Source organism: Choloepus didactylus, chromosome 4, assembly GCF_015220235.1.
Source record: "Choloepus didactylus isolate mChoDid1 chromosome 4, mChoDid1.pri, whole genome shotgun sequence".
Taxonomy (NCBI): domain Eukaryota; kingdom Metazoa; phylum Chordata; class Mammalia; order Pilosa; family Megalonychidae; genus Choloepus; species Choloepus didactylus.
In genome coordinates, this window is record NC_051310.1 from 151,759,377 (window position 1) to 151,831,465 (window position 72,089).

The 72,089-nt window shown below is 36.7% G+C and overlaps 2 protein-coding genes and 1 pseudogene across 2 annotated transcripts; all 3 read right to left on the minus strand.

Annotated features, from left to right (window-relative positions):
- Nucleotides 1–2,467: 2,467 nt before the first annotated feature.
- On the minus strand, nucleotides 2,468–3,403 carry LOC119533455 (olfactory receptor 4M1). The gene has a single exon (XM_037835491.1). It carries the CDS (start codon nucleotides 3,401–3,403, stop codon nucleotides 2,468–2,470), a length of 936 nt encoding a protein of 311 aa, XP_037691419.1.
- Nucleotides 3,404–19,537: 16,134 nt separating this feature from the next.
- LOC119532899 lies at nucleotides 19,538–20,472 on the minus strand (annotated as a pseudogene).
- A 15,101-nt stretch (nucleotides 20,473–35,573) lies between these two features.
- LOC119532900 (olfactory receptor 4Q3-like) lies at nucleotides 35,574–58,709 on the minus strand. The gene is given in 3 exon segments (XM_037835138.1): nucleotides 35,574–35,605; nucleotides 35,608–36,536; nucleotides 58,603–58,709. Coding segments are annotated over 3 exon segments (1,068 nt in total).
- Nucleotides 58,710–72,089: the final 13,380 nt, after the last annotated feature.

Genomic DNA, 72,089 nt, shown 5'->3' on the forward strand with positions numbered 1-72,089 from the left:
GAGAAAAGGAGTCTCCAGGCAATTTGGTATTTGACAGCTGGGGGTACTGTGTTATTTGGAGGCATGACTGCAGATGAAAGGACTGTATATGAGGTGGTTGTTTAATGCCTATTTCTCTTACCCTAGTGTGATTTATCCCTGCTTATTTCCTAAGCCAGGGTTTCTCAATCTTGGCACTGCTGACATTTTCAGCTACATAATTTTTGGGGGGTGGGGGAAAGACTGTCCATGAATTGTAGGATGTTTAACACATCCCAAGTTTCTACCAGTGTGCTACTAGATGTGCTAATACCCCCTAATTGTGACCACCAAAAATGTCTACATTGTCAAATTAACTGAAATTAAAATCTCCCTGGTTGAAAACTACTATCTAAGACTATATTCTAATCATGTCCTACATGAATCAAGCTAGGTCACTGTTTATTAGTGAGTCAGACATCCCCATGTCTCCTTTATTAGTTACCAAATCCAGATATTTTGAATTAAGCACTTTTTTACTGCATTCTGTTTTGATGATTTTTTTTTTCTTTTTATTCCTACTGAAAGTTTTTCAACAAGTATCCTTCTGTAGCAGCAGTACACTGGTGTTTGAATATTAAATCAAGTTAGTGGTCTCCTTCTCAGAAGACTAGGTGACAAAATAAATAAATATGAACCTGACTAGTTCATATATAGAGAGATGACAATAAGGTGACATGAAATCTAAAAACACATCATCATTTTTATTTTTATGTATGCCCTTTGTATTTTAGATAGACTATTAATGCTTCAGTGTAAAATATTAGAGAAGTCTACTATTTTATTCATCTCTAGGTGATGGGAAGTCAATTCAAGATTCAGGAATCATAACTCCAATCCATGCCTTTGGTTTCTGGAGAGAAGTCACAGTGGCATTGAGGATGGAAGAAGGTTGTCACAGGGAAACATTCCCAAGGCAAAGAAGAAACTCTACGAACCACCAATCCATTCTGTGGGCTGAAAACAACTAATAGAAAAAGATCTACAAATAAATAATAACTCTGGGATGTTCTGATCATTCATTCATATATATTCATTCCTGATGTTAACAGGAATCTTTTTCTCTCACAATCTAGTCATATTATCTCATCAAATAAAGTAAAATACTAAAGCTCAATGCACATTAAGTGCTCCAGCCATTTGATGGATAGACTCCCTAGTTTCAATTGAAAATTTAATTTAAGTAAGTAAACATGCCCTATAAACTCAAATGTTTAAATCTACCTTTTACATTCTGAAGCATGGTCTGTAATTGGGTTCTTGGTGTCAGGGAATAAGAAATTGGTCACTAATTAATAGTTGACTAAAAGATCATAGGAATCAATACTTACTGGTGTTTTGCATGTGTACTAAAAGATGGATTAATGAGAAAAAACTCTGAATGATAGTGCCACCAAAACCAGCACCCTGCCAATTTAATTTAAGCGCAAGAGGAAGAATTAGGAAACATAGACAACCCATAAAAGTGACAAAAAGAGGTAACAATATAATCATTTTTAAAAATCATACAGCTGGATGTCTACCAACCTAGCTAACCTAAAATCCTTTCCCCAAGCCTGTTTTGATCCTGCGAGATATAAGTATAAAGTGGCTATGAAACCCTTTAGCTGACTAGAGACGACCTCTGGAAAAAGAGAGGGCTCTCACAGAGTAACCAAATCACACTCTGCCCTGAATTCATAAAAACTATTTCCAGAATGTAGTAAAATCTTGAGTTCTGTCACCAATATTGTTGAGTAGCTACCACCTGAAATATGAGTAGAAATTGCTTGTATAAATGAATCCTCAGTTTCCATCTTTAACTCCTGGAAGAGGAAGAGATAAAGGATAAAACAGACAACCTGTTCTTCCAGATCCAGGAAGGTGGTTTACCTTCCCACTGGCTCAAGATAAGACAGTATTTAGAAGGTGCCAGGCACATAGTAAGCACTCAAGACGTTTGTTGTTGTTATAGTTATTGTTATTACTGCATAAAATTGTTACAAGGAGCTAGTGATGGAGTCACCTGAACTATCCAAATATTTAATTTGGTCACTTGAAGCTAGTCACACGCATATACTGGACACACTTACTTCCTCATATTCCCAGTGGAGAAGTTTCCCACAGCTTATTTACTTTTATTATAATTCAGCACACATTCTCCTGATATCAAGAACTTCTCTCAGGGTAGTTACTTAATAAATGATTACTGAAATGTGTGTCTGGCAGACCATTATTATATCTTAAAATCTAATAATGATCTGCCAGAAATTTCAGTGTGAATGTGAGTAATTTTTTGCATCTTAGTATTTTTTAGTGTTTTTTTTTTCACCAAATAGAGGAAAAATATAGTGGCATTTCAAGAACTCAGATGAAAGAAGGCAGTGAAAGCATAATTATTACCACTGTAAATGCTTTCTATCTGAGGACAATGATCCCCAAGAGTACTACAAAATATACCATTATTCTTTCACTTCTCTTTACATAAAAGATATCTGCTGACCAACTTCCTCATGGCTGTCTTTACTTCCTTGTTTCTCAATGTGTAGATGATAGGATTAAGTAAAGGGAATATCACAGTGTGGAACACAGACACCACCTTATCTAGAGAAAAAGAGTCAAATGGGCGTGCATAAATGTAGATGGATGGCCCAAACATCAACACCACAATGGTGATGTGGGAATAGCAGGTGGACATGGCCCGAGTGGTACTCTCACCTGAGTTTCTCTTCAGCATGGCCAGGAGGAAGGCATAGGACATTAGCAGAGCAATGAAGCACACCACGGAGATCAGACCACTGCTAAAGATCATCACTAACTCCTCCGGGAAGGTATTGGCACAGGCAATCCGGACAACCTGTGTGATGTCACAGAAGTAACTGTCTAACTCATTGGGCCCACAGAAGGGAAGCCGAACAATGAGAAGCACCTGGATTATAGAATGGATGAAGCCACCCAGCCAGGAGACAGCCACCAGGATACAGCAGAGACGTCGATTCATGATGGCAGCATAGTGGAGGGGGCGGCAGATAGCCACATAGCGGTCAAAGGCCATCACCGTGAGCAGGAACATTTCCGAGGCTCCGACAAAGTGCAAGAAGAAGAGCTGTGCAATGCATCCTCGAAAGGAAATTATCTTCCTCTCCACAAAGAAGTCTACTAGCATTTTAGGGGCTGTGATGGAGGAGTACCAAATATCAAGGAAGGCTAGATTAGCCAACAGGAAATACATGGGTGAGGACAGCTGGGGATCAAGCCTGATAGTGCAAATGATAAGGATATTCCCTGGAAGGATGAACAAATAGAAGGCTACAAATATAACAAATAAGACTAGTTGTACCTCTCGAGTCTGGGATAGGCCAGTGAGAACAAACTCTGTCACTCTGGTATAATTGGCAGGTTCCATTTCTTCAATTCATTTTTTCCATAATATGGCTAAGAAAAATAAAGAAATCATATTTACTCCAATTAGCATTTAACTAGAGCTATACTACTGCTTTTGAAATTGCCAAATATCCTCTGTATTAAGAGATTCTTTTAGGATATGTTTGTTTGGCCCATTTTATGTTTGATAGACCCAGATAGGGACAAAGCAAGCAATGGGCGTGTAAGTTAGAAACAGTGAAACCACATGAAGTGTTTCACATATTTGAAACCCAAATCTCAACTTATTTTTATGAAACTCTGCAATGCATTAATTCCTCTCTACTTCTCTGCACCTCTCAAAAAAAATCCACCTCTTACCAGCTACTTCTGAGTTTAACCAAACTTTAGACTGGTAATCTGAGATCCAGCCTGTTCTTTTTAGAATTCTTTTGTTGGGAATTCTTACCAACTTCTAAATTCAGTCTTATGGTCTAATACCATATATTCTGATCTGGCAGTAATTTTAGTTTTGACCTATAAAAGAGATCTTAGAACTTCATGTGTAGTGAATGGACACTTGTTTTCCTTAACCAAAATTTATACAAGCCTTAATAGGTAAGCAGTCACAATATATAACAATGCAGGACCCTACAGGCAAATTTCTCTGGCTGTGATCGGAATTCTCAGTACCCATTCCTCCATTGACCATGTGTTTTACTCACTGTTTCTGGGAGGTAAAATGGAGTGACCTGAGAAATGAGTGTGCTTGCCCCCCAAGCAGTTCATGCACTGACCCATGTGCCATTTCAAGGTGACAGTGGGAATAAGACTATTTCTGAACTTTTGCTTAAGGCCTAGTATTGAGCTGGACATCACTGGATAGAACAAAACCATGCATCAAATGAAAATAAGATAAGCATTTACTTCACCAAATATGCTTCTTCTTTTAAGTAATGTGAAAATTTCCATGCATAAGGAATTATTTCTTGTAACCAACAGCCAATATTAAAGAGTTGTGTTCTACTGATGCTTTATGGCATTACCTCTTCTCAGGAGGTAAACAAAGGAAAAAAAATAATAAGGTTCTGTAAGGCCAAATAAATATGCTAGTGTCTAGACACAAACTCATGTATACTAGTCCAATGTTTCTTCCTTGGAATCTACTCACTCAATTTGCGCATAAACATAGACATCTGGATTCTAAATCTAAAGTGTTGTAAGAGCATTGTGTTATAAAAGAAGACATGGCTTACTATATACAAGCAGGTACACTGTAAAAAAAAACTTATACAAAACAGTGTTTGCCAGAAATTTGATAGCAAGAGGCAGAAAAACAAAAGCACTCAGAAATCTGTTATTTAGCAAAGGGGTGAATATCTCCATGCTCATGAGCAGTGCAATGTGAGGCTCAATGAGCTAATTAATCATGTTTAGCAAGATAGGGGAATTCAAAATTCATTTTAGAAAGATTTTAATCAAAAGAAAGATGATGCTAGTTTTCAATCCTCAACACTCTTTAAAAACTTGTTTATCCAAAATGATTCCATTTCCTAGAATTCCAGTGAGCAATGTTTTACTTAGCTGGAAGTGGGACCCCATGGTCTCCATAATTATGAACTCACAGCATGCTAACTCATCTATATTCACTGGTGAGTGAACGTAGGAATTTCCAACAATCAAAACATCTTGACTGAAAGCATCTGGAACGTTACGATTATTCAGTTCAAACTGGATGTTTTGCTATCATGCACATGGCTTTGCATGATGAAAGTGATTAGGTTATTTATGCTTAATAAAGTAATCATCCTTTTGTTACTGAAAGTGGATAAATATTTCAATGCTGTACAAACTATTAGAAGGCCATAAGATTTTTTATTTTCATGAGACAGTGCTATGATAATTCTGATTATTTTCACAAAGTCACCTCTGTCTTATTCCGTACCCATCCCATCAGGATGGAAATAGAGTCTTTTTATCAGGAAGTGACAAGACTTTGTTTTGGCCCTCAACTCCAAGATATAACATAAAATTAGAAATGCTTGTGATATAATTTGCATTAAGAAATATAATTTACCTGGATTATTCCTTAGGAAAAAAAAATACAGAGCATTCATCCTTCCTCTCCTAGGTGAATGGCTCTCTTCTCCACTCTTCACAACCATCCAGATGAAAAGGGAGATTAAACATTCCAGCAGCCATCCCAACCCCCACCATCAAGCCAGCAATGCTCAGTCACTAGTCACACCACACATCCAGAACACTAAACCATGCCACATCCTCAATTCCAAACTAACACACAGATGCCATACATTAACTTAGCTGTGGCTTCACAAACCCACCATAATTATGACCTGGTCAGCATTTGGCATCTAAAGCATGTCAAAACATGCTTTACACTTGATCTTGAAAGCTCTCTTCCAATATACCTAGCTTTCTTTTCATTTTTATAAGTATTCAATCATTCATTTGTTTATTCAGTAATATTTAGAGAGTGTTTACTATGTGGTAACTTGTGGGAATAAAACAATGAACAGGGAAGACTCCGTTTTTGCCTCATTGAACTTCCATTCTAGAAAGATATTCCAGACAGACAATAAATAAGTAAACCAATAAAAAAATAAGATGATTACCACTAGTGATAAAAGACAAGAAGGAAATTAAAAGGGTATTATCATGGGGAAAAATGAGGGTTAGACGTGGGAAAGGTGAGCACTGTTAGAATGCTTCCCTGAATTAGTGACTGTGGTGGCTTGGAGTTATGTACCTGCAGAAAAATATGTTCTTAATCTTAATCCATTCCTATGGGTGTGAACCCATGGTAAATAGGACCTTTTGATGAGGTTGCTTCACTTAAGACATGGTCCAACTGAATCAGAATGGTTCATACTCCTATTATTGGAGGCGTTACAGAGAAGGCCAGAGAGAGAGAAGCCATGGGGAGCAGCCAGAAGCTGGAAGTTAAAAGAACCCAGAAGAGAAAGTAGAAGTGAAGGAAAAGCCAAGGTCCAAGGACCACAAGCAGCCCACTCCAGAACGCCTCAGTGTTCAGGAAGAAAGCATCACCTTACCGATGCCTTGATTTTAGACTTCACCTAGCCCCAGAACCACAAGTCAATACATTCCTATTGTTAAGTCAATTGTTTTAGTTTCCAAGGCTATTCATAGAAAATACCTTAAATGGGTTGGCTTAAACAATGAGAATTTATTAGCTTATATTTTGCGACCAGGAAAATGAGCAAATCAAGGGATCATCGAGATGATGCTTTCTTCCTGCAGACTGGCTGCTGCAATGCTTGGCTCCTCTCTGCCACACAGCAAGACACATGGCAACATCTGCGGGTTTCTTCCTTCTCTTCCCGGTTTCAATAATTTCAGCTTCTTCCTTCCATGGCTTTCTCCCCCTCTATCTGCATTTCATTTTCTTATGAAGAACTCCAGTAATAGGATTAAGCCCTATCCTGACTGAGGTGGGCACACCTTCACTGAAGTAACTGCATCAAAAGGTCCTACTTACAATGAGTTCTCACCCACAGGAATGGACTAGATTTAAGAACATGTCTTTCTGGGGTACATACAGCTCCAAACTACCACATCAATCCATTGCATGTATTTGTTTTAATAGCTAGGAAACTAATACCGTAATGTTTACACTAACTTCAAAAGTCAAGAGAAAACCATTTTAGGTATAGAGAACAGCAAATGCAAAGGCCCTATAGCAGGGGAGAGCTCTTAGGAACTGTTTGAAGACCTGTGTCTGATAGAGGTGAAAGAACAGAACAAAGGGACAGCCAAAGACGAAGCGATGCAGCACACAATAAGCAAACTGGATTTTAATATCTTTCAATATTTTTAGAATGAAATTCAGAGGAGTAGCTTAACAAGATTCGTAGTTTAGAAACAAATTGATGTGGGACAGTACTGCAAGAAAAAGATGATAATGGCTTAAACTAAAGATATAGCAATAGCTATTTACAGAAATGGACAGATTGTTTAAAAATTATTTGAGAGATAATTGGCAGAATTTGGTGTTGGATTATGTATTTCTGTTGTCATACTTAAACAAGTCAGCTGGAATTTGATCTCAATAATGATGTTTTTAAAAAGTTTGTCTTTATATCCTCTGTATCTAGAATTTTGTTCATCCAGCACATTCTATGTCACTAATAAAATTTGACTCAATCGACCATATATCTTCAGGCATGGCATGTTGTACCCTAAGAAATATTGGGAATGTGCCAAGAAAATCCAGAGCAAGGAATGATGCTTGCAGGGAATTCTTGGGAGAGATAAGACATCAATAGAGACCGATTGAGTTAGGGCACTTCTTTCAAAAGCTGACATTTAGGAGGGGCATCTATTCCAAACCACTGCTCACTCTTAGAGCAGCTAGATCAGATGGACAAGGAGGTTTTATTTCATCCTACATTCACTCATCTACTCCTCTCAAGTTCCGAGGTACAAGTCTGCCCCTCTTTCAAAAACATGCAGTGAATTCCCTCTCAGTACTTAATCTGCAGGGATGTACAGAGGAGCACAGGCGCCTTCCCTGTAGCCGTGTAAACTATGAACTTTCCTCAAGGGAACCAATGCTTCCGGGAAAAACAAGAAATCTGTGCAGAGACACTTCCTTACTAACGATGCAATGTTCATCCAAATGCCTAGCCAGCTCTGAGTTAACCACACAGAATATAGTTACCTTGTGGTTTTGAACCTAGGGAGAATATCACACTTGGTTCTGGAAACTACTTAAGAGATGGGTTACACATATACAAGAGGCATTTAAAAAACTTAGTTATCTACCATATCCATTATTCATTCTCTTTCCTTAGATGAAGGTGCAGATGAAGATGCCAGTATCTCCCAAGTAAAATTGGGAGATATCCTAGCCCTCTTGATAACCCAAGAAACTCACAACTGAAAGCAGTGCTTTCAGAATCTACTTCAAGAACATCAGATAAAGGGATGAAGCTGGGATTGAGAGGCTAGGAAAATGAAAGAAAAGGAAATGTTGCCTTCATGATGAAAAGGAAACTGCAAAAGGAAAAAGTTATCTGTCTTGTATTTCTTCTAAGGTTGAATAGTGTCCATTGCTGTTACATTGCCAACAATTGGATATTTGTTTACATGAAAATTTTAAAAAACAGTATTATAATAGCAAAATATTAAAAATTGTATAAATAGATTCCTTCCAGGTGTTATTTATCAAAAAACCTTGCCCAGTGAAGGAGCATGTTGTAACCTTTCAATCTTGCTGATGATGGGGACTGTGGTAAAGGTTGTGTAGTGAAACTTTAGTTTTCCTGAGCTATGGGGAAGAGCAAACACTAGAAATTGGACTGGAGTCAGGTGGGGCAGTGTAGATGAGATTGGCAGGAAGGTGCTAGGTTTTTGTTTTTGTTTCTTTGTTTTTTTTTAATATCAAGACATATGAGGTTGATTTCCAGAGAGTACCTTATCCCAGTCAGCCCCATGTTAGAAAACTAATTATTCAAAAAGATATATTTAAAACAGTAGGGAAAGGAATCACATAAAGCCATTATTTGAAGGCTTTTGTTTTATTTTTACAACTCATACAAATCTTTCATAGCACAAACACACACACACATAGATTGTTTTTCTTTCCTCTAAATCATCAAAAAGAACAGAAGTTTCAGAAAGTACGAGGTCATTATTTGGCTCATAGCCTGGTTTGAGAGGCAGCCAGGAAGAGCCTGAACAAGAATCAAGAGACTTGGATCCCATCATAGCTCAGCACCCAAAACCTTGGTTATGTTGGAAAGGTCATTTAATCTTCCTGTACAGAAGTTTCTTCCTGTTGACATGAGGGATTTTGACTAAATGTTAAGTGATAGTCTAGCTCTAAAATTCTATGTTTCTCTGAAAACAAAAGTGGATTGAGAATAAAAATCCCAAAAAAGTAAATTGAGAATGATATGGGTGAGAATGTAGAGTGGCAATGATACAATCACTATTGTGGATAGAGAAATAACTGGAATTCGTTTTTCTATTCTTAGAACATTGAGCTTACCTCTCTTATTCTGTGAGATAGCAGGGAGACAAACATAAAAGCATCCTCATTATTGAGATGAATAGATAAGAGATCCAGGGACCTCAAGTCTCATAAATAAATGATTAGTGAGTTTATCAAACTAAGGGTAGTAATTATCTTGATTTTGTATATATATTATTACTCACAGTAAACTAGGCAAGAAGAAATTGTTAACATCAGAGAAGGGCTGTTTTATCTCAATATGAGAGTGTTTTGAAAATCAGTTACTGCTTGGGAGTTGCTGTTACAATAGACTTAAATATGGATATTTAGTGCCTTGGTTCTAATAACAGTTGAGCCATTTACTATATGTGTATTTTGGGCAACTCACCTTGCTCTGCTCCAATATCTCACATCAGAAAGTGGGGATGATAATAATACTTACCTTAAAGTTATTCTTGTAAGGATTAATAAGGTGATGCATATAAAGTTAAGACACATGACACATACTTAATAAATTTCCATTATTACTATTTATTATTATTATTGTTAACAAAGGTTTTCCTCATGAAGTAGCACGTTGAATAGGGACATTATCATTCTAATATGATCTCTATGATCTCCAAAATATTTATCCCCAACTCCTCTCCTTGGTTCTGGGAGACTAAGAATAAATCTAGGAAACAGCCTGGAGAAGAGGACAGGAGCATCTAACTTCTGAACACCACTGTGTCCTCGCATATTCCCCAAACTCATAGTCCCATGTGACTGCTGAAAATCACTATTATTATATCCTTCAGCTATTCTGACAAGCCCTCCTTTCCAAAAATCAAAAATTTTGTGGGAATCATTTCTAACAAGTTCCTCAGGAATGTCATTTGGGCTCCCATGCTATTCTGTTCACACCTCCAATAAAAATCTTTACCCATTGCATTATAATTTTTTGGCTTATATTTTGAAAAAAATTAAACAGAAACTCTGAGCCCCTTAGGTCATGGAGCATGTCTTATTTATATTTATATATCCATCCAGTGCCTAAGGTAGTTCATGGCACACTATAGTTCCTCAATATGCATTTGTTGCATGAATAAATGTATTTATAAATGAACAAATAAGTGAATGAATGACTTTGAAAAAGAAAATATCAAATTCTTCCAAATCCAGTTGTTTCATCAATTCATTTAGTGTTTCCTTACTCTGCCTCACGATTTCTAATTTCCTTTCCTGGAATCTCTTTACAAAATATCTATTTCACCTACATTAATTTCAAGGAAGAATTTGTTTACAGTTATGTTTCTCTTTTTTTCTTCTTCATTTTCAAAGTTGTTGCTACTATCTACTCTCATCCCATGAAAGTGATACCTCTCAGAACCCACTCTCCTACCCCTTTCACAGTGCCTACCTTAAAGACCCATCACAAGAAGTCCTGAATGTCTTGGGGTTTTTCCCAACTTCATTTCAGAAATGGCAATGACTGCACTCAGAATTTTGGAAGGTCATTCTAATGATTTGAAATGCTTTGAAGATCCGTAAATCAGAACAGCCTTCTCTGGGGTTGAGAATAAGAATCATTCTTCCTGAAAATATGAAATGACCAAGGTGACTTCTTAATGCCTTGTTCACCCTTTGACTTTAAAAAGCTTTAGCTGTCATGATCACATAAAAGTATAGTTTGCCACCAACTCCATGGTTAAGATCTGTTCTACACAATCACCATGTTTCCCTGATACTTTTCCTTGCTGGAGGCTTTCTGCTTCTTACCACCATTTTGTGAGCATTTTACATGATTATTCCCATCACTATACACAACCCATTGTCTCAGTGTATATATTATAACATCATTTCTCCACCTACCAATTATTGTGGCAGTCTTGGAGTAGTCAAAGATCATGAGGAAGGGGAGAAGATGCCAAGTCTTTCCCCATCCACAACAGAAAGCTTTATCTTCTAGATGTTGGTATTTTAAGGTAGTGCCCTCATGAAACAATAACTAGCATCATGGGGTGTAACTAAGAAAATCGATTCTCCAGAGACCTGGGACAGCCAGGCAGGAATCAAAGCCCTGAGGGAATAATTTAAAAAGTTGATGTTTGCTTCATTCAAGGAGCAAAGAAACACAGAAACACAACTTTTGAGTTAGCAAGTAAATTAAGATAAACGGTTAATTTCCCTGTTTTGTGGGTGGGAAATCGTATGATGTGTGATATTATGTCCTCCAGAATATGATTTGTGTTTCCAATTCTACTGTCTCAAAAGACTGTTTCATTTAGAGATGCTTCATCCTTAGGAAAATGGATATCAGACAAAATCCAATATGAATATTGCAGAAATTATTCATCAGATTAGATATGGTTGCAAAGAGGCTCTCAAGTTCCAACTATTAATTCCAAACTACCTTTCTAAATTTTATTCATTGTCTTCTGCACGTGCTTAATAAGTATCTACTATGTCAGATGCTGTAGTAGCCACCAAACATGCAATGATGAGTGAGAGAAACAAACCTTATTTCCCCGAATCAACCTGTAATTGGCATGTCCATCCCTGAGTACTCAAGCACTTGTCTATACCTCTCACCCAGAATGTAACATAATGTCTTCACTGACAGTTATTCTTTTATGTGTGAACATTTTAGATCCTAAACCAGATGATCAGTTATAGGAAAGTAAAAATTTTGTTTGGCTAATCACTGAATTGCCCATAGTAAATAGTATAGAGCAAATATTAAATGAAGTGGTGTTGAACTAAGCTGTATTTTAATACATAAGAAATCTTCATTCCCACAGTCTCATACATATGTAATGATTTTCTTATAGAGCTAACCTTATTTAATAAGTCACATGTTCTAACAGTTAATAATGTTTGGTTCTATCTCAATTTTGTTCCAACAGTTTGATGTCCATCCCTCATCTCAGAAATGTGTCCTCCTAAAATTAGTTGCATATTATATTCTAAATCGCCATAATTTAAACTTCTGAAGACTGGATGACAGAAATACTTTTAAATAAAAAAAAAATCTGCCTCCTCCATGATGCATGAAAAGTCTATGAGGCATTCTTCCATAAGATGCTTAAGCCTTTTTGTTTAATTTGGGGATGAAAAGGGTCTGAGAAAGCTTAAGATATAACTTGTAGAGGGTTTGATTGAACACAAATGTTGAAAAAATTTGAAATCATGTTTGGTTCCAAATGGTTGTTTTCTCAACTCAGCTTCTTCTAAATTCTTATTAAATGTACATGAAGATACAGAAAATAACGAAAGTGTAATTAAGAACAATAGATAATGTATTCTAAATTCTTGAGAGAATAAACATTGATTGCTGAGCAAATAATCCTGAATTAAATTTTTGAAGTTTTTTCTATTTGTTAGTTCATGGCATACCCTAGAACTGCTTCATGAGGCAGAGACCAGTCGAAGAATCCATGGCACTTGTCTGGCTCAGAGAACCTGAACAACTGTCCCTCTCCTGTGCTAACAAATGTGCTCTGAGAGAGAAACACAGAAATTGAAAGACATTTGACATAAATTAAGGGAAGGTTAGGAGCAGGCTATATACTCTGGGAGATACGGTCCCCACAAATAAGGTGCTGTAAATGCAACTTAATGCAGGAAAAATTGTGATAACGAGACATGCTGAGAGATTCATTTGCTTTGTTATATTTGACTAGAGAATAAAACTAGACAGTTAAGAAAGGAGAAAAGTAGAAAGATAGCAAAGTAGGAGTGCACAAGATGAAAGCATGTTAGCACCTGGAAACAGAGCTAGTTGCTAGAATTTGTACTTCAGGTATATTTTAAAGAAGAGGATTGTAGCAACATTGAGAAGAATACAGGTTCTGAGTGAGTGAGCACATCTTTCTTTCTCTGAGATTAAAATAAACTAAAATAATCAATATGAAGTTGATAGGAAAACAATTAAGAACAATGGAAAAGAAGGAACACATGAAATATTCAGCAGAAGGGAATACACTTACAAACATTTCTTATTTAAAAATCTGGAGATTTTCATATCATATACAAATAACAATATTTAATTTCTACTTTCACAAAATTTAGCATCTTTTTTTCTTTATCTTATTGCTTTAGCTAAATATTCTTACAAAGTGTGATTGACAATCATGGTTGCATGATGATGACTCTAGAATTTACTGTATTTTAGCCAATATTAACAACAAAAATTAAAAATAATTAAAATTACCTAATTTTAAAGGATGAAGGAATTTTATGAATAAATGGTAATATTTTATTGAAAGATATAAATAATTTGTCTAAATAGAAAGACATAATATGGTCCTGAATAACCAGAAATAATATTGAAAAAGACTATTTTTTTAAAATTAATATGTACAAATCTAAATAATACAAATCAAATTTTCAAGATGATTTTGGGTCTCCACACTAAATGATTATAAATTTCAGCTAGGAAAATAAAGATATTAAAAAAATCAAGAACATTTTTAAGGGCAAAAATAATGTACAGTAAAATCCTCATGTAGGATTGCCTCCAAAATAGAAAGATATATCAAAGGAATAAATATATTAGCATATTTGAGATATATGCAAATTCAGTACATGATAAATTACATATTTGGCCTTTCAATATAGTTTGGAGGTGATAAATCTTTCAATAAATTGTGATGGAACAGCCAGCTAATCATTTTCTGTAAAGGAAAATTAGATTCTTATTTTATATTTTACACCTACATAAATTGCAAGAGTTAAATTAAAAAAAATAATAATAAAGTACTAAAAATATAGAGTGGTTATGTGAATTATCTTGGCCTGAAGAAGGATTTCTTAAGCACATCCCCCAAAACATATACCAAAAAGAAAGAAAGTTGTAAACTTATTTGATAATATTAAAATTTAAATGACAAACATACAAAGGAAAAAAATGGGATACATTTAAAACAACTGAAAGCCATTTAAAAATAGTCACATTTAAGAGACAAATGATCAATAGAAAAGATAAATCTGCAATAATTCTAATATATAAGGAGCCCTTAAAAATCAGTATATGAAAGACGTACTCCAATTTTTAAAAATAGGTTAAGAAACTGCAAGCATATCAAGTGGGCTGAAGTTTGACTGGAATGACTGTATATATACATACTGAAAATCAAATTAAACTCCTAATTGACTTGTCCAAGTGAACAAAATCAAATTGGAAAGAGGTGACAACATGCAGCACTAACAAATGTAGTTTCCTTTAACTCCAGATCCCCAATAGAGACATGCAATTACTTATAATACTGTCCACCTTAGGTAATATCACCCAAGATCTAAAATACTAAATTCCTGTTATATTACAGCTCCTTTTTGGTTCAGAACACTTTGTATACTGCTCTGTAAAAATTCACATTAAAATTTCATTATCAAGGACCTACCCACAAAAAAGCACCATGCCAAGATGGTTTCATAGGGGATTTCTGTCAAACCCTTAGAGTCCATAGAATCCCAATCTATATAAATCATTTCAGAGCAGGCAAAATGATGGAAAACTTGCAAATTATTGCATGAAGCAAGTGTTATCAGTAATACCTAAACCTGATAAAGTTTATACAAAAAAGAAAACTACAGATAAATATTATACATGACAATTGATGCAAAAATCCTAAATAAAATAGCAAATTCCAACCTTGCATTAAGAAAATAATCAGTATGATGAAATGGGATTTAGACTAGGAATGCAAAAATGAATCAATATTAAGAAATATATTTACATAATTCACCATATTAATAGATATAAGGAGAATATATATATACGTGTGTGTGTATTATATATATATATATATATATATATATATATATATATATATAAATATATATATAATTTGCTTCATGGATGCTGAAAAACTTTGGGTAAAAAGTATTAGCCATTCCTAATAAAAACTTTTAAGAAAATAGTAATAATGAATAGCAATAATGAACCAGCTCTAAAACCAGCTACTTAGTTAATAGGGAAACATAAAAGGCATTACCACCAAAATAAGATAGCAAGAATACTCATTACCTCTACTGCTATAAAACATTGTTCTCAAAGTATTAACCAATAAAATCAGATAAAGAAAACAAGTAGAAGCATAGGAAAGGGAAGGGAAGGGAAGAAGGGAAGGGAAGGGAAAGGAAGAGAAGGGAAGGGAAGGGAAAAGAAAAGAGAAAATAAAAGAAAGGAAAAGGAAAAGGAAAGGAAAAGAAAGATAAGGGAAGGAAGCAGCACTCCTTGGTGAAATGGCTGATTCCAGGGTTGGGACATAGTAGCATAAAATATGAGTCTGGGGCATCTTGTTACGCCCCTTAAAAACAAACAAACAACAAAACAAGGACATGGAAGAGCTTGAAGTGGCTCCCACTGGGCAAATCCTGAACAATTTGAGCACCAAATAAGTAAAGAAAATGATGATTTTTGAACCACTGAAAAAATGAGATTCTGTTAGTTAATAGTTATGTGATGCTTTCAATTAGAAAACATGCTGATACCTTCCATTCGTCCATCACATCTACTCACTGCCCCTCTCCACACTGCACTCCACCCCAGGGCTGACCTTTACAGATTTTATCAACAGAGCTTCTCTGCTGTCTGGTTTGAGGCTGGGTTCAGCCAACAGCATGCCCTGAAAGGAGAATAAATTTAGGGTATTTATTCCCTTGACTCCCTGTCAAATGCCCTTCCAGTTAATGTCACTGCTCCTCTCAAATGGCTGAGGACCCTCTCTCTATTTGGTTTCAGTACCTTCTCCATCCTCCATTCCCTTCAAGCTTAATGGGTTAACAGCTCTACTGTTACCAACTCCCATTACGGAGCCTCCCCCTTTGGTTCCTCTATACCTACACCTTTATAGACCCCCTTTTAAAAGAAACTTTCCTTGAGTTATCCTATTTTCAGTGTGCCATCTGTCTGCTGTTGGACCCTAAATGATATAGAGAATATTCTACAAATGCAGCTTTAAATATATCAACTTCTTGCATGGTATTTACCACACGCTTAAAACTAAGATGCTGCATCATGTTTGATAATGTAAGTGCCCACCCTCCCCCCTGTTTCCCAGAGCCTCATTCCTCCTGATTTCTTCATTTCTGTTGTCCCCCTTCCTGCTGCACAGCTCTCATCTTAAAAGAACCTTTGGCCATCTACCATTCTTTCAAGGAAACAGTAGTTGTGAAGTAAATTTTCTGAATAACTGCAAAGGTTTTATTCTACTTTCACACCTGATGGATGGTTTGATTCTATACAGAATTCTAGGCTGAAAATCTTTTCCTGAGTTGAGGCACTTTTCCACTGAATTCTAGGGCCCACCGTTGCTACGCCTTTCTGATTTTTGCTTATTTATTTGTGGCCTATATTTTCTCTATCTTAATAATTATATCTTCCTCTCAGTCTCTAGAGTGATTAAGTTTCATAATAATGTGTCTTGGTATTTTTTTAATTATTATACTGCTCAGTCAATAAATGCATTTGGAGACTCAAGTCTTTCTGTTCTAGAAGATTTCTTTGTATTGTTTCTTTTAAATTCTCTCCCTCTACCCTCTCTATTCTCCTGGGACATATGAGATCAATGTTTTACCTCCTAATTTGATGCTTTACGTGTCTTGTTTTTTCCTTTTCCTTTCCTATTTTCCATTTCTTTGATTTTTAATTCTACTTTCATGGAGACTTCTTTGACTTTATCTTTCAACTCTCTTGATTTATTTTAATTTAATGTTATTTTTATGTATTTTCTTAAACCTCCAAAATTAATTTATTTCTCACTTTTACTTTTATGGCACACTTTTCTCATTTTAGGATGGCAAATATTTTCTCTCATTGTTGTGAAGATACTAATCGTTTTTAGAAGTTAATTTTTCCTGTGTTGTCTCTGGTTCCTGGCTTCCATTTGTGCTTCTTAAAAGCTTTTTTTTTTTTTTCCTTCTGTAGGAGTTTTCTTCATATGTCTTGTGTATATTACATAATGAGGCACAAAAAAATTTGACCAGAAGTTCTGGATCAACAGAGCAAAGCTAACTATTTGTGACTTCAGGTTAGCATTCGAGTACAGAGGCAGCCATTTCATTTGTGATCTCCTAAGGCAGAATGAGAAAGACTTTTCTCCAATACCATTCATTTTTTTAAGAGAAAGTGCCAATACTCTGCTTGTGAGATATATACCCGCTGTGAGCAGCTAGGAATGAATTGTGGAGAGAGAGGATTTGAGGTTAAACTGCTCCTTTCTTTTAGTTTCCCTCTTGTCAGCCCTGAGCCTCACTATCCCCTTACCTGGGTGTCCTGGTTACACAGGGATTCCAGTAGATCAATCTTGCACTTCTCTTCAGTATTCCTCTTGTGCTTTAGATGTAACCTTCTACACCTGCCAAATCAGCTACCCCTCTTTTTTGTTCTATCTTCTAACATTTGTTGAAGTCTCTTATCTGCATCTAACTAACTTCTGCCCTGTTTTCTTTGTTCTTGTGGGTCTAATTTTTTTTTGTTTGTTGGTTTCTAATAATATTATTATTTTATTTAGGTCTCAGGAGAGAGAGGAAAAAAATCAAATGTAACCTACCACCATTTTAATTATAATTTCAATGTATTCATTGTTTATTTTTTAAAATCAGGTATTAAAAAAAGATAGGGTGATCCTTTGGCAGAGGAAGAGTAACATAAAAAATAACTGTGAGGAAATGCAATGAATGTTAATGGTGACCATATATGGAGAGTCTAAAATATAAAGAAACCATAGAGTTCTCAAAAGTCCCACCCATCAACGACTGCTAAAATCACATTGTCCATTTCCAGCTGCAAAGTTAAGACTGACAAATGCAATATTTTAGCTGGGTCACTATAATGTCAGCTCTATGTTACTAAAGAAAAAAGGAAAAATGGCTATTGAAGTGATAACCATAGCCCCTGTCACAAGTATCTACTGTGAAACCAGCTGTGAAGTAGAAAAGAAATGATACGTTATTTTCAGCCTTGATAAATGAGATAAAATCCATTTAAAAAAAAAAAAAAACAAGAAAAAAATATAAGTACCTGACACTATTTTATAAAGTATGTAAAGGGCTGCTTAAGGCATACAGAAAAAAAAATGGATGAAAATAATCATGGAAGAATCCTTGAAAGAGATGAGTTATGAGACCAGATCTAAAGAAGAGCTTCAGGATAAAAAATAGCTGTTTTGAAGTATTGAGAATAACCAGCTATTCTCCATCTTCACTAAGAACATAACTCAAAAATGTGCTCATTCCATTCTGTCCTTTCTTTAAATTGAAAACAGTTTTATCTTAAAATTTATCAGACATACATCTTCTTGACTTAGTAATTTCAATAGTTCAAATGTCAATTTATTTTAGAATTGCTTTAAATAATCTATTCTGTGTCTTGAGAAAAAAGTAAGGTTGGTGTCAGTAGAAATAGTAGCTTAGTATTAGGGTGGCAACGATTATATAAATTCTCTCAGTGGGTCTTTGGAAAACATTTATTGCTCTCCACCAAAATATGTAAAATGTTCTCTCTTTTTTTCCTCTTCAGAAACCATCATTTGGGAAGTTTGTCAGATTATACTAACCCTGTTCATTGTATACAGTGAATAGTTCTATGTCTGCATTTGTTACATTGTAGTATAATTATCTCTTTATGAACCTGTACATACAAGACTATATGTATTTGTGGGAAAGGACCAGGAAAAGAAGAAATATAAAAATAGGGAAGTGGGAGAAGGAGAGAAAGGGGAGGGAGGGAGAGGGGGAAGGAAGAAAGGACAGAGAGAAGGAGGGAAGGAAGGAGGAAGGGAGGGGAGGAGAGAGGAAGGGGAGGGGGGAGGAAACAAAATGCAAGTCTCGGGAAGTTAGAACTATTTTTCTAAGAGAAATGATCTGATTCCTCAGTGGTATCTTTCTCTTTTAACCCATTCTAAGTCACTGAATTATAGTTTAATAGAATTTAATTTAAATAAAAGTGGTTAAAGCAATTAAATGAGATACTCAGTAAACTGTAAACTCTTCCACTCTAGAAGGTTTGAGAAAACAAACCTTGGCGATTTGGAAAGGGTTAAGTTTAGCTCACCCAAAGACAGCAAAATGAAATGGTCTCAATTATTTCCATTAAATGAAAAGTATGAGAGAGTTGAGCTTCAGGAATTATTCCATATTTTTATCTATGATGATCTTGGAAAAGATCATCTAATTCTATGATTTTGCAATTCTGACAAACTATCCCTTCTGCTTTTCCTTCAAGGAGACCTTGCGATCCCACAGCCGCTTCATGGCCTTCTTCACATCCTCGTTCCTCAGAGTATAGATGAGTGGGTTTAGCATTGGGGTGATGGTTGTATAGAACACAGACACAGCCTTATCCAGTGGGAAGGTAGTGGATGGACGGAGATAAATAAAGATACAAGGGACAAAGAAGAAAGTGACTATGGTCAGATGAGATCCACAGGTGGAGAGAGCCTTGCGCCGGCTCTCTGCAGACCGCTTCCGAAGACTAAATAAAATTACCGTGTAGGAGGCCAAAAGAATGAGGAAACACCCCGGGGAGATGAGACCACTGTTGGCAATCACTAGCATATTTACCAGGGTTGTATCAGCACAGGCAAGTTTGAGGACTGGGTGGACATCACAGAAGTAGTGGTCAATGACTCGGGCGTGGCAGAAGGGCAGCTGAAAGGTGAGGAGGGTCTGAACAAAGGAATGGCCCAAGGCCCCCAGCCAGGACGGTGAAGCCAGCACAGTGCGCGCATCGGCGCTCATGACGGTGGTGTAACGGAGGGGTTGGCAGATGGCAGCGTAACGGTCAAAAGCCATGACAGTCAAAATGAAAATCTCGGCACAGCCGAAGAAATGGAAGGTAAACATCTGAGTTACACAGCCCCAGTAGGAAATAGTTTTCTTCTCAGAAACAATGTCTGCAATCATCTTAGGTGCCATGGCTGAGGAGTAGGCAATGTCCACAAAGGATAGGTTACTGAGGAAGAAATACATGGGTGTCTGGAGCCGGGGATCCAAAAACACTGTGAGCAAGATGAGCAGATTTCCCACCACGATCACGATGTAGAAGAGAAGAGAGCAAAGAACATTAATTGCATTTTAGGTTCTTGGGACAGTCCCAAAAATATAAACTCAGTGACATTGTTGGCCACTTCCATGGAGATCCAGGCAGGAGTGGTGGAATGGCTCTGGTTCTCTGCAAAATTAAACAGCTTTTAACCCATTGTAAGCAGGAACAAACTTATGAAAATATTTAAATGATGTTAAATAGAGTAAATTCATATTTGTGAACATAGCTAATGGATATTTTTCTCATCCTTACATTTCTTACCACATTATTGACTCACATGTGATTTTCTGTTCCACTTGACCTACAGTTCCTATCTGCAAATAAGATCCTAGAGATCTGAGTTTCTTTCTATTAATCTTTTTTCCCTAATTTTCTCCCCAACACCCCTTATTCTTTCTCTTTTCTCACTTCTTTCCCTTGCTCTATCTTTTCATATCAGAAATAGTCCTTATCTATGGGGCATAAAAACTTAAATTCTTAAATGTTTAAATTGATTTTAAAGACTGGAGATGACAGCAAGAAGTCAATCTGTGATGTGATACCTAAAATCCTTAGGGAATCCTTTTTAAAATAATATATACAGATCAACTTTAGAAGAACAAGGTTCTTAAGTATAGAAGACTTAGTTTCCTGCTTCTCAAGTAGATTGAAGATTTCAATACTTTTTAAGTTTAAAAAGAAACCTGTATATTTACCAAAATATTTGACTGAAAATAGCATGCAATGTCTTCCTGCTTACCAACAATACATGTGTATTAACCAACATTGGAGGAGTTTGAGTCTTAAGTCTTGAACTTCATGTGGAAATTCCACTTTTCTTGCCAGTAGAAAATGCAAGAGGAGTGGTCAATCTATACAGAGAAATACCTTTTCCTGTGTTATTCCAGAGATGAAAAGCTTAAAAATTTATTTAAATCCAGGGATATTTTACCACTCCCCAGGTAACTCTCTATTCCTTGAATCCTAGGTAATAATTAGGAATAAAACTTCCCATACAAATAATGTTATAATTAGTGGTCAAAAGTTTATTAGATAGTATTATTAGACATGTATATGTGTTATTTGGACTTTCGTAATGTGGTTTAAGAATAAAGTAACCATTAGTGGCATTGTTTCAAAATGAAAATGTATTCTATTTGAACAGCAGTCTTGTAAATATTTTTTAAAATACAAAACACTTGTAACTTTGGAACTCTTTTTCTACAATATCTAGAAAAATAGTAAGTAATAATTTAAATAATGACTTTCAAATAAGAAAAGAAAGCTTGGAACAAATTACCAATACTATTTCTCTACACATGAAGAAGAAAGAGAGAAGAACAATTGATGGGAACTAAAAAGGTCAAACAAAAGCAAAAACTTAAATCCACCATCTGAGCCCCCCTCAACGTTACCACATCTTAATTACCATGGTTTACTGAAATGATAACTTATTAATAACTCCAGTTTGCTAATAAGCAAATTCATTTTGCCCAGTGAACTGTGTCTTCTGATTCAGGTCAATGAGCAGATACATTTGTCCTCAGTTTCCTGTTCTTACTTATACTTTTAAAACTTATAAGATAGATTATGTGGTGTATATTAAGCATAACAGGAATCTTATACCCAAAGTAGTGATCCAAAGTAGTAATGGCTCTGAAGTGTAATAAGGGAAGAAAAGATGTATTGCCATTCAGAAATTAAGAAATATGTTTTCTTTAGGTTTGGGATTGGATTTTACTACATGGTATTAACCATAGCATGGGAGACCAAAAACTGTGTGACTTTGAGTCTTATTCAGACAAAAGACTTCACAAAAATTGTAAAAACCTCTACAATACAAAACTATAATACAACGCTCTAATACAAAAATACCATATCTGTCTTTTCCAGTGTCCTTCCAGTTCCTCCCCAATCCACAGCTCTCATTTTCACTTTACTCACAAGTTTTTAACATGGCATTTGGCACTTAACCTTGAGGACCAAAGTAAGCTGAATTTATGACTTTTTTGTATTTATTAAGTGTTTTACTTCATAATTTGAATCTGTAAAGTGTGATCTCTCTAGTAAGTAGAATTTGTAATTTGATCTATTCCGCTATCATGTAAAAGTTAAATAATGCAACTAAATAGGAATATTAACATTCATATATAATTTTATTCCTGAGATATCTGCCCAGTTCCATTGTAGCAATACCGTTAATAGTCATTAACATGTATAAACACTTTACTATGTGCAGGACTATGCGATAAACTCTTTGCAAGTGTTACTGCATTATATTTTCACAACGACATCATAATTTTTATTGTCTCTGTTTTACAGAGCAGAACACCAATGTTTTAAGAGCTTAGGTAAATTGCCCAATATAACACAGTCAGTGAAGAGATAACTGGAATTTGAATTGTGGTATTCTGATTCTAGAACCCACATTATCACACTAAACACATCCCCTTAAAGTAAAATGATGATAGGTGACTAGATCGATAGATAGATAGATAGATAGATAGATAGATAGATAGATAGATAGATGATAGCTAGAGATAGATGATAAACAAACTTCTCATAAAAAAGACCTGCATTTTAAAAATCAATAGCTCTCTTATGGTACATAGTCCTGTGATTGGAAGATATGTTCCACATTCCTAAAATCTTTGCATATTCTATGAAAATATACTAGCAAAGCCAAATTCTGCCCTTTCACCACCAATTGGCAAAAACATAAGGGTTGAAAAAATGTTTAGATAATAATAGAAAATGCTTATATTATACTTGCTATGTGCCAGATTTTCTATGTGTTTGACATATACTAATTCATTTAATTCTAACAAACAATGTTATGAAATAGGCTATCATCATATCTTCATTATCATCCTCACATCAGAAAGGAGGAAACTGAAGCACAAAGAGTAAATAACTTGCCCAAGATAATAGTGAGTGGCAAAACTGGCATTTGAACCTAGGCAATGGGGCTTCCAAGTTTATTTTCCTAACAGCTGCTAGGGCTGATGGCATCAGTAACCAGTTTATCTTTCTAATTTGAAAATCGTAAACCTTCTGCAATGTCAAATGACACCTTTTCTGCTAATCATGAAGAGGTTTTTTAAAATTTTATTTTAAAGCATATCCAGTATTTACAAAGCCTACAATTGCAATTGCAAGACCATAATATACAGTCTGTGCCCTACTTTGTTCAAATTAAACTTACAATAGAATGCAATAATAAGTGATGTGATGCTGATCATTAACCCAGATATTATTTCAATTGACATGGTAACAACGAAATGCAGGAGGTTCACATGTAAACAGACAATCACAGTTCTCTCTGATAAGGGCTAAGAAATCGTTTCCAGGGAAGGTCAGCACTGAGTAGCAATTTGAAAGTTGAATCAGAGTTAACTTGATGATGAAGAAAATCATGGGGTAAGGGCAGAAAGGACTTGCCAGACTGAGTGGATAGCAAATATGAAGGTTAAAAGGTGCAAATCAGTATGTCTTTCTCTATGGTAAAGGCCAATAAGTTTGATAGGATTAAGCACATAATCCACATAGGTGAGTGGAAAGAGATGAGATGGGCAAACAAGACAGAGTCCCAATCATAAAGTCTCGTGTATTAAACTGAGGAGTTAAGATTTATCCTGAATGATTCGTGGGACCATAAAGAAAATTCACTCCTGCAGCAGAAGTGCAGCTGGAACAGGGGTGATGGAGAGTAGTTGTTAAGACAAAGCCTGGAAGACAACTTGCCTAGGTTCAAATTCCAGCTCTACTGCTTGTTAACAGTATGACTTTAGGACAATTACATAACTTTTCTGTGCCTCAGTTCTCTCAACTGTAAAATGTTAACAAGAACAGTGCCTAAGGTATTGCAAGCAAGGATTAAATATGTATTACATACAAAGCACTGATGTACAAGACTCACATTAAATGTATTTATAATTATCATTACTCATCTTAGAGAACACTCTGACTAGAAGGAAGGGCAGAAGACTGATAGGAGAAATCTCTGGACACTAATCTCCTTAACATGCTCATCTCCTCGTTCCCTTTTACATCTATTTGCATCCTTAATGAAATCTCAGGAAGTGCATCTACTGCTGACACTTGCTCTTTCTAATATATTACCCTGACTGGAGCAGTAACAGAATATAGTCCTTATTATTACCTAGATTTGCTTAAAATTTCAAGCAAGGATACTCAAATAAGATCAAACAGCTACTCTATTCTTCCTGAACGGTGACAACTTTCCTTTATGTGGGAGCCCCCTCAGGAGCTCATAAAATTAATAGAAGTCTTAGATCCAAGATTTTTCTACTTTCTTCAGTGGGAAGAAAAGCTTAGACAGAAAAAGTAAGGCAGAACTGGGCTTGAGTTTCCTAACTTCTAAGAATCTCAGAGTGCTCCCTGGTAAGTAAGATAATATTGACACCATGGTAAGAGTAAAATTCATTAATGGTTGTAAAAGAATTAAACAAGCTAAATTCTGATCATTTTAGCAATGGACTGTCAGGAGCATCAGTAGCAGGCATCTGAACTCTGTGGACCAGAGCCTCTATGGAACTGGTTATTTATTTCCATTAATTCGTCCAGATTCTTAGATCAAATCTGATCTCACTAGGATGATGCCTAATAATATATACTAGTCATAATCGAATCTGTGCTGTTAAAGAAGCAAGGTCACTTCTTTAATTCCATGAACCCACCTAAATTACTTCTGATGGAACAAATAGCAAAGGATGCAGCTCCTGAAACCCTCTGGAAAAAGATTTAGTTTTAGTTTCTCCTATAAGTGATTTGCAAAAAGCAGAGAGCAAACAATCTGCATCTGTCCTAACGTGAGCTCCATCCTACGGCAAACCCTTTATGCAATAGTTAACTTCAAATTCCCTCATAGAGGCATTATGACATGTGTACATGTTTTCATATCTCTAGTCAGTTGATATCATTTTGTTAGCCGTCCTTTAAACTTTTACCCATAGAGAGATATGAAGTGCCAGCCTATCCTGTTTCCCTAATTGTCAACAACTGAGGAAGCAAATTACTAATCATCTGTGGGTCTGAAAGAAAAGGAATAACAGTCTGAGCAAGTTAAAGTCTTGAAAAACATCTGCAAATGAGTTAATTTAACACAATGTGGAGACTATTTTATCTTCTATATTTCACAGCACTGATGTTTACTTATCCTTTAATTTAATGTTTATTGAGCATAAGCTCTGTGTCTGGCACTGTGTTGTGAATATAAACAGATGAATAAAATACAATTCTGGCAAAAGCTATTCATTTTAAAATAATACCTTTAAAGGACCTTCCCATATTTCCCTTATACTATACCTTACCTTGTATAAAATCCTATACTTACATAGCTAAAAAAAAAAGGTCTTAGAGAGACTTGATTTTATTCCATTCATTTAAACCACCAGTGAAACAAATGAGGTGCTAAGAGGAAACTGAATTATCTAGGTTTCACTGTGGTAAAGCTGGGACTGAATTCAAATTGAAAAAAGACTGATACACGGTTATAAAATATTTCTTGCAATACTTAGTATAATTATTAGAACAACTATTGTTAAATGGGTAAATAATTTGAATATCCTTATCCTTGAATATGATTTGAATCAGTGAAAACTGATGTTGCCTCTTTCCCCAGCTATTCAAGTGACATTCCACACGGGAAACTTACTTTGACAGTCTTCTGGAGTGTGCTTAGATTTAGGTAACATGTGATGTTCTTAGATCAGTAAAACCTTCTGAGATAGAAATGTAATCTATACCCAGATATTCACACTAAGAGGTCGAGATATTCTATATAGTGGTGCTTCTCTTATATATCTGCCACATTTCCTCTCCCACAACCTAAAGAAGTGGCCAGAGCTGCTTTCTCTGTTCCTGGTTGCTAAGAGGCAGAAACCGTCTGCAATCTTTATGCAGCATCAGAACCCAGAGGGAATTGCTTGGCCAGTAACTGGGAAGCAGCTGGAGAGGACTGTTAGGCAGAGAAAGTACAAGTGTAAACCCCACTAAATGAGTCTTTGTAAAACTTTATTGTAGGCTGTTTGGTAAGTAAGTAATTAAAAAATATTCAGGCCATTCCCATAGCTTCCACAGTTTACTCCAGGTTGTGGCAAGGGAAGAGGGAAGTTTGTTTTCAGAATCACCATATTGAACCATTAACCCAAGAACAAAATAGTTTATTTGCATATAAACTATTTAAATACTTTTGCTTCATTTTAATATTTGCTGCAGCTCAAGTTGGCAAACAAAATGTTTAATATAGTGGCACTGTGAAGATACTGCATCAGTCCTATTATTACATGAATGAATTTCTAATGTATTTAGGTCAAGAGAACTTGACCAGAGTTGAGGATTACACTTCTGAAATCTAGTATAAAATGTGTCACTAAATTACAGTGTGAACTCTCAGTCCAAGCCTAAGTTCTGTGTATTTGAATGGCATAACAATAACAGGAAAAATATACTAACCAAAATAATAGTCCTCCTGGCTAACATGATTTTCTGAGGTAAAAATGATTATCATGTTACAATATAAAAGTGCTTTTTGTTGTTCTTGTTAGCATTTTATTGCTCTTTAACTCTAGATTACAAATAAACAGGTTGTTTTAACAGGGAAATGTCTAACTGTTGCTGTTCTGTTTTCACCGTTCTCTACTCAAATTCCTTTCGAAATGAAAGACTGTATTATAAATTTCTCTCTTTTTTCTCTTTCTCTGTCTCATCTACTTGTTCTTTCTTTCCTTCTTATGTTCCTTTATTTTTTTCATTTCATTTCCTGCCTGCCTTCCTTTAAAAAAGAAAACATCGAGCTTTTATTCTGTGTTAAGCATTGTGCTGTTAACTATAGATACAAAGACCGCTGAATAATGGGACAAACCAGAAAGTAAGAATTCAAAAAACAATAAATACGGTAATTTCTCTGCTAGCTGCAGCAAGTTGAGAAAATCCTTATGAAGATCAGTTAATAAAACTGAACCACCACAGGGTCAGGGACGACTTCCAAGAAGATGACTCTTAATCTGAGTATTGAAATTGAAAACTGGGTCAGTAATTCCAGCAGAGGACGTAGTGTGTTCAGAGACTTAGAGATGTGGGGGAACTGCACATAGTTCAGAGGTTCATACAATGGGAAGGGACTGAGACAATCAGTGGAGATAAGGACCGACACTTGGTGTCAGAACAAGCTTAGTCATGAGAACTGGGCCAAAGGTTTAGAGTGGTAGTGTAGCAAAATGAAAAATACAGGGACCCCTAGGTATTAGCCTAGATTTTCTTATCTCTACACATACCCTATGCCCCTATAGACTCCACTGATAATTTTTTTTAATATTCATTTTATTGAGATATATTCACATACCATGCAGTCATACAAAACAAATCGTACATTCGATTGTTCACAGTACTATTACATAGTTGTACATTCATCACCCAAATCAATCCCTGACACCTTCATTAACACACACACAAAAATAACAAGAATAATAATTAAAGTGAAAAGAGCAATTAAAGTAAGAAAGAACACTGGGTGCCTTTGTCTGTTTGTTTGTTTCCCCTATTTTTCTGCTCATCCATCCATAAACTAGACAAAGGGGAGTGTGGTCCTTATGGCTTCCCCAATCCCATTGTCACCCCTCATAAGCTACATTTTTATACAATTGTCTTCAAGATTCATGGGTTCTGGGTTGTAGTTTGATAGTTTCAGGTATCTACCACCAGCTACCCCAATTCATTAGAACCTAAAAAGTTCTGTCTATATTGTGTGTAAGAGTGCCCACCAGAGTGACCTTTCGGCTCCTTTTGGAATCTCTCTGCCACTGAAGCTTATTTCATTTCCTTTCACATCCCCCTTTTGGTCAAGAAGATGTTCTCCGTCCCACGATGCCAGGTCTACATTCCTCCCCGGGAGTCATATTCCACGTTGCCAGGGAGATTCACTCCCCTGGGTGTCTGATCCCACATAGTGGGGAGGGCAGTGATTTCACCTTTCAAGTTGGCTTAGCTAGAGAGAGAGGGCCACATTCGAGCAACAAAGAGGCATTCGGGAGGAGGCTCTTAGGCACAATTATAGGGAGGCCTAGCCTCTCCTTCGCAGCAACAGTCTTCCCAAGGGCAAATTCTGTGGTAAGAGGGCTCAACCCATCAAACCACCAGTCCCCTATGTCTGTGGGGATGTTAGCAACCATCGCGGTGGGGGGAATACCCCTGCATTCTCCGCCAGCTCCTCAAGGGGGCTCTGCATATTTTTTTCCGTGTTTTTTTTTTTTAACCTTTTTTTTTTTTAAATCAACTATATGAAAAATTAAAAAAAAATTAAAAAAAACATACAGTAAAAGAACATTTCAAACAGACAATAAAAAGGGAGTAAGAAAAAGACAACTAACCTAAGATAACTACTTTACTTCCAACATATTCCTACTCTACCCCAAGAAAGTAACCTAACATAGCAACATTTCTGTGAACTTGTTCCTACTATACCCATCAGAAATTAACAGACCATAGTCATTCCTGGGCATTCCCAGAACGTTAAATTTACCCACGATAGCTTATCTGTTCTTATTGGATTATTGTTCCCCCTTCCTTAATTACTCTCTATCGTTAGTTCCCCTACATTCTACATTATAAACCATTTCTTTTACATTTTTCAAAGTTCACATTAGTGGTAGCATATAATATTTGTCTTTTTGTGCCTGGCTTATTTCGCTCAGCATTATGTCTTCAAGGTTCATCCATGTTGACATATGTTTCACGACATCGTTCCTTCTTACTGCCATGTAGTATTCCATCATGTGTATATACCACATTTTATTTATCCACTCATCTGTTGAAGGACATTTGGGTTGTTTCCATCTCTTGGCAATTGTGAATAATGCTGCTATGAACATTGGCATGCAGACATCTGTTCATGTCACTGCTCTCAGAATTTCCGGGTATATACCGAGAAGTGCAATCGCTGGATCGAAGGGTATCTCTATATCTAGTTTTCTAAGGAACTGCCAGACTGACTTCCAGAGTGGCTGAACCATTATACAGTCCCACCAACAATGAATAAGAGTTCCAATTTCTCCACATCCCCTCCAGCATTTGTTGTTTCCTGTTTGTTTAATGGCAGCCATTCTAATTGGTGTGAGATGGTATCTCATTGTGGTCTTAATTTGCATCTCTCTAATAGCTAGAGAAGCTGAACATTTTTTCATTTGTTTCTTGGCCATTTGTATTTCCTCTTCAGAGAAGTGTCTTTTCGTATCTTTTGCCCATTTTATAATTGGGCTGTCTGAACTATTGTCATTGAGTTTAAGATTTCTTTATATATGCAAGATATCAGTCTTTTGTCAGATACATGGTTCCCAAAAATGTTTTCCCATTGAGTTGGCTGCCTCTTTACCTTTTTGAGAAATTCCTTTGAGGTACAGAAACTTCTAAGCTTGAGGAGTTCCCATTTATCAATTTTTTCTTTTGTTGCTTGTGCTTTGGGTGTAAAGTCTAGGAAGTGACCACCTAATACAAGGACTTGAAGATGTTTTCCTACATTATCTTCTAGGAGTTTTATGGTGCTTTTATATTGAGATCTTTGGTCCATTTTGAGTTAATTTTTGTCTAGGGTGTGAGGTAGGGGTCCTCTTTCATTCTTTTGGATATGGATATCCAACTCTCCCAGCCCCATTTGTTGAAAAGACCATTATGACCCAGTTTAATGACTTTGGGGCCTTATCAAAGATCATTTGGCCATAGATCTGGGGTCTATCTCTGAATTCTCAATTCAATTCCATTGATCTATATGTCTATCTTTGTGCCAGTACCATGCTGTTTTGACAACTGTGGCTTTATAATAAGCTTCAAAGTCAGGGAGTGTAAGTCCTCCCACTTCGTTTTTCTTTTTTAGAGTGTCTTTAGCAATTCGAGACATCGTCCGTTTCCAAATAAATTTAATATAACTAGCTTTTCCAAGTCTGCAAAGTATGTTGTTGGAAATTTGATTGGGATTGCATTGAATCTGTAGATGAATTTGTGTAGAATTGACATCTTAATGACATTTAGCCTTCCTATCCATGAACATGGAATATTTTTCCATCTTTTAAGGTCCCCTTCTATTTCTTTTAGTAGAGTTATGTAGTTTTCTTTGTGTAGGCCTTTTATATTTTTGGTTAAGTTTATTCCTAGGTACTTGATTTTTTTAGTTGCTATTGAAAATGGTATCTTTTTCTTGAGTGTCTCTTCAGTTTGTTCATTTCTAGCATATAGAAACATTACTGACTTACGTGCAGTAATCTTGTATCCTGCTACTTTTCTAAATTTGTTTATTAGCTCTAGTAGCTGTATCGTCGATTTCTTGGGGTTTTCCAGACATAAGATCATATCATCTGCAAACAATGACAGTTTTACTTCTTCTTTTCCAATTTGGATGCCTATTATTTCTTTGTCTTGCTGGATTGCCCTGGCTAGCACTTCCAGCACAATGTTGAATAACAGTGGTGATAGCGGGCATCCTTGTCTTGTTCCTGATCTTAGAGGGAAGGCTTTCAGTCTCTCACCATTGAGTACTCTGCTGGCTGTGGGTTTTTCATATATGCTCTTTATCATATTGAGGAAGTTACCTTCAATTTCTACCTTTTGAAGTGTTTTTATCAAAAAGGGATGTTGGATTTTGTCGAATGCTTTTTCAACATCTATTGAGATGATCATTTGATTTTTCCCTTTTGATTTGTTAATGTGTTGTAATACATTGGTTGATTTTCTTATGTCGAACCATCCTTGCATGCCTGGAATGAACCCCACTTGGTCATGGTATATGATTTTCCCCTGATAATGTTTTATCAGTCTGAAGCATGATAGAACTTGCAGATGAGAAATTTTAAACTTAGAGAAAGAAGAGGAGGAATTGGTAAGGACAAGAAGTCAAAAAGGTATTCAATTAAGAAATAGGAATTAGAACTGCCCTGTGAGTGTTTACATTACAGATTTTACCATTTGTCCTAAATAACAGAAGCTTACCAGGAGCTTTTATGTGTTTGCTTACAAAAGAGAACAAAAAGATACTTGGGAAAAGAAAAAAACATACGGTCAAAAAATCAATAATAGGCATGATCATAAATCAAAAATGGATAACTTTAAGTCTACTCAAATGAAATCTGAATAAAATATGGAGTTTAGTTAATAATAATGTGTCAAAATTGCTTCACTAGTGACAAATGCACTGTAGCAATGTAAGATGTTAACAATAGGAGAAACTGGTAATGAGATATACAGGACCTAGCTGTATTATCTTTGCATCTTTCCTGTAAATTTAAAACTATTGTAAAAAAAAATAAGTATTTAAATGTATAAATGATGGTATAAAAACCTTGAAAATATAATGTTAACCAGAACATTTTAAAAAACTAAAAACTTTTTACATAATTTTTGTTACTGTTGCTGTTGCCAAGGGGTCTGATCTGTTGGACAGAACATAGGAAACTGGAGTCGCAAGATGGTGGCGACAGCAAAGTCTCATGAAGGCAAAGTTGGGCCAGAACTCGAGCCAGCAGTGAGGGTCCAGTCATACGGTCCTTGCCATGGGTTTAGGACCAGTCCACATAGCTGACCTTCCAAACAAGGTTGAAGTCCTGGTAGTGGAACTGGAGGGTAACCCAATAAATTAAAGCCTAAATATGGTATAAGGATTGGGCAAATGATAGGAGGTCTGTGAATAGGATGAATCTTGTTGGGGTTCTACATGCTCAGGGTTAACCAAAAGTAAACCAGTTACTAATCTTAGAGCAGCAAGACTAGTTCCAGACCTTAAGAACTGATCCACCCAAGAAGCATAACAGGCCCAGGCAGGATTGATTCCAAACTTGGGTGAGGTTGAATCTTTGGACTGAAAACCTTCAGTTCCCATGGCCGAATAGTGGGTTGCTATGGAGGCAGGTGGAGGATAGGAGAAAGAATGGTGAGATGTGAGGCCTGGAAGGTAGGCTGTGCTTAAATTAATAGAGTCTTCTATGCCATGCTAAGAAATCTGGGCTTTATTCTTTTGGGTGACTAGGAATCTTTGAAGAAATTTAAGAAATGACCAAAAGCAAGCTTTGGTTTTTGAAGACTGCTCTGGTGGTGAAATCGATGGCTTAGAAACTTGGAATTCCATCATAAGGTCTTTCACATTATGATATGTTGTATAGTAATGGTTTGAATTGGGGCAATGGCAAGGGAGGGCGGGAGGATACGGAACACCAATTTATTCCTTTATGAATTTTTTCTTCCTAAAAAGTTGTGGCTAAGACTTTGGAAAGGCTATTGCATTACGTGGGTTCTTTTACATACATATTCAGCCTCACATATATATGGAGAGATGTATCCTTTATATGTATACCTACCTTTCTCCCAAACTCACATTAAAATCCTTACAGGCAAAGAGAAGTAGGGTTTCCAAGCTTATATAAAACTGTTGGTGCATTTGCAATGTGTTCTTTGGAAGCAGGCAATAAGTATGCCTAGCCTTAGTTCCCATGTTGTGTTCTGGAAATATGAAGTCAGTAAATCCTCTTATGAGTCCATGAATCAGACATGGTCTTGCGTCTGTTCAGTTATTTAAATACACCAGGTGGTCCTGGAAAGAAGGGGCAGACCCACTCCAAATATCTGTGAGACCCATGTTATATGGAGCTTATAAAACATATATCTAAATACTTAAAAGTTATAAATCAAGCTAGCAATATTAATAAAATATTTTCTTACAACCTCATAATGACCACAGGGCAATTTGAAATTTAAAACAATCAGACTCCTTGAAGTTCTGTACCAGAACATGGTGGTGCAGTAGAAATAACAGGCCTTGAGTCCCCAGCCCTCAGTCCCCAAACCCCAGCCCCCAGCCCCCAGTTCCCAGCCCCCAGCCTGCCTTTTCTGGTTCCAACCCCCACCAGAGAGGCCTCTCATGCATGATGGTGACTCCCATAATCCATCTCTCCAGGCTCTGTCCTCATGCTGGGCACACAATGCACCTCAGCCATCCCTCCAGCCTAGGGGTGCACACACCAGTGGTCTGGTCTATACTTAGGAGGATATAGCCAAAGAAGAGGCTCAGGAAAACAGTGGAAATGGGCTCAGGGCATTTGGCTTTGCACCCCCAGGCACTCACATGATAAGAGTCATGTCCAGTCAGGAAAACAGAAATTTTATCAGTTATATTAATAAAAAGAATTGAATAAAGACAATTAGTTAAACAAATACTCTAGAACTGGAAATGCAAAATGGAATACCCAAGTTTTTGGTTTTCTAAATATAATGTTGCCAACTCCAGCTAACAAGAGGATATTTAAAATATTTCCCAAGAACCTCAACTTTGCTACAAAAGAGTAGCATTAGGAAAAGGGAATGCAAATTCTGAAAGATTCTAAAAGAAAATCCAAAGCTGCAGTTGCATGCAATGTTCCAGACTGACACAGAGTACATTAAAGCCTTTCTGTCAAATCACATACTACTCCCTGGTTAAGTTTCCCCCGCCTGCTCTTCTGGATATTCATTGTAGCCAAAGGACCATGGTGGAAATGTTGAGGGGAGTAAAGGGGAGAGGGGAGAGTCTGAGTTGTACCAGAGATGCCATTACCATCCTCACCCATCTTATTTAAAAATTGCCCAAATGGCAACATTTTTCCTGGTCTACAAGGAGTCCTTCTGTAGCAATACATCATGCAAACATATATACATACATACAGACCGACACACAGACAGATGCTTTCTTAAAGATAAAGTCATTAACTCTTCAGCACAAAAGTGAAACTCCATCTTTATTCCAAAACAAATTAAGCTCTTATATGACTAGGGAGTATTGCAAATTGCCCAACAAATCTAAGTATTAGGGAGTTATAGACAATTTTTCTGAGGTTTGTTTTTTGACTAAGTAATCAGAAATGCCTTCCATAGCAATTGACTAGGAAATAAAGTAAGGAAATATAAAAATATTGACAAAAGTCCATCATTACATTATTATTAATAATTAGTAGCAATAATAATTCAGTAAATATAATAAATATCTTTCCATGGCCATGAGAAGTTACAAGAAGCCTTATGTCAGAAGCAGATAACCATAAATATAAATGTTTAAGTGACCTTTTTTAAGGGATATCCTAGCTCTGGAGCTAGGAAACAGGTATATTAAAAATTAAGCAATTAGTCCATAAAATTGGGATGATACTCTTTGTGGGGAGAAAAATATTAGCTTAATCTTAATTCTACAAAATTACTCATTTTGTTGGTTGATTACACTTTTCTAAGTGCTCTTGGTCAAATCACTTAATAACTCTGAGTTCATTCATAAACTTGAAGTTTAATAATATTACTTACTTCTCAAAGCACTTTTGAGACTCAGAAGCAATAACTGTGAGCACATCAAGGACAGGGATCAGGCTATATGAATGGTTTAAGCCCACCACTCATTTCTTTCTTGCTTTTTTCTTTTCGAGTGCAGAGCTCTTAAACATTATGAGCAGGTAGAGAGTCAGCTTACTGGCTCACTCCCACTATAATTCCACTTAAGGAAAAACTCAAGGTGAAAATGAGATGCGTCCTCTAGAGAAACCTCTACAACAGAATACTAACAGCTTCTGTCACTCCAACACTCTCAGATTTCTTTTTTCTCACATAAGCTTTACTAAAAGAATATATTAAATTTAAGTAGAATGTTAAACTGCATTTCAAAATTTGGCACAATACCGTACACAGTCCCTTAGTGTGTGTTTTCAGGCTCCATTAGAGACAGGGCAAAAGGAAATCACAGTGCTTCAGAAGAGGCTACAAAAAGACATCAGAAGGAACTTCCTGACACTAGGGATCATTAAACCCTGGAGGAGCAGGATGCAAAAGGAGAAGTATTATTCTTCATCTGAAAAGAATTAAAAGGTGAAATGAATCAAATAAATGGAACCTGCTTATAGACAAAAGAGAGAAGAATTGATCTTTCAAGGTATCCTCTGACCCTAGTACTGTATTACTGATATCATTCTAGGGCCAGTAAATGCTCCCGAGTTCCTGCTTAATATTTAATACCCACAAAAGCTATCTATACTCCCCAGCTATAGTATACAGCAGTGTCTTGTACTTTTATGCTGTCTTCTCTTTGATTCCAAAGTCACCATATTGGTTTCATTCCTTCATCTTCTGGTACAGGATGAGTCAAGAGTGTCCCAGGAAAGAATGTTTTCTAAATTACCTCTCTTTGCTCAATCATTAACAGGATAGCAGGATGCCACATGTTTTTTCCTCAGTTTCTGCATAGCTGTCTTCATATCAGAATTTCTGAGTGTGTAGATGAGGGGGTTCAGCATAGGTGTGATCACTGTGTAAAAGGTGGAAAATACTTTATCCACAGAAAAGCTACAGAAAGGCCTCAGGTAGATGAATACACATGGCACAAAGATGAGGCTGACCACTATTAGGTGGGAGACACAGGTAGAGAGTGCCTTTCTCTGGCCCTGGCGGAAGTGCATCCTCAGGGTGATCATGATGACAGCATAAGAGACTAGCAGAACCAAGAAGCAGATGAGAGAGAGCAGACCACTATTTGAGACCATCAGGACCTCCACCACATAGGTGTCCATTCAGGCAAGCTTGATGACCTGTGGGATATCACAGTAGAAGTTGTCCAGTTCATTGGGGCCACAGAAGGGCAACTGGATGACCAGCATGACCTGTGTGACAGAGTGGATGAAACCCCCACACCAGCAGGCAAAAACCAACTGAAGGCATAGGTGGCGGTTCATGAGTGCCAGGTGGTGCAAAGGATTGCATATGGCAACATACCTGTCGTAAGCCATGACTGTCAGCAGAAACATCTCACTGGCTCCCAGAAAGTGGAGAAAGTAGATCTGGGCTAGGCATCCCAAAAAAGAGATGGTCTTTCCTTGTTCTAGGAAATCCCCTAACATCTTGGGCACAGTAACACAGCTCAGACATAGGTCAATGAAGGAAAGGTGGCCTAAAAAATAGTACATGGGAGATTGGAGCAGAAGAGCATCAGCCCACACTGTCACTACTATCAAGATGTTTCCCAAGACAATAGCCAAGTAAAACACCCAAAATAGTAAGAAGAGAAAGAGCTGCATCTCCCGGGAGGATGATAGACCCAGAAGAACGAATTCTATCATGGTAGAATCATTTTCTTTTCTCTTCAAGCCAAGAATATTAAGTGACCTAGAGAAAGAAGAATTAAATTAGGAAAAAGAGAAATTTAATTTATACAAAAGGCAAAAATAATGAGCTATCAATATTAAGAGTCTGGGCACTTATAGAGTCAGAAACTGGAATGGAAAAGAACTTAAGCATATTCTGTAAGGTAGAAAATGTACATCCCTGTACAGATAGCACAAGGGACATTTTGTATCTCTTCCAACTTTTTATTCTGGTAATGTCTTTAAATTTCATTTTTAACACTGGGAAGGAAGATGGTGACCTGAACTTGAGGTGGTAAGAGAATGAGAATTACTCCATTTTTTATAAAGACAGAATAATATCCTTTAATATCATACCCCTCTGTAATAAAGGATATAGATCTAATGTCCAGCTCTTCCACTCATCAATGGAGTGACCTCAGGCAAGGCATGAAACATCTTTGAGTTTTATTCTTTGTTTAATTTATCCAGTGTAGGGATACTAATATCTTACAAGGTTGCCTTGGAAATCAAGCGTAGTGTGCCTGTGAGCACCACAAAAATATGCCTAAGTCCCTCAAGGTGATGTAATATTTCTTATTCACCTTTATACCCACACCACAGTGCTTACTCCATAGCACGTACTCAATAGTTTATCACATTGAAGGAAGAATGATTTGTAAACTATGAAACACTATGCTGTACAAAGGTTACAAGACATAAATATATATGTTAGGAAAGTCAAATCACTTAGGAAGGATTGAAAAGTACTCATGTTGTCTTTTTTTATTATCCCAGGTCACAGAGGTCAGGAACTTGCAGAGAGATTGTGTAAGAAGAAATAAAATCTTTACCGTTAAAGTTTAGGGAAACATCAGAATCAGGATGAGAAGGACAGTGGCTAGAACATACTAATCACCCACAGAAGAGACAATGGGCAATGACCCATATCACTGAGGTGTGTACAAAAGCAACCCACCATGACATACTGTATAGAAAAAGATAAGAGAAATCAGAATCATGCTGCTTATGAACATTGATATATTTCTCCCATTAAATTGGTTAAAAATTATCAGATGTTTCTTTGCCTAGATTAGGGTATTCTCAGTCTAGAACTAGCTCTAGGCAAAAGATGAAGTGAGACAAAATTTGTCTTTTCTGTCCTTTGACTGTCTCAAGTCATTCAGGGAAAGTTGTTTGAAAAATTCATTCATGCTGGGGTGTCAGGGATTTACATAGAGAATGCAAAAAGGTACCAGAATGTCAAAAAGAAAAGTCAACACTAAGAAATCTCTTGATAGGACATTATTTCAAGAGAAGCAAATAAGAAAGAGTTTTAGGGCCCAAGGAAATTTTGGATCCCTCTGTTATACCACAAATATCACCACCCTCTTCACCTACTTATAGAGATAGGTATACTAATGCATGTAATTCTATAATCTCATAATTAATTAAAGGAAGCACCTCACTTTCTAGAATCATTTGGAAAACAAAGCAAAAGAAACATAGAATGGAAAACAATTTGCTCTCATATGTACATCCCTATTTGAACTATGCTATATTGGAAAATTTCCAGTCTTTCTGGGATACAGCAAGGATTAATTTCCATGTGGAAATGGCTTTCTGATGCTCTTCCTAGTTATCCAAATGGTCAAATTAACAAGGGTCAGCTCTCATTAAAATTCTGGGCCTAATTTTAAACATTATGTTGGAAACCTGTGTCTGAGAAAGAATCAAATTTATAAAAAGATTGCAAAGAGGTTTCTGAAAAAAAAAAAAAAAAAAACAGAATATAAAGTGCTGATGTCATTTAATTTTAGAATATGCCTGAGGAACTAGTTCCCAACAAGAAGACAGTCTGCAAAGGGTGGTCACCTGTACTGTACACCTGTTATGTACATAGGACAGATATGGAGAAAGATAAACTTGTATTAAAGCAGACAAGATTAAAAGTAAGAAGATTAAAATCAGAAGGTGGATTAAATAAGAATGTGTAAAATACATTACAACACAAAGTACCACAAAATATTTTTAAGTCTTACTCTATGACTTACCCCTTTAAATAATACTTAATATTACAGAATTTCTATAGAATAAATATTTTGGATAGTTCTCAGGAGATCAGTGTAGTAGAATTTTGACTAATATCAAAATCTTTACATTTTTATAAGATAAAAGTTGATAATCTTATACCTTGGTTATTTAAGTTGTAATCAAGGTAGGGACTGAATTCTGGTTATTTTAGGATTTTCTAACTGACTCAAGGAATTTGCTGCCTTCAGATAATTTGAAAACATAAAGTTAACTGATGTGGAAATTTAAATGTCTGTGTTAATCAAATTGCCATGTTTGACGGAGACATATTCCAGCTTCTATTTTTCTGCAGTCTCTGATCACAGCAAGAAACCTCAGCCCGTGACTATTCAGTGAAGAATCAAAAAAGCACTATTTCCATCAGCATGAGAGAGTGTCAATCCCCCAAAACCACTTCCCTCCTCAGCATTTCCCATTCCAAAACCTTCCTGGGCCAGGAAAGCATCATCTAAGAATGGCTGCTTCATGATCATTTTATGCTTTGCTTCATGATCGTTTTATGCTTCACAACCAAAAAAAAACCTAGAGAATTTGTAAAAGTTAATAAAAATATTTCTAAGTTGGCAAAATAAACCAAAGTTGTTGAGAATACTTAATGAGAAGTGAAAGTCTTTATGGAAGGGCCCAATACAGTGTGGAGGGAAAGAGGGAAAAACCAACTCTTTAAATAATGAAGGGCCCCTTATGGAAAGCAGAGCAGCTATTCTCTAGTTTTTCTAAGCTGGAAACCAGAGAGCTTTATAAGGAAAATACTGAAAGAGGGAATAAAGTTTTCCTCATGGGAGCTGATGTGGTTCTTTTTTAACAATAGCGTATATCATATTTTGGTATTTTTTCTGTTTATTTTCATCTGTGTTGAACTAAAAGCATTCTATCTTAGTAGAAGAAATTGGACCACATTGAGGATAGAAAATGATGTATTAGTTATAGGTTAAATATCACGCAAACTCCTTTTAGGGAAATCTGTTGCACTTTCTATTTTCTCCTGAAACACCAAGAAAAGGGCACCAATAATTGCACATTGTATCTATGATAGTATATTCTATTGAGAATGGCATAATCTTTCTGCATTAGACAACTTGGCCTGTTCGATACATTACAATTTATACCACAATTGGGGGAAGTGAAGAGATTTGGCAAAAAGCAACTGAAATAATTAATGGACTAGAAATAGCATCTAGTAGAGACCACAGTAGAATTAGTAGTTTTAAGAAAATATTTCCATAAATCCAGTGCCTTAAGTTATATAAAGTGTATCTTATCATATCCAAACCTTGCAACCACCACTGAAGTTACCACCAGCCCTAGAATTTCCTCAGGCTAAGGGAATGTCATTGCTTTGTGAACACTGCTAAGTGTATAAACCGAAAAACAAAACTCAAATGATCTTTTAAATTTAACTCTGATGAATGTTGGAGCATACAGAGAAAAGAGGTAAGGACAACAGGAGCAATAAAAATGGTATCAGAGATTGAAAGAGGAGCAAGGGGGAGTGAGTGGAGCTTTGAATAAGTGTGTCTGAGAAACTTACATCATTGCATGTCAGGAGCTGCAGGGTTTCAAGGAAATGTTACCCTGACATTCATCCCACCTGCCCCCTTTCACAGTATCAAGCCAGCAAATTGAACATCCTCAGACGACCATCACAGTTGCCCAGTCTGTGCCCTGTTGCTTCTTTATAAGTCAAGCCCTAGTTGAGCTGGCTGTGTGGATGGAAATGATCTCCTGTCTCCAGGGCTCTGACTCTACCTAAGGCTTTTATGGTCTCTATTCCACTGCTCAGTCTAATGAGCCCTGGGGTTCCCTGCGCTGCTGATGTCTGAATTGTCTGAATCTCAGTTCTTGCTAGAAAGCTGATCTTGGGCTCTGCACGCTCTGAACCAGGAAGACCTGAGTATATAATACAGCCTATCTCTTTTACTTACTTTGGACTGATTAATGTGGCACTGCACATGACACCCCTTTCCCACTCCTCAGTCTACACCTGAGTAAAAAGATTCTCTCCGGTTCCCATCTCAACCATGTTCCCAGGAGTGGATGAGGCAGCAGGTTAAAATGCCAAGTTACCCCTGGAACACTTCCTGCAGAGCGTTCAGAGCCTTTGCACGACATTTGGGTGTCTCCTAATGACTTCTAAAGCAGCTTATCTTACTGGATCTTATCCAGAAAATACAACTGATGTTTTTAGTCACTGAATACAGTTTAGAAATTGTTGCTGTCCATGTAAAATTTTTTAATTCTCATGCAAATAGAAGATGAGAACATGCCACATAAAAAGAATTTAACTCATTAAAGAGGGACAGCAGGACTACAAAGACAGTTTGAAAGAGAATATGAGAAACGAGATTTTTTATAAAATCATGGAATAAAAAAGAATGCTGAAATAAAATTTCCAAGTTATATGTAAACCAGTTAATGTCCTAAAAGGCAGTATGTCTTTAATCTTTGGGATTACCTTTTTTACTACACTAAAAAAAGTCCACACAACTGGTCAGCTTTCTATAATATCTGACTATATATAATTGTACAATGTCTGAGTACTTGGTAGTAAATAACAAATTTTAAAAACAGAATATCCCCTTAGAGAGTCAGATGACTTTTAGATGGTCTTGTTAAACAATGTTTTAACCTGACATCAAAAGGTCACACAATCATTGCTTTGTTTTATTTCAAAGTTTTGTATATTTTTTCCTAATATCTCCCACTTATGATCATACATAACCACCAAATATATTCTAAATCACAAAAACATTTTGTTTCATTATATTCTACTTTATTTTACTTTATTTATATAAGTGCAGCAAGAGGTACTAATACATGCAAATCTCCTTGTTATATAGTCAATTTGTCATGGGCAACCACTAAAGCCAGAAAATTAACTTCTATCTGAAGTTAATATAAGTTGTCTAGGATAGCATTTTCAATAACCTTTATAATTTAGAGATTCTTTTTTATTGCTCTTTTTTTCTCTATTTAGAGGCCAAGAAACTATAACCATGAAATTTACCTATACCAGGTTTTGCTACAGTACTTCTAAATGTGAGTGAATTCCTCTCTTCTTAATATCCCCCAAATTTTCTAAGGTCCCTGGTCTGCCAAAAAATAACCTTTCTTATTATATGTAAAGCTGGGAACCAGTAGGCCATAGACTGGTACCAGATAATTACTTGGGAGGGCTTTGAAGGCATAGTTCCCAAATATGAAACACAATCATTGTCTTGAAATGATGAGCATGATATTACCTGATTAAATAAAACTTATTCTCATTTACAACACTCTCAGTGTGGACTTGATCACATAATCAATTTGCCCAATTAAGGTCTGACAAAAAAAGAGAACATTTTCTTTATTAACATATGGAAATAACATACATTTTCATGAAATGTAGACTTAGCATAAATATTTGTTTCTGAATTCTGAGGGGGTCAATAAAAAATAAAATATTTGACAAGTGTTTCATTTCAGTTTCTTTAAGAAGAGCCTTCTAGAGATAGATGAAGGGAGGCCTCTTTAAATACCAGTCAAAAACTAGAACATGAAAAATCAAATATAAATATATGCCCATCAAAAATTAGAACATTAAAAATAATACCAGAAGATGGGGAAGGGATACCTCTCAGGGATCCATCCCCCTACAGAAGCTCTGAACAACCAGAAAGAACTGGCAGAAACATCTTACTCAAAGCTCCAGAAAAGAGCTAAAGGACTTCAGTAACAGGGTGAGAACTGAATCAGGAAAAAGGCTACTTAAAAGTAGTAGGATTTTGTGGTGCCCTGTCTGGGTCCCTGCAGGAAAGCCCAACTCTAATAGATCACTCAAAATCCTCCTGCTTCAGATAACATTTACGAAGCGGAAATCATTTTTTCCCCAAGCAATATTTCCTAGCAAAATACGTAACATTCCACCTTTATCAGGTTTTCAAGGGAACAAAGCTAGAAAGTTAACCCAAGTTCAAATTTGTTCTTTGAAACAAATTGTAAGGTAACTAAACATGCTAGCAGCCATCCTATAATATACACAGCCAGGATCCCAGGCTGTAATCAGAGAGGCAGATGCCAGTCAAAGACTTCCCCTGGAGACAAGGTTACTGCGATGCCCTCACACAGCAAAGCAGAGCCAATCTTCCAGTCTCCTGTCTGAAATAGGATGCCTGGAATAACCAGGCCTTACCAGTCTCCAACCAGCAATCAGTCATGACTTACAGATGTTTGTTTCTAAATTGTGAAAGATAAATGTATCTTAAACAGAAAAATGGCCATTAATCTTTGACACATCAAAGCTCTAAAATGAGTCTCACCTGTCTTATCAGATTGGTTATAGAACCTCTGGAATCAGGAAAGTCAAGGAGACAAAGGCTCTCAAAAGTGCACTTTTTGTGGTATTTCTTGAACCAAGGGCACTCTCAGATCCAGTGGGATATTTATGAGACAAACAGCACTTGACAGTTTCACTAGGTGGACTGATTATACCATTCTTTAACATGTCTTTCTCATCTTTGTGCCTTTTTCCAACATTTTGATGCTATTACTTAATACTGTGCTTTCTAATTTATAATAAGGTTTGTAAAACTATTGTTATCAATGGAAAATATTTATTGATTAATTTCTGTATGAGGAAATGAAAAAATTAAGAGGTCTACTTCCTATTGCAGCTAGCTAAGGAGACAGGAAACAAATATTAAAAAAAAAAAAAATAGAAAACGACTTTGTAACATATCAAATGAAAGATATTGAACAGCATTTCCAAAATTGTGTTTCATAGACTATCAGTCCTAAGAATCGTTCTGAAAACAATACATATGAAAATGAAAATAAAGACCCTGAGTTCAAAAGTTTGGAAATTACTTTACCATTCTTTAGAAGATTCACCGTTTGTCTTAAACTATAAGCTCTAAGATACCGCACAGAAAAAAAAAAACAAAAAAAAAACCTAACTTTATTCAAACTAAAATTTGTCACATTTGTTTTCATTCCAAATTCTTTTCATTAATGCCTATTAATATCTCATGGAAACAGGATTCAAAAAAACATTTTCTTTCAAAATTTTATTGAGTTACACTTATGTTCCAGGGACTGTTCTAACTGCCAAAATTATTATAGTTTTGAACAGGATAAAAGTAGAACTATCCCTCATGAAGTACACAATTTAACTTGGAGATAGGCAGTGCAGAAAATAGTTACAGATTTTGATAATGGCTATGAATGAATAAGATAGGTAATGTAATATTTAGATAGCATAATCTCAGATGAATTTGGATAGGCAGGCAAAATTTAGAACCTTAAGTCTTGCAGGTCATTGTAAGGTGTTCTGGCTTTATTCTAAGAAAAGTGGAAAGAATTTGAAAGACTTTTTAAAAGGGTTACTGGAATGATTTGATAAATATTCTTTTAAGATCACCCTAGAAAGTTAAGATGGGAGTAAACAGGGAATCAGGAAACTGTGGCTACCTTCCAAAAAAGATCAAATAGTATCTTACACTAGGATATTAGCAGAAGAAAAGGATACAAATAGATAAAGTATAGATTTTAAACAGATGGTGATAGCTTAGATTCAATGTGAAAGCAAAGAACAAGGTTTAGTCCTTCTCACCCTGCCATCTTTCTGGTTCTCTGCAGCTGGGAAAGGTTTTCCACTTTTAAGGACTGGTGATCAAATGTACCAATCTGGACAATCCAGGATAATCTCTCCACCCCAAGGTCCTTAACTGTAATCACATCTGCAAAGTTCCTTTTTGCAATATAAGGTAAATGTTCACAGATTCTGAATGTTATTCTTAGGAGTAGGACATGGACATCTTTAGGGGCTATTATTTTGCTTATACAATAACCAAGCATATAATGAAACAAGGTGGCATGCAGACTGCATTAATGTTTAAATTATTCTGGTGTAGTCTCCAGTTCACTTACTTTCTTAGATGCTCTGTCCCATCTGCTGTTAAATCTGTCCATTGGATTTTAAATTTTGGTTATTGTATTTTTTTATTTCTAGATGTTTGTTTTTCTCCAAAATTTATTTCCACAATCTTTAGCCAGCAAATTAACACATCTACCTGGTATTAGTGTATGAAAGTGTTAACTGATAGAGATGCTGAAAAGTTGGGAGCAGATGTCTAGTCTTTTTAAAAAAAATGATATCCCGAATTTCTTATCTCTCTCCTTCTGCTTCATTAAGGCTAGAAAGGGTGAGTGTTTTCAAAATGCTGGCAAGGAGTTCTATGGAGAAGGGAAGAACTGCCTGCTGGTTAATAACGCCAATGGTGGAGAACAATAGTGTATCCAAGAGGCAATAACGGGGGTGTGTCAGCTAAAATAAGTCAAGATATCATAGAAAACAAGTCCACATGACAGATATTTCTGTCCAATAAGGCAGAGGAAAACTCTAGTGAGTTCTCAATTTTTGAAGGAAAATTGGCAACATTTTTGCAAATTTGATGCTAATAAAAACAGATGTCCAGCACAATGCATAATTCACCGACCACAATGTACATGAAATTTTGGAAACACTTCATTACAGTGTGTAAATATTTCCACTTGGGATGAGTATAAAAGCCAATAGTTGGCAACCTATGGCATGCCTACCACAGATGATACTAAGGAAAAGGGAAATAACTGATCCTACACAAAATTATTCAGTAAGGAATATGTATCTTGGTTGCTGTTAACTTCTCCTTTTGCACCTCCATTCCCAATCACTGTGCACATATTGTGGTTCTGTTACTGCAAACTGATTCTCATTGCTCAGGGTTCCCACAATGCACCAAACTGAGCCTATAAGTGCTTTGTACTCCAAATATTTTGCTAACACTCTCTTATTGCTAAATGGAAACAGATATACATAGATAGATGACCTTATTCTTAGCTATTACATGTGATCATGAGAACTTAAAGAAATATATGAGAAAATTTTTAGAGATGGTACTTTTGGCATATGGCTATTTGGGTCCCTTCTTCTCATCGAGAAAGCTACCCTAATCTTAAGGTTTTTCTTTTTTCTTCCTCACAAGAGGGAAAGTTTCTTCCTACATGTCTCCAGTGATTGACTATATAGCTGCCATCTTTTCTTAGAAAAGATTTGATTTTAAGGAGGAGAGGACAATTCACAATTAGCTATAAGTTCATGAGTCACAGCCACATATTTATTTCACAAATCTACTTGTCATTTTTCCTAGTTGCTCTCCCCAAGGCATCCTATCCTTACAGAATGTAAAAGTAGATGCTGGCCTGAGGGATTGGCTTGACCATAGGACTCCCTGGGATGGGAAGTCACCTCTTTTTAAAAAAAGTATACAGGGACCAAATATCTTGAAATGTTGACCAAGGATAAATAGAGAGTAGAGTCTTCTCCAGTATATGTTCTATTTCAGATTAGACTTTTCATGTAGGTGGTGTTTGAATCCTTCCTGCCAAATTAAAAATTGGAGACTTCCCAAAGTCTCATCTTACTTCATCATCCAGACACATCCCCTGATGAGACTCTTGGCAGTCACTGTAAAATTAATTGCTCAAAAGAGGGTTTGTTTTTCTGTAAAGGTACTGAGAATTCATACTCATGAGACAGATGCTGAAAAGTAAGGACACCCCTGACTTCTTTGTACTATTCCAGGTGTAGCTCTCAGAATACTAGAGAAATAACATTGTGCCCCTATCTTTTCTTTCTAGAAATATATTCCTAGTCTTTTGTTGCAGTTGTTCTTGGGTATCATTGATAAAAAACTGGAAGGACAAAAATCCAAACAGCTTCAATTTCCAGACAAAACTGTGGTTTTTGTCATTAATTAAGGTAAGTACTGAGGAACCCATTTTCCAAAATGTTGATGTCTCCAGCTTTTTAACATTTCTAAGTGAGTGATGGTAAGTATTCATTTGAAATAAGAACAGAGTTCCCTTATCATCAATAACTCATAGAAGACCAAGTTAGTTAAGGCCAAAGATTTGTTTCCCTGGCTCCACTTTAGGGGCTATTTCTTCAAGTACCTACAGGCTGGTAAAGAGATACAAAACTGCTAAAAATTCTAACTATAGTTTCCATCCACTAGAAAGTCCTCATAAATTAAGGGATTAGGAAAAGCCAATTCACTTTCTGGTGTCCACAATGTATTTTAAAACTGAAGGAATGCTAGTTCTTTCTTTTGTCTTATATGCTCCACCAATATGGACTAACTACAATATGTAAACTCAGAATTGAATCTTAGAGCACAGCCTAACAGGGAGATGATTATTGTAATAAATGTTAATTTATTATGAATTTTGATGTATTCAGTGTGGGTTTTGTATACACCTGGGAATATATGAAGACTTTCCAAGAGGTACCCAGAATGAATAGTTTCAATTTTCAGATCCTCAACTTATATATGTTCATTTTCCCAACACTAAGAACAGACCTGTGGTTGAAGCTTCAAATGGTTCTTATCTCACACATCCTCTTTTTCAATTACTTTTCTCCCACTTCAAATGTAAAGCACATCTTTCACCTATTCTGACCAAAAATATGACACATTGCTTAGATATATAAGCTTCTAGTTGGGGCAGTAAATGAATAATTTAAATAGTATTCTCTCCACAGTGAAAGTGAGTGACTTTATAACAATTCCTTTTGCAATAGGTGGTTTACAATTATAGGTTTGCAACACAATTAAAGGGGATGTCTTACTCAGAAATATGACTAATAAAGATTGTATTAACATGTTATGAACAAATGTACATGCAAACACTGAAATGCTTGATAAAAAAACAATGTCCCTATGTAAAAGAACATAGGACATGTGACAAAAAAAGAGAGCCAAGACATAAAAAAGAAATGCAGCCTAGAACAAAGCAAAGATTATTAACATGAATTGATCTCATGAGAAGGAATTGGGACTTGATAGATTTCTATTTTAAATAGCTGGTTAAATGACATTTTCAGTTTATTGAACATATTATATCTAAAACCACATTTATATTTCTTATTTCAATGTGTAGGTTGGTTTTTCTCAGCTAATCCTTTCACTGTCTCCTTTAAATTTACAAACACTGCCTCCCACCATCCTTCAAGTATTGCTATAGCTCACTGGTTCTCAACTAGGAGTGCATATCAAAATCAGTGAGCACCTTCTTTTTCAAATTATACATGCATGAACCCTGTCCTAGAGATTCTAATTCAGCAGATGTAGGACTGGTCTTGAGCATGTCAATTCTGTAACAGAAACTCTATAGATGATTCTTATGTGCTCACCCCCCAGTTAAGAAATGCAATCGTGTGTAGATATCTATGTGCACCTCCTTCCTTAACTCTAGTGGTTAAGATCCTGATAACTAGAGTGAGAAAGCCAAGTAAGGAGCCTCCCTTATAGAATATTGCCTAAAGCTCATTTGTGCCGAGGTCTGCACTACTTTATCCCCACACCACAATCTCAGTAACCTAAAAGTCAGACCATACGGCAGATTATATAGGTAATATATAACACATCAAAATAGGATCAAGTCTTACTAAACCCCTTAGTTCAAGGATGCTCTAGTTCTACCTGTGCTGGGAAAAAAAATCTTAGGGGTAATTGTCACATACATTTCATCCAAGTTCAATTTCTGTCCAGAATAATTCTTTTAACATGAAAATGCATAGTATTGATAAAAGGACTAAGTAAGAATGTAGTGTTCTCTGCTGATCCTCTGCTCTGTCCCCCGAACTATCCACATCCCAAACTAGCTAGAGTCACCCTGGCCTTCTGTTTTTGTTTTTGTTTTTTACATTTTTTCTTTTTTTATTATAGAAGTTGTGAGTTTACAGACCAATCATGCATAAAATATAGAATTTCCGTACATGAATCCATCACTAACACCTTGCATTGGTGTGGAATATTTCTTACAATTGATGATAGTACTATTTTTATAATTGTTCTATTTTTTAACAGTATTTATCTCTGTTACAATAGATGAAAAAATATTAAAATAGTTCTCTGTATCATCCATTATTTACATTAGGTGTATTTTTCCCATATACAGCCCTATTATTACTGCCTTGTATTAGTATCATGCATTTGTTATAATTCATGAAACAACATTCTTACACTTGTACTATTAAATATAGTTATTGTCTACAATAGGATTCCCTGTTTTGTACAGTCCATGTTTTATCTTTTAATTTTTATTCTAGTAATGTATACAACCTAAAGTTTCCCCTTTTAACCATATTCACCTATATATTTCAGTGCTGTTGATTACTTTCACAGTAATGTGTTACCATCACCACCATCCATTTCCAAATCTTTACTATCAGACTAAACAGAAATTCTGTACAATTTAAGCATGAACTCCACATCCTCTAATTCCAATCTCTCTCCTGGTAACCTGTATTCTAGATTCTAGCTCTATGAGTTTGCTTATTATAATTAGTTCATAAGAGTGGGATCATGCAATATTTGTCCCACTGTGTCTGGCTTATTTCACTCAGCATAACGTTCTCAAGATTCATCTGTGTTGTCACATGCGTCAGGACTTCATTCCTTTTTACGGCTGAATTATACTCCATTGTATGTATATACTACATTTTATTTATCCATTCATCAGTTGATGGACATGGGTTGCTTCCATCTTTTGTCAATTGTGAATAATGCAGCTATGAACACTGGTGTGCAAATATCTGCTTGAGTCCCTGCTTTCAGCTTTTCCAGATACATAACTAGTAGCAAGATTGCCAAATCATATGGTAAATCTGTACTAAGCTTCCTGAGGAACTGCCAGACTGTCTTTCACAGAAGCTGCACCAGCAATGAATGAGTCCTCCTATTTCTCCACATCCTCACCAACACTTGCAGCTGTTTGTGTTTTCAATAGTGGCAATTCTATTAGGTATAAAATGGTATCTTATTGTGGTTTTGATTCACATTTTCCTGAAGCTAGTGATGTTAAGCATCTTTTCATGTGCTTTATAGCCATTTGTGTTCCCTCTTAGGAAAAAATGTCTCTTCAGGTGTTCTGCCCATTTTTTAATTGGGTTATTTGTCTTTTTATTGATAAGTTGTAGGATTTCTTCATATATACTGGATATTAAACCTTTAGCTGATATGCGGTTTCCAAGTATTTTCTCCCATTGAGTAGGTTGTCTTTTCACTTCCTTGACAAAGTCCTTTGATGCACAAAAGTTTATAATTTTGAGGAGGTCCCATGTATTATTTCTTTTGTTGTGTGTGCTTTGGGTGTAAAGTCTGAGAAACCCTTTCCTACCAGAAGATCTTTCAGATGCTTTCCTACAAGTTCTCCTAGGAGTCTTACAGTCCTGGTTCTTATACTTAGGTCTTTAATCTATTTTGAGTTAATATTGTATATGATGTGAGATAAGGATCTGCCTTCATTATTTTGCATACTGATATCCAGTTCTCCCAGCACCATTTGTTGAAGAGGCTGTTTTTTCCCAGTTGAGTGGACATGGTGGTCTTGTCAAATATCAATTGGCCATAGATGTGAGGGCCTATTTCTCAATTCTCAATTTGATTCCATTGTTCAATATATCTATCTTTATGCCAGTACTATGGTGTTTTTTTGTTTTGTTTTGTTTTGGTTTGTTTTATCACTATAGCTTTGTAATATGCTATAGGGTTGGGAAGTATCAGTCTTCCAACTCTGTCTTCCTTTTCAAGATGGTATTGGCTACTCAGGGTCTCTTACCCTTCCAGATAAATTTCATAATTGGCTTTTCCATTTCTTCAAATCAAGTTCTTGCAATTTTTATTGAGATAGTGTTGAATCTGTAAATCAATTTGTGTAGAATTGACATCTTAATATTTAGCCTTCCAATCCACGAACACAGAATGAACTTCCATTTATTTAGGTCTTCTTTGATTGGTTTTAGCAATGTTTTGTAGTTTTCTGTGTACAAGTCTTTTACATCCTTGGTTAAATTCATTCCTAGATATTTGATTCTTTTAGTTGCTATTGGAAATGGATTTTTTTTCTTGATATTTCATCCTCAGACAGCTCATTACTAGTATATTGAAACACCACTGATTTTCCATATTGATCTTCTATCCTACCACATTGCTGAACTTGTTTATTAGCTCTAATAACTTTGTTGTAGATTTCTTGGGACTTATATCTGTAAGATCATGTGATCTGCAAATACTGAAAGTTTTATTACTTCATTCCAATTTGGATGCCTTTTATTTCTTTTTCTTGCCTAATTACTCTGGCTAGAACTTCTAGCACAATGTTGAATAATAGTGTTGACAGCAGGAATCATTGCTTTGTTTCAGATATTTAGAGGGAAAGTTTTCAGTCTTTCACATTGAGCATAATGTTAGCTGTTGGTTTTTATATGCCCTTAATTATATTGAGGAAATTTCCTTCTATTATTTTTCAAATTATTTTTATCAAGGAATGATGCTAGATTTTGTCAAATGCCTGTTCTGTGTCAATTGACATGATCATGTAGCTTTTCCCCTTTGTTTTGTTAAAGTGGTGTATTACATAAATTGATTTCTTATATTGAACCACCCTTGCATACCTGGGATAAAACCCACTCTATGATTTATAATTCTTTTAATATGCTGTCAGATTTGATTTGAAAATATTTTGTTGAAGATTTTGCATCTATATTCATAAGAGAAATTGGTCTGCTCCCCCCCTCCCTTTTTTTTCTTGTAGTACCTTTATCTGGCTTTGGTATTAGTGGGATGTTGGCTTCATAGAAAGAGTTAGGTAGTGTTCCTCCTCTTCAATTTTTTGGAAGCATCTGAGCAGGATTGGTACTAATTCATCTTGGAATGATTGATATAATTCAATTCTGAAGGAATCTAGTCCTGGGCTTGCTTCCTTGGGAGGTGTTTTGTTTGTTTGCTTGTTTGTTAAATGCAATATTATTAAGTTATATTCACATACAAGATAAGCATCCAAAGTGTACAATCAGTGGTTCACAGTATCATCATACAGTGTGCATTCATCACCACAATCAATTTTTAACATTTTCATTAGTCCAAACAAAAGAATAAGAATAAAAATAAAATTAAAAAAGAACACCCCAAACATCTCATATCCCTTATCCCCCACCATTAGTTATGTATTTTTTTCTTTGTTTTCTTATTCATGCCCATACATTGGATAAAGGTAATGCCAGTCACAAGGTTTTCACAATTACACAGTCACATCTTAGGAGCCGTATAACTATACAATCATCTTCAAGAATCAAGGCTACTGGATTACAGTTCAACAGCTTCAGGTATTTCCTTCTAGCTATTCAATACACTAAAACTACAAAGGGATATCTATATAATGCATATAAAAAACCTCCAGAGGAGGTGGGGCAAGATGGCAGGGTGGTGAGGTCTACGTTGTAGTTACTCCTCTAGGGCAGTTTATTGGAAAGCCAGGAACTGCATAGACTGCACACTGCAGAGGAATCTGAGATTGGACAAACTTCATACAACACTCATGAATGTGTGGAACAGCTAAGATCAGCAAAATCTGTAAGTTCTTGAGGTCAGGAGGCCTGCACCCCTCCCTGCCAGGCACAATCCTGAGAGAGGAGAGGCCATCGGTGCTGGGAACCAGGAGGGAGAATGAAAGCTGCAACCCTAGATAAACTGAAAACAGACACTGGAAAATCTGGGAGCAAGGGAGAGGAGATAGGGCTAGCAAAACAGCAAAAAAAAAAATAGAAGACAAAATAAAAACAGATACTTTTTGGAGTCAGGTGAACATAATACAGAGAAGGGCAGGGCTCAAACAGAATCAGACACATATGCAAATCTGGTGAGGGAGAGCCCTTGTCTTAAAAGCCAGCTTCTCTGTTTTCTTGATTGCTCCTTAATTGCCCTCAACTCCTGGTCTTTTAGCATTTCAACAGCCCATTAGATCTGTAAGGACTGTAGATAGTCCATACTAGGCCCTTCGTTTTTTTTTTTAACTTTTTTTTTCTCTTTTTCTAAAACAATTATTCCAAGAAACCCACTACAGAAAGCCTCAAAGACTTGCAATTTGGGCCCAGGCAAGAGCAGAGCTAAGACAGCTCTGAGGACAAAGCAATAAGTCTAGTGGCAGAAAAAATTTGCTCAACACCACAACTTCCCAGACCTTTTGGGAATTCAGATCCCAGGGGTTGGAATTCATTAACTAGCTTCAGCAAGCCACACCCCTTACAGGGTCAGGGTCACTTGGAGAAATAAAGGTTCCATGCCTCCTTACACTGGTAGGGGAACTGTGGCCTGGCAAGTGCCACTTGCTGGACAGCATAGGAGAAGCACAGAGCCTAAAGGCCTCACAGGACCATCTCATTTTCAAGGAAACTCCATACTCTCTTCCCCAGACCTAGACCTTTCTGGACTAGGAAAATTTGACTGGGACTGATCATATCTGAGGAGATCACCACACAAAAAGGTGACATAGAGGCAAGGCAAGAAACAGAAAAACAAGAGGTGAAAAACTCTGATCAACTTAACCGAACCTAAGTTAAAGGTCTAGAATAAGCTGAAATAAACACCAAAGATTAGAGAATAAAGCCAATCAATAAGAAAATCCTAGGTAAAAGGGTGAAAACAAGCTCCAGAATAAACTAATCAAGAAAGTCAAATGCCTAGACAGCTTAAGATAGTGAGCCATACTTGGAGTCATGAAAATATGAGCCAACCAAAGAAACTAATAGTTCAACTGAGATACAGGAGTTGAAGCAATTATTGCTAAATCAATTCAATGAGCTGAAGGAAGAACTAATTGGAGATGTTCAAATAAATCTAAATAAATTCAAAAATCAAGTCATTGAACTGAGGGAAGACATAGCAAAAGAGATGAAGGATATAAGAAGGACACTAGATGACCATAAGGAAGAATTCATAAACTTGAAAAAACAAATGACAGAACCTATGGGAATGAAGGGCATAACAGAGGAGATGAAAAAAGACAATGGAGAGATACAACAGTAGATTTGAACAAGCAAAAGAAAGGATCAGTGAATTGGAAGACCAGACATTTGTCACTGAATCTATTTTTGAAATGTTTTCCTGGACCAGAACAAGTGAAATTAAGAATAAAAAATAAAAGTAAAAAAGAACACCCAAATCATCCTCTCCTCCCACCCTATTTTTCATTTAGATTTTTTTAGCAATATCAGATAAAAGCCATCCTCCAAGAATAGTTATCATAAAATGACAGCAGCTAGCTTAAAATTATAAAACTATGAATTTCAAAAGGGAAATTGGAAAATTTTAATATTTCTAATATAATAGTAGACAAGAAAGATTGAAGGATAAAGAATAGGAGAAAAGTAGAAAACAATTCACAAGAAAGCATATTTAAACTCAACATTTTGTAAAGTGCATTAACTATGAACTGAAAAACAGCGTAATTGCTAAAATTTGGAAGTAATCAAGATGCCCTCCACTATAAGAATGAATTAACTGTGGTAAAATCATGCAATAGAATATTATTCACAGTTAGAAAAAAATAAGCTATCAGACCATGAAAAGAAAATGAGGAAACAAATGAATATTGCTATGTGAAATTAATCCATTAGGAATAGTCTGCACACTATGATTCCAAATACATGACATTCTTTCATTATAGAGACAATGAAAATATCAGTGGTTGTTAAGGACTCAGGGGTGGGAGAGATGGGATGAAGAGGTAGAGCCCATGGGATTTTGGATACTGAAAATATTGTGTATGATACTGTAATGGCAGATATATGAAAGTATACATTTTACAAAACCCATATAACGGGATAAAACAAAGGGAAAATCCTAGTGTAAGATATGGACTTTAGATACTAATAAAAAATATCAATATTGGTTCACTTCATCAATTTTAAGAAATGCACCAAAATAAGAAAAGAGGGAAATAATAGGGGAAACCGTTTGGTGTTAAGATACAAGAAAAATGAGAGGAAGTATATGGGAAGTCTGCATAATTGCTACTCAATTTCTCTATAAACCTAAAATTGTACTGAAAGTAAAACATGGAATGATAACCAGAGACAGAAGGTTTGAAAGTTATCAACAAATATCCTCTATCTAGAATAATACATACAACAAATGCAGGACTTACATACTTCGCAAGAACACATGGAGTATTTACAAAGGTATATGTAAATTGTTGGGCCTAACACAAATATCAATAAATTTCAAAGAAGTGAAATCCCAGAGAGAATATCTTTGTTTACAACAGACTCAAATTAGAAATGAATGATAAAGAATAAAATCATTTCTAAAATAATCCACCAGTATTCAACGTAAATGAATATACATCAACAAAACTCATAGATCAAAGACAACATCACTAGGAAAACTGAAAAATATTTTGTCATGGTGATCATAAAACCACACATATCAAAATTTGTGAGACACCCTTAAAACAATGCTAAGAAGGGAATTCATAGTTTGAAGGCTGACAAAAAGAAAGAACAAAAACAATTACTTAAGAAGTTAAAATTTTAAGATAATGAAGAAGGAAAAGAGAAGAGGGGGAGTAAATTTAACCCAAAATAAACAAATGCAAAGATTTCTCAAGTTTGGATATTTGAAAGGACTCCCAAGACTTGATCTAGCCTAAATGGTGCAGCAAAAGCAAGAGATTACAGAGATTGAGAACATGATAGCCACCCAGAAGAAACATTACCATGGTCCTTAAGGTACAGAGTTGCACTTCACCTCCAGGTTGAACCACAAAGATCTTTGCAACAAATCTTTGCTTCATGAGAGTTCAAGGAATAAGACCCTCCTGGGGAGTCTTAAGCCCCAGTGGACACTGAGTCAATGTTGATACATGTTGCAGAGGTCAGTGGTGCTCAAACATCATGACTTTGTAAACCAGAAAACATTTTACAGTGTCTGGATGCTCTAATGTTGCTATTACAGGAAAGGGATGTGATATTGCCATCTAATGGTTAGAGGACAGAGATGATGCCAAACATACATTCCACAAAACAGCCCTGCACTAAAAAGAAATATCCAACAAAAACTGTCAATGCCAACAATACTGAGAACCTCTTTACTAAGCTGAGGCATTTCAAAACACAAACTAAACAACACAAAAACCTTATCTATGGAAGTTATAGATGAGAGTAGAAGAGGCTTCAAGTATAAATCAATCATTTTAGCAAAAATTCCCAGGAGAAATCCACATTTTTTGAGGACTGTGCATTGATTCATCAGTGAGCAGGTTACCAGGTATTTCTGCACTACAGTTAAATAAACAGACAATTACACTGAAATTACATCTATGATATAAATAAAGGATGGGCACAGAAAATAGGTAGGTGCAGAAATATGGGGAGAGCATAAGAGGCTGGAGAGAACAGTGTCAGTTCAGGAAACTGACAGACAAGGTGGACGGGGGATGGGCTGTGGATATGCCTTCCTCTGGGCATCCCACCCCCACCCACTAGCCGTTTGTGACTGTTATAAGCCCTGTGATGTCACACCAGAACCCTGGGTTGGCCTGTGCTTTCTCAGTACTTGTTGCCTGAGGCAGCACTTGGCTGTGGTTGATGGAGATCCTTCTCTTCAATCTGAGTTGCTTCGGTACCCCGTGGCTGAGCACAAACTCACCCATGTGGGGACTGGATTCTTTCTTCTTCCTCTTTTCTGTAGTGGGGCTATTCATCATCTTGCTCCACTACAGGCAGAGGAAATGTATATTTCAGAGAGTCGAGAAACATCTGGACTTCAATGAGGTAAGGGAACCTGGGTCCAGCCCACAGTAGAGACCACTGTTTTGTCCTCTTCCATTTCCCACTTTTCAAAACCCATTAAGAGGGCCCAGAGGGACAACTTAGTGTAGGAAATAAAAGATGGTAATCTGAGAGACAGTTTGGGCAGGTCAAATATGATGAGATGAGACCCCAGCTCAAGAGCATCCACCTGCGGTGGCAGACGGCTAAAAACTAAATTCCTAAACAGAGGAATTTATTGGCTAGGAATAATACTGAGAAAATTCAAGACACCCAGGCCCATCCCATATCAGGTGAACCTGGGGAAGCATTTCCTTCTGTTACTGCTGTTATGCAGAACAATAGGGGCCACTAAAAGACGCTAAGGATGGTTTTATCCAAGCTCTGGCCTCAGGGAGCAGCATCCTACAGGAAGAAGCACACATGTTCCTATAGGAAGGTGACACTGTGCTCTGTTCAAAAGACAACTGCTGATTAAATATTAAATGAGATTGGGATGATGAGAAAAGTTTGGTTACAGATGTTGGTGATGGAATAAAAAATTTGCAAATATAGTTGTAACAGACACTTAAAAATGGCTTACAGGAGAATTTTATGTTACTTATAATCATGCAACTTCAAAAAAAAAAAAAAGTAACTGAGGAACCCCTCCAGAACCCACATTTTGCCTTATTCAAAGAAAAATCAGAAATAACTGCCCATTTATATGTGAATCACAGGCAAACAACAATGGATTTATCAGTCATAAAAATGCAGTTTTGCAGATTGCTATGAAGTGGGATCTCAAGAATTAGGTCCCATGCCTTCCTTATTTTCTTGTTTTTCAGTGCCTATGCAGAGACAAGAAGCAAGTGAAGATAGGTACATTGACAAGTAAGGTTCTGTACTCCCAACACATTTGCTCCAAGGGTGAACTTATTTCTCATGATCCCTAAAAACCCACACCACATGAACAGTCTCTGAGGATGCCTGGTATTAGAGTAATTTCCTTCAGGTAGCAAAGACTACAGGGAGCAGAAACCCAAAGAAAGGCTGGCAAACTTGGTGCATTATCACTTCCTTGCTCCACCAGTACTTGGAATGGAAGAAGAAGGAGGTGGGGAGAGGGGCAGGTGTAAAAATGGTGAGATGGACTTGGTTGGTTTGGGAGGCAGGAATTCTGGGGCCTACCGGGGCCTATTGGGGTCTACAGCTGACATCCCTCTTGTGAAATGAAATGTGTTCAGCTTACCTCACATGGTATTGTGGAATTAAGGGAGATTACTGTGAAAGGCATTCATAAATGATTAAACATTAAACATGTGTGAGGCTCTCCATTGCTTGCCTTGACCATTTGATGCTATATCCTTGTACTTGGAGCTCTTAGAGTCTATTCCTCCAAGAGTCTCCCTTGAAGGGCTGTGACATGCAGCTCTGTAGAATGTGTTTCACTCCTGCCTTCACCACATGTAACCCAGTCTCCTGATTTCCCAGCTTGGAGGGCTAGCCAGGGAGACACCGTGGGGACGCCGGACATGAGTCCTCCTCAGAAAAGGTGACTTTTCTCATCTCCTTCTTTTCTGCTCACCTTTCTGAGCATGGGATTTGCTGTTCCAAGCTTCCAGAGCTGTCTAGGGTGGGTGAAAGACGGAACCATGTAGGAAAACCATGATGAAGCCATGGGATTGGGGGGGAAATGTCTACTGGAGACTCAGGGTTGAAGGGAATGAGATGGGATGTAAAGCAGTCAGAGACCTTCCCCCAGCCAGGCCTGCCAGGGCATCCTGTTCCCCTTCCTTCTCTGACTGAAGCTCCTACCTTCTGTCTCCCACAGTCCCCTGTGCAAGCAGCCTGGAACAGCCAGATACCATGAAGTCACCTGTCATCCCTGGGTCTTCCCATCTACCTGGGATGACCATCTGCTAGAAGGGTCCCATGTGGAGGATGCTGCTCCTTCTGTGACCCCTTTGGCATATCGGTATCTGGCCTCCCAGTTTCCTCCAAACTCTCACAGAGACCAGCTGGCAACATCCGGGGCTGCGTCTCTGCTTTGCTCTGCCGGCTCACTCTTCCCTCCAGGGGCCGAACCACCTGCCCCTCCCTGGGAGGCCCCTGGAGCACTGCTGCAGTTAATAACCTCCCACCATATCATGCCTGGGGAAGCCCATCATCCCCTAGTGGGCACCATCCTGTTTCTGTCCCATCCTCCCTCATTTCCTCCCTTTTATTCCTTCCCCTCTTATCCCTCCCTGTCACTGCAGCCACCTCCACCACTGGCCTTATGCCTGATTCCTGTGTCGCATCCCAACTTAGCTCTCAATTTCCCATCCCAGGTTTTCCACCTCTCCCTGACAACCTTCACACCTCTGCCTCAGTGTGTCCCCTTGACCTGTACCTCTTTTACTGTTCGTCTTCTCTTCCAATTCCCCATGCCAATGGCTCTACCATCTCTGCCACAGGGGAATCGTGTCCATCTTCACCTGGAATCCCTCCTTTTTCCCCTTTTCTCATCATTGACTCTGTCCTGCCCTTTATCACCTGAGCCTCTGGACCTGCCTACCCCCTCCCCTTCCTTGACTTTGCTCTCCCGTCTGCCCACCTCTATGCCCTCAGTGCACCTATGGAGGTCAAGGACAAGGGGCATTTCTCCACCCCAACAACCTTTCCATCACCTCCTTTCCATCACTTATCATTGACCCCCTCCCTCTCTCTGACCTTCCCCTCTCTGTGGACCCCACTCCTCATCCTGCCTATACACTGGGTCAAGTCATCATGGCTCAGGCCAAAATTCCCATGGGTGTGCCTGGCTGCCACGCTCCCCCACCACTCACCCCTGGACCATCAAAAGCAGCTGCTGCTCCCTCCACTGAGGTGGCAATCAAGCCATCCCCACCCCATGCGATGGCCTGCAAAATCCACCCCTACCAGCTGGACTCCTCTGATAAGACTTCAACAGAAATGGACATGGAGCTCCAGCCCCAGGCCTGTGCTAGTCCATCTGCAGGTAGCTTGGCCTCTGCGGCCTCTCACTGCCAACCTCAAGATGTGGCCTGAGGGAACTGCCAGCTTCCCAGCTTGTAGAGGCCTAAATGAAGGCAGAAGGGTGGCCTGTGTCTGCAGGAACTCCCTAAGTTCCTTCTTGTAGCAGCACTCTAAGGAGACCATGTTCCATAAATCTCTCAAAAAGGAGGACGCTTTGAATCCCACCCAGAAAACATCCACAGAGAAAGATGGCTGAGGGACTTAAAAACCAAGGGAGGAGCCCCCGCCCAGGCAAGGGTTTTCCCCAACTCCCCTGTTCCACGATCACACCAGTCCTTGAGGAGAAAACCCAGGTCCTCTGTAAACAGAAGAGGGTTAACATACTAAGGTGGGCTCTTCACTGGCTCTGGAAAAATAGAAATATTAAAGGCCTGGAGGGACCCCTAAAACCAGGCCCAGAGTGGGATCTGTGGGGACTTCGCAGTCTCTCAATGGGTGGGGGCTTAGAGGGAGGCCAGAAGAAGCAGCCTCTGGCAGGAGGGGCTTCCTAAGATCCTCCTTATGAGGAAGCATTTAATAAGACCACATTCCATATACTTCTGAAAGACAAGGGCACTCTTCACTCCACCTCTGAACATGTCCACCAGGAGAAAGGGCTGAGGGACCCCCAAGACCAAGGGAAGAGCACCCTGCACAGGCCAGAGATTTTCATGACACCCTGTGTTTCACGAACCCACAAGGCCTTGAAGAGAGGACCCCCTGCCTCACAAAAAAAAGGGAGGCAATGACCTAAGGAGGGCCCTTCAGTGGCTCCTTAAACAGAGGCAACTGAAGGGGCAGCAAGGACCCTGGAAATGAGCTGCAGGAGGCCCTGCCCCTGGGGTGTCCCCAGGTCTCAAGGAACTACATGTGGACCTCCTGGGCTCCCTGGATCCTGCTCCTCATCAATGAAGAGACAAGAAGAGGCCCAGGGCAGTCCTCATGTGGATGGTGGAATCAGGAAACATAAAAAGTGGGTACAATTTGAGGACAAGCCCAGAGGCCTGCTTTATTCTCCTGCTGCACCCCCAGCAAGCTACATCCAGGAGACTCAGGCACATTTTTAAATTGGTCCACTCAGTGTTGTGGGGGTTGAAGACCCTGAGAAGATCCACCTTCCCATCTCCCAGAAAATAAAGATGTGTTTCTTCTTTGAAGCTGCTGCCTTGTATGGTAACTTGCTATTCATCAAATAACTAATTCAAACAATGAAATAAACAAGAAACCAATACTCCATCCCTCTCTTAGTCACAATTCTCCTACTTCCATTTTTGTTAATAAACAGAGAATCTGAATTTTCTTCTATAATTCTAAAATTTTACTTTGTGAGTGCCTAATGAGGTTACCTTCAGGCATTCCCTTCAAATGTGTCTACTGACAGTCATATTTAGGAGTAATTTTTCAAAGTTTTGAAAGGTTGCTCATTTTTTAATAATATCTATGAAATTCTTCAGTTTTCAATTTGTTTCCAAATGGATTATTGCTGTTTTAGGTCTTTTTCTTTTAAATGAGAGGACAGTTGGACAATGGGCTTAAGGGATATCTGCTTCTGAATTGTTTGGAAATGTTCCTCAGAATTTTCAGCTAATCCTGACATTTAGACTTCAAGATAGCTGTGATTCACATTATGACATTATGTGAAGTATAAGCAACACACAAATACATAAGTAATAAAAAAAATTAACAAATCATGACCAGGTCAAAATGCGTATTCCCATATCACTTTATAAATGCCTTCCCTTTCTTTGGAGGAGGGAGTGGATAACCTTCTGCTCCTGGGTTTAGTTGCTTCCTTATCAGCAAGTACATTATCAGGTTATATACTGTCAATTTTCCTGCTCATGGGCAATGGAATAATTCATGGCTTGAAATATTTCCCTCCATTCAAAGCCTTTATTAAGTGCTTCCTAATATGGATATAACTGCATTTTAGTAATTCTGGATTTTTTAAAGAAATGCAAAAATAAGTGGGTCCAGAATTCAAAGTGCAAATATGGAAGTCAAATTCATGGAATTCCTTTTCACATCCTAATATCCAACAGGATATTTACTGTTATCTAATGTTCAGGCTTAATGTAGAAACAGCAGTATCTTATGCTTACAACAATGGCATATGATCTCTTGCTTTCACTGTATAATACCATTATGGAAAAACTATTAATGTAGTTCAAGGATATCTATGTTGAAAGAAATTTTGAATACAAAAGTCAGAAAGATTTCATACTATAATCTCCAGGACTGTGAATGAGATATCACACCCATAATTATAATTTTACATAGAATAAAGATGTTTTTGCCAAAATAATTAATGTAATTACTCAGTGAACTTTGAGTTAATCGGAAGGGACATCATTATTGGATGGACAAATCTAATCCCATGAGCCCTTTAAAACTAGGGCATTGACTCCACAGGTTAGGAGACAAGAAGTCAGAGAGACTGCGAGGGTCAAAAGGTCCCAATGTGCCATTGCTGTTTGAAGATGGGAGTCCACAAGTTTAAGGACATGGGCAACTTACTGGAGATCTGATTCCAGGCTGACAGCCAGTGAGGAAAAGCGGGCCTCAATCCTAGGGCATGAAAAACAGCAAAGAACTGTATTCTGCAAAACAGTCTGAATGGATGTTGAAGCATATTCTTCCTCAGATCCCACAGCTAAGAGCCCAGCCCAAACCACAGCTTGATTTTAGACATGTGAGAACCCAAAGGACCCAGTCAAGCCTGTCCAGATGTCTAACTTTCCAAAGTGTGAGCCAATGCATGGGTGTTGTTTTCAGCCTCTAAATTTTGCTAATTTGTTACAGCAGTGATGGAAAATTAATATACAGATACTTAGAGTGATATGGCTTTCCTGATAGTATCTGAATGAAGTGTAAGGATTGAATATAACCCCTATTGGTTGAAATTAAAATTTTACCTTGAGAAATTGAATTGATAGGAAATCAAATCATTGGCAATGCAATAATGTAAGAATTAAATACTAGAAATTAGTAAATGTAGAGTCCAATTGCCTTAGTTGTATAGTGGTTAGAAATACTTTCAGTTATTATCAACTTAAAGAGGAATAGTCTTCATATGTTTAGGTAGCTTATCTTGAGAAACAAGGAATGATCCTTGAAAGTTACTGTAAGAAAATATAGGGAGAGAAAGAAGGACTACAGTTCTTAGAATAGTTACTGATAGATTGAAGAATCATGTCTAGTTGATGGAAGAGACTCATCTGCAATAGTAAGTTGCATTTAAGTGTAATTGAAACGTGATGTGAATTCAGGAAAATAACTGGCATCATAGTCCAAATGTCACATCCATGTTGGCATAATGACTGGGGTTACAGGAATTAGAAAAAATAATCTGACAAACATCTGAACACTTCTTTTAATGCATCATGACATGGGCTTAAGTTCTAGGGCAGAATTCCCTTTTTTTTTTAGCAGAAAAATGAACACAAGGATGGGTTGACTTGAGTAAAAGTTTTACCTACTAGGTCATTTAAACAGAAATGTAAAGTGACAGCCTAAACAACGAAATAACTTAAACTTCATTTCAGAACAATAATCACATAGTGGGGTGTGAATGGAGAACATCCCCGAAGACACACACTGAAACACTAGCCTGGCAAATGACAAGTAACCCAAAAAGGCAGGCCACCATTCAGGGAGGGGAAGAGCCTGGAGGGAGAACTCATCTTGCTGTGCATGCCTACAGCTGAAAATTGAAAGAGCTGAAAATTGAGGATAGAACTCAAACACTGAGGAACATTTTCCACTGGTACTTTGACAGGAGTTATAGCAACAGAAACACTGTCAACTAGTGATGAGATTCTTTCAACCTCCTACAGAAAATGTTTGAAAAGAGGCCTGTGCATTTTCAGACATAATCACTATTCACCTAACCTTCTACTGTCCTACACTAGATGTCTGGCATTCTGTTAAAATTTTTGAGGTTCTCAAAAAAACAAAAATAAAATAAAAATTTCAAGACGTAAAGGTATCTAGAAATACAGACTGACAGATAGCCAACATATCAGGTCCAGCATTTACTTTAAGTAACTATGTGTAAAATGTTAAAAGATCTTTGGAAAGTGCAGGCAACAAGCATAAACAAAAACAGAATTCCAGAAAATAAATGGAGACAACTAAAAGAGAGAGTCAAAAGGAAACACTACCAATAAAAAAGCAGTAACAGAGCTGAGGGTTGAAGAAAGAATAAGTGAAGTTGAAGAAAGGTCAATACAAATTACAAACCTGAAATAAGAAGAGTAAAGAACAGTAATAAAAAGAATGGATGATCAGATGGTCAAATGGTCTAATATATGTGGAAATGGAAATTAAGAGAGACAAGTGAGCAGAGGTTGTGTTTAGTTGATAATTGCCAAGAATCTACCAAATAAAATGAAAGAAGTCAAGCCACAGATCCCAAAAGTGGAGAAATCAAAGCAAGATAAATATCAGACACACATATAGACACACATATGCACCATGACATGATATCCAGACAGCTGAAAACCAAAGATAAGTGGAAAATTTTGAAGGCAGCCAGATATAAGGGATAGTTAATATAGACAATGCAAAATAACAAAAACAGAAGATTTCTCATGAGAAAGCAAGCAAACCATAATAAAATTGAGTGATTTGAAGTATTGGGAAAAAATTTGGCAAGCATTAACTTTGTATCCAGCAATAATGTCTTTCACAATAAAAACATAAAGACTTTTTCCTACAAAATTTAGAAAATTATTTCTTGGAGACATGCAATACAAGGAATGGTAAAGAAATTTCCAAGTAATATGTTACCAGAGAGGAATATGGATCTACATTAAGAATTGGATAGTTCCAGAGATAAGAAAGAGATAAGTAAATTAAAAGGCATTTTTCTAATTTTCAGGCACTCTTAAAGATAACTGACACCCTACAGTAAAAATAACAACAGTTATTGACATTTAACATGTAAATTAAATTATATAGGAGCAAGAGCAAAAGATATGAAAGAGAGTATCAGAACTATGCTGCTATATGATTCATTTAATATAGGGAAACTATGACATTTGTAGGTATACTGTGATATGTAAAACAGAGCAAGCAGAAATAGTAACACAAAAAGCTATACTGATAAGCTTAAAATTGAAATAAAATCAAATCATAAAAAGACATTTAATCTAAATTCAGGCAGAAAAAGAGGAAATGGGGAAAAAAAGATCAGATATGGAATAAATGGAAACACCTAGCAAGATGATGGTTTATACTCAAACGTATCAATAATTACATGTAAATAGTCTGAGCTTCCTAATTAAAACACAGTGATTTGCAGGTGGCAAGAGAGGCAAGATGCTTTGATTTCTGCAAGAATTCCATTTTAGTATAAAGGTGAATAAGCTAGAGGCAAAAGGAGAGGAAAAAACTGAAAAAAATAATGAAAGGAAACCTGGAGAGCTATATCAGTCAATGTAGGCTTAGATCAAAGAGAATTATGAGAGATGAGGAGGGATGTTGATGGTAAATCTCTTAATTCACCAAGGAAACATAACATTCTTAATTGTTTAATGCATCTATGAATAGAGCTTCAAATTATATGAGGTATATCTGATAGAAACAAAAAGAGAAGCATAACACGTCTAGTTGTAATTTGAGACATCAACCTTCAGCATTCAGTACTTGATATAATAAGTAGACAAACTCAATCAGGATACAGAAGTCTGAACATTATCAACTAAATTGGCCTAATATTTATAGACCACTCTGCCCATCAACAGCAAAATACATAATCTTTTCAACTGCATGGGTTCCTATGTATATACTTCATCCAGGTTCTCCTATATAGAATTATATATAATATCTCAAGCATTCCTTTTGGAATAACACAGGTAAAATACCCTTTTAACAATATTAGATCAGGGGTGCATGCCATCAATAAGAACATTTTTAGAACATTTTCATTACTCCAGCAAAGAAATAAAGACAAAAGAAAAAAAAAAGAAAAAGAAACTCAAATCCTCCCATATCCCTAACAGTCTATCCTCCATTGTTGACTCATAGTATTGGTATAGTACATTTGTTAGTCTTTATGAAAGAAAGTTGAAATACTACTAACTGTAGTACATAGTTTGCAATAGGTATATATATTTTTTCCCTATATGCCCCTCTATTATTAACTTCTAGTTGTATTGTCATACATTTGTTCTGGTTCATGAAAGAGATTTCTAATATTTGTACAGTTAATCTCGGACATTGCCATCAAAAGGTTTATTATTTTATACATTCCCATCTTTTAACCTTCAGCTTTCCTTCTGGTGACATACAGGACTCTGAGCTTCCTCTTTCTACCACATTCATGCACCATTCAGCACTGATAGTTATTCTCACATGTTACTGTCACCTCTGTTCATTTCCAAACATTTAAGTTCATCCTAGTTGAACATTCTGCTCAACTAATAACTAAGCTACCACTCCCCATTCTTTAGCCTCTTTCTATATCTTGGTAACTGATATTTCATGTCTATGAGTTTACATATTATGATTAGTTCCTATCAGTGAGACCCTGCAATATTTGTCACTATTTGTCTGGCTTATTTCACTTAGTATATTGCCCTCAAGATTTCATCATCAATCTATTTTTTTTAAGATGGTTTTGTTCACAAACCATACTTTCCATCCTAAGCAAACAATCAATGGTTCCCTGTATAGTCACATATTTATGTGTTCACCACTCTCTCCACTATCTATATAAGAACATCTACATTTCTTTCACAAAGCAGGAGGAAGAGTCAAAGAAGGTAGAAAGGAAAAAAAAAAAAGAAAAGAAAAAGAAAAAAATAAGAAAAAAAAAAAAACATGACAGCTAGGAAGCAGCAAAAGGAAATATAATCTTAGAACAAAGTAGGATAAAGATTCAGACAACACCACCAATGCCAAGAGTCTCACACCCCTCCCCTATGCCCCACTCTTATCTGAATTTACCTTGGTATATTTCCTTTGTTACATTAAAGGAAGCATAATACAATGATTCTGTTAATTATAGTCTCCAGTTTATGTTAATTTTTCCCCCAACACCTCCCTATTTTTAACACCTTGGAAGGTTGACATTCATTTGTTCTCCCTCATGAAAAAACATATTTGTACATTTTATCACAATTGTGGAACACTCTAAGTTTCACTGAGTTATACAGTCCCAGTCTTTATCTTTCCTCTTTTCTTCTGGTGTCCCACATGCTCCTATCCTTCCTCTTTCAACCATATTCATAATTACCTTTGTTCAGTGTACTTACATTGCTGTGCTACCATCACCCAAAATTGTGTTCCAAACCACGCACTCCTGTCTTTTCCTATCAGTCTATAGTGCTCCCTTTAGTATTTCCTGTAGGACAGGTATCCTGTTCACAAACCCTCTCACTGTTTGTTTGTCAGAGAATGTTTTGAACTCTCCCTCATATTCGAAGGACAGTTTTGCTGAATATAGCTTCTTGGTTGGTGGTTTTTCTCTTTCAATATCTTAAATATAACACACCACTTCCTTCTTGCCTCAATGGTTTCTGCTGAGAAATCCACACATAGTCTTATTAAGCTTCCTTTGTATGTGATGGATTGCTTTTCTCTTGCTGCTTTCAGGATTCTCTCTTTGTTTTTAACATTTGATAATCTGATTATTAAATGTCTTGGCATAGGCCTATTCAGATCTATTCTGAGTACTTTGCTTCTTGGATCTGTAATTTTATATCTTTCATAAGAGATGGGAAATTTTCATTGATTAGTTCCTCTATTATTGCTTCTGCCCCTTTTCCCTTCTCTTCTCCTTCTGGGACACCAATGATACATACATTCTTGTATTTTATTTTGTACTTAAGTTCCCAAATATGTTGCTCATATTTTTCCATTCTTTTCTGTATTGGTACTTTTGTGTGTAGCTTTCAGGTTCCTTGTTCTCCAGTTCCTGAGTGTTTCCCTCTGCCTCTTTGAGATCTGCTGTTGTATGTTTCCATTGTGTCTTTACTCTCTTGTGTTATGCCTTTCACTTCCATAGATTCTGCCAGTTTTTTTCAAACTTTTGTTTTCTGCCTTATGTATGCCCAGTGTTTTCTTTATAGCCTTTATCTCTTTTGCCATATCTTCTCTAAACCTTTTGAATTGATTTAGCATTAGTTGTTTAAATTCCTGTATTTCAGTTGAAGTGTGCAAGTTTGTTCCTTTGAGTGGGCCATAACTTCGTTTTTCTTAGTGTAGGTTGTAGTTTTCTGTTATATAGGCATCTGACCTCTTTGGCCACCCCAATCATGTTTTCCCTGATGAGAACAGGCTCAGGTCCCAGAGGGAGGAAATATTCAGTATCCAGTTTCCCTGATGGTATGTCTTAGAGGATTGACACACCCTGTGCTTTTCTGCCCAGCAGGTGCACCTGTCTGCCTGTCACTGCAGACTGGTGTAAGGAGGTGTGGCCGGTGGTCGTTTTCCCCTGGGCTCTAGGAACTTGTTCTAGGAAGGCAGGTAGTACAGCAGCTGAGCCCTACCTCTTTAATCTTGGGAAGATATGCCCCCTAGAGTGATGTCATTTGCATAAAAATAGATTCTTTATTTCTCTGACTCTGCTATCTCCACCCCTGTCTGGGTCAGATGCTGCAAGCTTAAAATGGCTGAGGCTTTCTCTCCTGTAGAGCATTGCCAGCCAAAATGGTTGAGGCTTTCTCCACTGTGCCACCCAGGTTGAGAGAGAGAGAAAGGGACAGAAAGCCCCCAGATTCACTCATCCACCAGAGATAGCACCCAATCCTTTGGGCTCCCCATCCTGAGACACATATATACCCTGACTCTCCAAGGTCAGTCACCAGCAAAAGCCTCTGTCTGCTTTTTGGTGATTTGAAGTCTGTATTGAGTGGTTAACATTAAAACCCCAGCTGGAGCTGGGCTGAGGTATAGTCGCCTGTTCAGAGAGTGGTGCTCTCTAGCATAGTGAGGCTTTTCAGTTCAGGCTTCCGCAAGGGAGGGGCTCTTGGCGTGGGTCCGCAGTTTTTACTTAACATATTTTATGCTGTGATCTCGGGCATTCTTCCCAATTCAGGTTGGTGTATGATGAGTGGACAGTCATGTTTGTGTCCCCACAGTTATTCCAGATTATCTACTAGTTGTTTCTGCTGTTTGTTAGTTGTTCCAGGGGTACTAACTAGCTTCCACTCCTCTCTATGCTGCCATCTTAGCTCTTCCTCCCTATGCTCGGGTTTTAAAATTTTAGTCATTCTCATAGGTGTATAGCAGCAATTTTTATCTGCATTTCCCATACGAATAATGATGTTGAGCATACCTGCATGTGCAACCAGTTATCTTCCTAAGTGAAGGGATTGTTCAAATCTTTTCCCTTTTGCTGTTGGGTTGTTTCCTTCATATTATTAAGATTTGTGAGAACTTATATATTTGTAAATGAATTATTTATGACATTTAAAAATTTGGAACCCAGCCTGTTGCTTGTCTTCTCATTCTTTTAATGGTGACTTGCAATGAGGAACATTTTTAAGTATCGTCAACTTCATTTTTAACATCATTTTTCTTTTATGCATTATGCTTTAGGTGTTCTAACTAAGAATTTTTGCCTAATCAAGCTCACAAAGATTTTTTCTATGATTGACTTTAAAATTTATAAATTCATATGGAATATTTTGGTCTATGGCCCATTTTCCATTGATCACTATATATGCTGCATGGCATTTCATGGTTCTCTTTTTTTTTAATTTTGAATTCCTTTGTTTCTTCTTTGAAATAGATTAATTCATAAATATACATGCAATCCACAGACATATATGTACATACATTAAATATTCATATATGTTTATATCTATATTTACAAGTATGCATATATTTATTAAATATAGAATACCTGTGTATATTTATAAATATATATAATTCCAGAATTTGTATCCTGTTCCATTTCTATTTTTATGACAATGCCCTGCTGCCTTGATTACTCTAGCTTTATCATAATTCTTAAATCAGGTACTGTACATCCTCCAATTTTATTCTTTTTTAAGCTGTGGTTATTCAAGATCCAGCTGGAAATTTTATGTGATTGAGTTGAAGCTCAACAAACAAATTGGGCAAAATTGTATCTTACTAATTTGAGTTCTCCAATTCATGAACCTGCATATTTCCACAATTAATTAGATTTTGAAAAAGTTTTCTCAGGTATGATTTGTAGTTCTCAGGGTATAACTTTGCCCTCTTTATCATTATTTCATAACATTTATATTTTAATATATGTTTTGTAATTTCAATTTCTATTTTTCATTGCTAGTATATAAATGCAATTGAAGCCTTTATATTGATTTTGTGTTATCAAACTATGCTAAATTTTCTAACATTTTTCTTATCTATTTATTATATATTTTATACGATATTCTGCATAGACTATGGTTTCTGCAAATATAGATAGCTTTTATTCTTTCTTTTTTAGTCTATAACCTCTTGAAATTTTGTTTCCTTGCCTTTTTGCACTGATTATTATCTCTATTAAAATGTTGACTAGAAGTGACAGCAGAGCCTTCTTATGCTTATTCCAGGTGGTGGGGGAGGCAGGGAGGCATTCAGCCCTTCCACTGGTTCATGAAGTTAGCTGTGGGTTTTGCTCAGTGTGCCCTATCAGGTTTAGGAAGTCTCTTCTAATCCTACTTTGCTGAGTGTTTATCACGGATGAAGTTTGGAATTTTTTGGATGAAATCTTAACATTTATTGAAGGCATCAAATGATTTATCTTCCATATTCTGTGAATACGGTGACTAGATTGGTTTTCAATCTTTAACCAAACTTACATTCCTGGATTGAAATACATTTCATCATGATCTACCATACTTTTTATGTAGTGTGGGATTCTGTGTATTAATTTTGCATTTAGAATATTTTTATCCAGGTTCATGAGGGATTTGTCCGTGGTTTTTAAAAATTAAATATCTTGCATATTTTTGTCTGGTTGGTTATAATATGAGTCAAAAATTCAACCTCCAATTTTCTGGGAGTGATTTTGGAGAACTGATGTTATTTCTCCCTTAGAAGATTTCTAAAGTTCATTAGTGAAACCATCTGGGCTTGGAGTTATTTTTGTGAGAATGCTTTCAATTATAAAATCAATTTCTTTAATAGGTATAGGCTGTAGAGGCTATTTATCTCTTCTTGAAGAAGTTTTGGGAGTTTGTTTTCTTAAAGCAATTTAATCATTCTATCTAGATGTAGAATTTATTGGCATAAAGCTGTCTATAATATTTCCTCATTACAGGTTTATCAAACTGTATAATCTATCGTGATGTCACTTCTCTGATATGTGTTAGTTCACATCATCTTTCCTTGTTTTCCTGATTGATCCATCTACAGATTTATCAGTTTTATTGATTTTCTCACAGAAACAGCTTTTTGTTCTTTGATTTGCCTCATTCCTTTGTTTTCTATTCCATTGACTTCTCCTGTTATCTTTATTATCTTCTTTTGATTACTTGTTTATAGTTTGTTCTTCTGTTTCTATTTTCTAAGCGGACACTAAGAGCTTTAAATTGAGTAGTGTCTTCTATTACAAATATTTAATGTGCTAATTCCACTCTATGGACTTCTGTAGATGAATCCCACACATTTTAATTTCTTGTGCCTTCATTTTCACTCCCACTAAACTAATTTATAATTTCTCCTTAGGTTTCTATGGTTTTTCCTCATAGGTAATTTGAAGTGTATTATTTTGCAGGTTTTCCTGATAGTATTGTTGAATCCTTCTATATTCACACTGATATTCTGTTCCCTTGTTCTATCAAGTGTAGAGAGAGGGTGTTGAAAACAATTGTGGATTTGTCTATTTCTCCTCGGAGGCATATCAGTTTTTGTCTCATATGATGTGCTAAGGTAAGGTACAAAAAATTGAGGATTTTATTTCCTCTTGATGAATTAACCTTTTTTAACATATGAAATGAGTTGGTAATATTGTTTCTCTGAAATATACTTTCCTGTTAATATACTCATTCTACTTAATTTTGATTAATATTAGCAGGGTATATCTTCTCAGTTGTTTTCTTGCTTGCATCTCTTCATTCTTACTCAGCTGGAGCCTCAGAAGAGACCCCTGCAGATCTCTGGAGTTCTCTGGGCTTTCCCTCCTAGGTACTCTGTCTTACAGTCTCTGGCTGCCGTGGCCTCACCATACTCCACCTCTGTTACTCTGACTAATGGAGCCCACCAAATCCAGCCAGATTTCTGATTGCTTTGATGTAGCTAAAAACTACCCACCATTAGTCAGCCTCTACACCCTGAGGGCTCAGCTCATATTATTCCCTCTCTCTGGGATCACTCTTCTTCCTTGCCTGATATCAGATATTTGGAAGCTGTTTTTTTTTTTCATATACTTTGTCCATATTTGGTTGTTTCAAGTTGGAGAGTAAATATGTTTCCTATTACTCCTATTCCTTAGAAAGCAGAAGTATGTCCTTAGCTCGGTGATCCCAATTCTTTATATGTTGATTAAAGGAAATTTAAAACATGGATGTAATTGATATTTTTGCTCTCTCTTTTATGTGCCAACAATATGTCTTTGGGCAGACCTCTACCACAAGGATAATCTTAGAAGGAAGTGTGTCTTGTATGGTCAATATTTTTAAGTGAATATACTGGCACTTAGGTAAGATTTCTTTAGTTAGGTTAGGGGGATGGCATTCATAGTTGGGAGGAAAGGAATAGTTCCCCAACCTCCCCAAATTATTAATTCTTCTATAGCATCACTTTGATTACTGCACAATATTTCAGCATTTGGCTATAATAAAATGTACTGTAAAATCTTCTGTGCTTCAACTTTAAGCTTTAACCAATGCTGAAATATTTTAAAAAATAAATTTTTGTCAGCATTCATTATAAATGTATAAAGCAATC

Bases quoted from the DNA above. Each gene is read 5' to 3' on its own strand.
- LOC119533455 (XM_037835491.1), bottom strand. From the start codon at position 3,403: ATGGAACCTGCCAATTATACCAGAGTGACAGAGTTTGTTCTCACTGGC.